We start from the raw sequence: 68,435 nt of genomic DNA on the forward strand, positions 1-68,435 counted from the left end.
AAGCCTGCAACGTGCTTTCATCACCACAGCGGCTCGTATCATGCAGGTTAGTTTTTTTTTATAAATTCAGCTCCTTAAGTGGTATTAACTCTCTTTCTATAAGCTTCTCTCTCTGTCCTTCCTCTGCTTCTCATGGTTAGTCTTGCACATAGGTTTGTAAATTTTCAATCCTCAAATGATGACACTGTTTTCATTCAACATTTTACTTCCCATCCTTGAGCTACTCATTTTTTCTTCAACCAGATAAGATTCAAGTTTTTCTTTGTAATTGATTCAGCTAATTTAATACTTTTCAGCCTATGTTGTGAACTTTGGCTTTATTCTGCTCTCTTTCTGGACAGGAATTAAGCTTTTCTGGTTGCTGCTATTCATAACACACCTCACATGTTTCTGGGCAGTAGGTGGCCCCCCTTCAAAATTTCTTTAGACATTTTTCTAGAAACTTGGGAGACATTATATTAAGACCCTTCTAGTGCACACATTCAAGACATTTTTTGATATTATGTATGGTTTGACTGTGCAGCTTTTAAGATGAGTTTGTTTCTGCCATTTTACTGCCAGATGATTCTACCCTACGAAATCTTCAGATGATTCAATTGTTTTCTGCAGTTTGAAGTTTCTTATGACTTCCTATCACATTTTTATATGTTCTGCAGTTAATTTCAGCTTTTTTCATTCAGCAAAAGCATTCCCACTTTGATGTTTCTCCGAAACAGCTTTTTCTAGTTATATAATGCTGTTTCTTTGTCTTAAATCAATCTTTTGGTTATAAGGATTTCAGTTAGACTACAATTAGAAAGGGCATATGCTATGCTTGTCTAGATTTATAATTTTAATTTTTATATTTTGGCTTATATATTTTGACATGGGCCATTATTGTTTATCAGCCTATTTATCAGATATCAGGTTTTTAAAGCCTCCAATTTCGGTGTCAGCGTTCAAAATCCCATCTGCCTACATCTGCCTGGCACCTTAAATAAAATCAAAAACCAGATTTGGGCAAAAGCACATAACAGCACATTTCTAAATTTTGCAGAAATGTGTCAGCATTTCAACATAACTTCCAACCACTTCAGTAGGAAAGAGTAACTGGCTATGAGCCACAAAAGCAAAACTGTGACCCGTAAAAATGAGAGTGATACATGACTTAGCACTTTAAGAGCAAGAAGTGGCATTGATGCCTTGGCAAAGTAAAACTTCCTCAGGGTTTCAGGAAATCGCTTCTCTTTGTTATGTGAGCTGCGACTCAGTCAGGAAAGGGCCCCTCCCCCGACAAAGAGAGATGCATGAGCTCAGCGGTCTGGCCTTTATTTTCGCTGCGGAGGTGGGGTTGCACAACAGGGCCAGTGGCGCAATGGATAACGCGTCTGACTACGGATCAGAAGATTCTAGGTTCGACTCCTGGCTGGCTCGTGTCTTTTTAGTTTGTAAATATCCAAACATTCTACGTATTCTCTTAATAAATGAACAAACAGTTCTATCACAGGCGAGCTGTGAAACTAATTGATCTGACACACAAAACTAATGATATGAGTGAAAGTATTATGATATGTAAAACTGTCTTTTTTGCTGCCAATCTGTTTACTTAAACTCATTTTTCTTACCAGAGCATCAAGTTTGATCGAAAAACATAATATCTTAAAAATAATAAGAGAGCTTTCCATACAAATTCTGACAAAGAAAAAACACACCTTATAACTGTAGTGCTGTCAAAACCTATAGATGAACTATTATTACAACACTGTCTCTATTTAGATTTCTCACTAAGTTCAATGTAATTAAGGTCAGTGTACGCTTATATAAAACCAATCAAATCTTCAAACTAACAACCCATGGATCAATCCTTAGACAAATGCACCTCTGAAGGAGAAAAGGAAATCCTTTAGATCAGAGGTCTTCGACAGGGCAGGGGTCCGCGACCCCTAGCGGGTCCATGGTGGTTGCAAAAGTTTTGGTTGATTAGACTTTTTTAAATATTCCCCCCTGCAAGTTTTTCCACTAATTTAATTTTTTTTTAAATACACATTAACATAAATTCAACAGACTGTAGTAAACAGATAAATGGAGGCAGAAGATGTCTTCCAGTCATCAATGCACACATTCAGCGACACACAGGAGCTCTTTCAAGCTGGACACCGTTTCATTCAAAACACCTGTCCCATCAAACAGGAATTAGAATCAGAAATACTTCAATAATCCCAGGGTGAAATTACTTTGGTTACATGACTCCATCTGTAATAGAGTGACTATAGGACCAGTTTGAGTCACTGTAAAAAACACTGTACATTACATTACAGTATTTTATTTGTTTATTTTCAGAACTCTGTCACTTATTCTTTTATTTTTATACACTTTTTAAGGTCCACATTTGTGTGGATTTGGCGCTCTCACTGCCACGGCCCGGGTTCGATTCCCAGTCAGGGAACATGTTATTTTCTTTGTAAACACCAAAAGCATCCAGAGTGATAATTATTTAAATAACTTATGCTGTTAAGAGCAAATACCCTTAACCCCACACTGCTTTCCGGGCCCCGCACAATGGCAGCCCAGTGCTCCGCAAGGGGACTGATGCAGAGTTAATTTCGTTGCTCTGTACTTGTGAAAGTGTAATGATAATAAAAGCTGGGGGGAAAAAAATAGGGAACAAGGAATTACTGAGAGCTGTGCAGAAAGAACTAAGCAAGAAAAGCAGGGATGGGAAGAACAGCTACAAGAAGAACATGGAGGATCAACTGCAGCAGAGAGGGGTCTGAAATGGCCTGAAGACCATCTCAGGTCAAAAGCATAACTCCGAGGCTGCTGGAGACTTGGAGTGGGTTAATGATCTGAACCCATTTTTCAACAGATTCGACCAGCCATCCACTCCTCCCCAAGCCAAGAACCCCTGCTGTTACCCTCACCCTTAAGCCGGGCATACACTGTGCGATTTTTTCAGTCTTTGCACGCAGCTACTGCCCACATCTATCTGGAAGCCAAACAAATAGAAGGGGAATATTAAGCTCATTAGAGTGAAACGCACTGCCTTGGCAATTTGTGCAATTTTGTGCTGAAAGCCCTGAAAAGAAAAGCCGACGACATATTAGGAAAAAAGACATGACTGAGCAAACGTTGCTACTACGGTCTGTCAATTTTACAGACAGAACTGCATTTCACTCATTATATCCCTGCCATGGTGCTGTTTTTACAGAAGGATCCTTGTTTGCGCATGCGCACTGAGCGATTTGCCCACAACGGTCGGGATTGTCTCCCTACCTCACGATTCCTGATCGGGAGGTGGTTGTGAGAGGCTGATCGCCCCTCGTAACCCCCTGTACACTACATGACTCAAGACCCTAACTAAAATAACATCTCTGTTAGATAATGTCTCCCGCTCTATGCATGAAGCTGTTGCTGAACTGGAGAGCTCCTTGTCAACAAGTTGTTACATGCTGATTTTTGCAGTTTCTATTTTAGTCACTTTAATAACATATAACACATATCCATTACTGTAAAACTGTCCAAAGCTGTATGTTGATTATTTATTCTCCAGATACTCAGTATTTATATTGTAAAAACACTGTACATTACATTATTTTATTTGTGTATTTTCTTAACTCTGTCACTTATTCTTTTATTTTTATACACTTTTTAAGGTCCAGATTTGTGTGACCACTTTTGCCACAACTTTTTGTTGCGGTAAGGCCAACAGTTCGGTCGATTTTTACTTTGCCATCTACATTGGCACAGCTCCCTGGTGGTCTAGTGATTAGGATTCAGCGCTCTCACCGCCGTGGCCCGGGTTCGATTCCCGGTCAGGGAACACATTTTTTTTTTTATTCAAATAACTTATGTTGTCAGAGTATTAGAGGGTCAACAGGTGGCTCCCAGACAACACCCAAAATTATGGGTCCATCTGCTGCAATTTGTCTCAAACTCACAAGCGTAACTAACTGGAGCAGGCTTTACGGAGGTACAAGAGCTGGAGATTGTTATTGCAGATGACTGGGTCGTATTTGGGACTAAAATTGACTCAGTTTTACTATAATTTAAAGAAGAAAATTATTAGCCAGTCAGCATTTCATTGTGCTTAATGCATTTGAGATATATAAACAAAGAATTCAAGAAAGAGTGCTGTGATGACCAGCAAAGCAACAGATAAAAAAACAACAACAAAAACACTAAATGATTAATCTATTTTCACCTGTCAAGTCCCAGCTAACTTGTATGTGCTGACAGAAATTGCGTTTAGCCCTTAGGACCTCGTTTCTTGTTGGCTGCTTAAAAGGCAAAACATTTTTTTTTTTTTTTATCGATCAAATAGGTTGTGCAATTATTGGACTGAAAGTTCTTAAAGGCATTTTCTACTTGTATCTGAAAATCCAGTCTAGCTCTTAAAACAATTACAATGGAATGACAAAATTAAATCTCTCTACCCACACCGTTTAAAAAGGAGCAAAGTTCTTTCAGAAAAAAGTATCCTTCCCTTTTTTTCTTCACATTCTTTTCCTTCACAACTGCAAACCAAACACTTCAAATTTAAAAAAGATATTATTTGAAATTATAGTAAAAAAACAGAATTTTTTAAGTATTTGGTACCTTGTGTTAATACTAAGAAGGGAAACCTTTTTCAGTATTTAAAGCTGCAGATATATTGTGGTATGTCTCTAAAAGCTTTACACACCTAGAAACTGAACATTTTGCTTTTCTACCTTTTCTAACTAGTCATGAATACACCATATTAGTGCTCCCTCCCTGTACATCTAAAGTCTCTCTCTGTTCCTCACACCGTAATGGTACCACCCTTACATTCAGGTTAGTTCAGAGTGATGTGAAATGTTACTGCTCTATATATAGCAGTATAAAGCATTTTGCATGTGTGGTAAAAAAAAAAAAAAAAAAAAAGTAATCTTTGCCTTTTCCTTCAACACGGCATGCGGTAAAATGCAAATAAGACTTCTTATGACTTTGCTTTTAAAAGATGGCATTCTTCTTCTGTGTTGAGCACAGCTAAAGTCCTGTGAGTAGAATCTCTAAGTTAGACATTGATCTCTACTTTAGCCTCTTAGCTGCTTCTCTGATTAATCCCCTCATTGGCTGGGCTGTCAGTTAAGGTTATCAGCTGTTGTTGCAAGCTAGAATTTGAAGGTCTTGATGCAAGGAATTGTAGAGGCAGTACTAGGGTTGCCCAAATGGTTCAATTAACAATCTGGAGAACGACAAGAAAGGCTGAAACCCAGACTAAGTGATGTCCTGAGGTTAGTGAGAGTTTGAGTGTGACGAATGGCTGTTCTCACCAAGACTGCAACGGACTCTTGTGATCTCCTTCAGCAACCAAGGCTCGTTTGTTTAGTTTGCAGTGTCCGCCAATCTCCCCCGTATGAATAAAGTCCTCGTCATACCTGAAGTGTGAAAATACCTGACTTTCAAGTCTCTTTTATGAAAGGAAGTAGATTATTTTCTTAAAAAAACGGATATAATACAGCTCCACCAACCTCTCATGACTTCTACGTGGGTTTCGTAAGTCCAGGTAAAGATTTGTTGCCCTGCAGAATCTTGCATGGCTGCTGCATTTTAATAAAGAGTCCCCCTTGGGGAATAAAGCGTGATAAAAAAGTAATTATGATTAATAATCCTTCCATTTGATTTCTGCAACAGTGAAATACATTTGGCCAGCTGTCTTTTTGTTGAAGCATTAGTTTATTTTTGGACCTGTTGTTTTTGTTTTGTTTTTTCCTGTTGACTCAGAAAGCCCATGAGAACTGAGGAAATGAGTGGACTTACCGGCTCCCTGGCCTTGCAGAGTGTTTTGAGTTCAGAGAGTCTCTCTTTGACGTAACCAAAATCAGCCTGCTTCCAGAAAAGCTCCTGGGCTGCATCCAGCGAACGCGCCCTAACACATTGGAGATTTAGGCAGATCAGAGGAAACACAAACACGATAAATGTCAAAAATGCAAGAATATGCATAAAGAACATGTTCAGTTTGAGGCAACAATACAGAATACGATTTAGTGTCAAATATATGGTGCAAGAATGATATTTTAAAAGCAATACCATCCAGAGTTAGCCTTGGTACAGACAGGGTAACTGAAGCGTCTCTCTGCATCACAGTTTTTCTCATAGCCCCAACAGACTGATGGATTCTGCAAAGCATCCTGGAACATTAAGAAACAATAAGCTATTCCAAGCAGGCATGTATCCATCATTCCCCTAACAGATAAAAAGTAGAGAAATTGCTAACATTTGTTGGAAAATTAGATCCTTCTGTTAAGCCATGAAATGTGCAGAGATGGGTATAAACTAGTCTAATTTACTAAATTATTTTATAAAGACAATGCTTAACATTTGAAGTAAACCTGCATAACAATTTGGAAGTAGGAGGATGATGACCTAAAAACACAGGCGTACACCTCTGATTGGCTTTAAGCGTCAAAATGAAGGATTTGGAGATGCTGAGTCTAACTCTGGATTTTAATCTAATGAAGTCACTGTGGTGTGTACTTAATCAGATCATTCATACTCAAATATACATCAATTCAGCCTGACTTAAACATTTATGTGAAAAAAAATGGGTTGCATTCTTGTCTTAGCGATGTAAAGGACTCCTTAACAGTTTTTATTTAAGAGTTAATTGAAGCTGCTGCTGTCAAGGATGATTCAGTAGGGTCGAGGGGCAATTACTTTTTCACATGAGGCCCAGTTCACCTGTTTTACCTTATCCTGTCAGTCGGTTAAATCATTTCAATACAGCAGGTTCTAATCGGGTAATCATTTCTTTAACAATATTCATGACAAAGTAAGAAAAAAAACAGCAGAAATATGCAAATTAGATATTTTTTAACAGCACTTCATCTTTTAATTAATAAAAAAACAACACATACATTGAAACATTCTTTAACGAGGAAATCTCAAAAAAAAATTACATGATTATTTATAATTGAATTTTATTGATCTCACATTGGAGAAATTTATGAGGAGCAGTGGGCTACCATTGTGTGGCGCCCAGGGAGCAGTGTGGGGTTAAGGGTCTTGCTCAGGCACCCAGAGTGCAGGCTGTGGGGATCGAACTGGGTACTAGCAACCTCTCAGAGCACAAGTGCACTGCTCTAACCACTGGGCCAACATTCCCCCATACAAGATGCACTGAAAGCGGAAAACAATGAAGGAAGAGATGGAGCCGATAGCTTACTTTAAAAGGGCAGAGTGGATCCTGGCGGCATAATTTGGCGACCCTCTTGTTGTTGCTGAGAAAGTAGGGTAGGTGCTCCGGTGGCAGAGAGATCCTGCTGTAGTTCAACAGGGGCGAAGCTGGTTTGTGGTTGGTGGTTTCAGCCTTCCCAACCTTGACCATGGGAGGCGAAAACACGATGCCCAGTGCTACCAAGAGCAGCATAGTCAGAAGGACAGAGACATATGAAACAGTCGCCGGTCTGTCCAACACACTGTGAGGGGAAAAAAAAAAGATACTCAGACTTGCTCCTTGTGATCTCGGCATGGAGAGCAACACACCACAGAGCAGGAACATGTGGGCACAGGCAAACGTGTGGGAACGTAGCTCCAGGACGATATTTTCTTCACATAAGGACAGGTCTTGTTGTTGCAGGAAATAAAGCTGACCTCATTCTAACGGTTGTGCTCTGTGAGCAATCATAACAAGGACACAAGAGTCCAAATCAGCTATAACAAAGTCATCGACCGATGACTTGAAATATATAGAGTAACCTTTGGTAAAGCAGCAGGCCATTGTGTTTTCCCACAATGGCTGTAGAACGGTTTCATATCTGAAGGAAGGGAAAAGTAGGAGACTGTTTATACTGCAGATTTTAAAACAATGGGTGGAAAAAGCTTTACATGTTTCAATAACAGTAAGAAAGACCACTGGTAAAGGAGAACTGAGAACACTGTTTTAAGCTTTGTCATTAATTACTGTTTCGTGCCACCTTTACAAGCAGAGATCTTATGCTGCTAATTTACTAAGGAATGAATGAGGAATTTGCAACTCTAAGAAAAAAGTGGACAACAAACACACTTTTTAAACTTACCTTTTATGTTTTGGTTTGGTTTTTTTAATAAAAAGCAAAATTTTATCTTAAGTTCTTATGTGCAACTGTGTTTTAATCATCATATAAGGATAAATTAAAAGCCTATCTAGTTGTAAAACGACAAAATATTCTTTAAGATGTAAAAAAATCAACTGGCAGCCACTTAGAAAGTTAATTATAAATATATATACATATATATATATATATATATATATATATATATATATATATATATATATATATATATATATATATATATATATATATATATATATCCCTTATACAGAAAAAAATAGTTTAAACACAATGTATCCTTTCTGCAAGTGGCAAACTTTTCGCAAGCCTCATTTTCACGGGTTATATTTAATAAAATAACTTTGAACTTCGCAAACAACGTGGACATTTATTAAGTAAATGTAAAATATTTCATTACCGGCGATACAATGAACACAGCGTTATGTCAGAGATTTATTTAAGCGGCGGGAAACGTTAAGCATGTTTAAAAGCTAAAATAAAAATGTAGAAATAGCTAAGGTCTAGCTCTGGTTCATAACAATGCGTTTAACGTGAAGTTACCGCGCGCCGTCAATTCATCACAAGAACAACACAGAAAATGTAGAGAACTGCCAAGAAACTGTCCTTTCTAAAACAACAACCTATTTAAGTCAGGGTTTATCTAAGTAAATCTTATAAAGGTTTGCCTGACAGTCGCTTTACCTAAAAGCACAGCCTGAGGTTCGTGAGTGAAGCAGCGGTGATGCCGGTGGTCGCCATAACACCGGAAACCTGCACGTTAACAGGGAGTAATATAAACAATCGGCCACCAGATGGCGCCACGTGTTCATGTTTGGAAGCTATTTTCTCAATTCTGCTGAGTCTTTAAAGCAGGGGTGTTAAAAGATTGTGAAAACCAAGACAATGATGACAAATGAAAAAAAAAGAAAAAAATCAGAGTATAGATACTTCAGAATAACAAAATTGCAAAAATAAAATAAGCATGTAATATTTAAGTTAAACAAATATGCCATTTGTACAATAGGGATGATTTTATCTTTTTTTTTTTTATAGTATTGAGTTTTTACATTTTTATAGGCTTGTCAAACAAATTCTATTCTCAGCCATTATGGGATTTGGGTTTCTTTTCCTCTTCAGTTATCATTTAACACCTGTGTTTAATTTGCTGTTAGATGCAGCAAATAATTTTATTCAAAATATCTCAGTATTTAAAAAAAGAAAAATCATGAAACATTAGATATGAAAGATATATAGGCCCGTAGTATTACAGATCCTTCACCGAACAGTAGGTATAATATTGATTCCTTGGATTTTTATATCCAAAAGGTAAAGTGTGCTTAGAAGATCCTTTGTTTCATTTAACTGCAGTAAGTAATTTCAGTTAAAGTCCCATTTTGAAAAACAATAGCTCTATTATACTGAGAGAAAAAGCTTTTTCCTTTTATGCCTCTGAAAACTGGTTGGCATGTTGATAGTGTCTAATGGCTGTTAGGGCAACTTTACCAAAATGCATCACTGTGCAGTAATTTTAAACTCACTTTTTTCATTCTACTCTGCCTTCCATCCTGCTCAATGGTTTACACTTCTCACATTTCTCTATGATCATGCATGTTTGACTGAAAGCAGCCTAAATGTAGATTTTATTTTTTTACTTAAAAAATTAAGAATAAAATTTCTCCACCACCCAATAAACATTTATTAATTTACAAGTATACAGCTTCAAACCAAACCATCAGCACCTGAGATCACCTTTAGGTCTACGTCATGTGTCGTGATTTATACAATGTTGTTAACACCAGCATTTATCTATACAATAGTTTCTTATATAATCATTAAACTTTTAGGAATATAAATGGCAAATTATGACAATTTGTACAGTGCAAATAAATTGGTTTCCCGTCATACAGTGAAAAACTATAACATTACAACAAAATGATGCATTAATCGACAACTGTGACGCTCCTTCATAGCTACTCTGTAACATTAATTCACAAAACTATCCTCATTTTAATCAAGTTTAGAATAACAGAAATAAAACGTTGAATAATAAAAACAAAGAAATCAGCTCATAATTTAAAATTTCTCCTCTTTGTTGTTATATGAATGTATTTGTGGCAAACATGAAGAATGAATTCATGGCCAAAAAAGGGATTCTGAGAGTCAAGTCAGAACTCCAGTAAGAAAAGGGAAAAAAAACAAACAGTGAAAATATTTTATTTCTGATTCTTCAGTAATTCATCAATCTGGGTTTTGTACATGTTTTTGACATCTTCAAGATCCAGTCTAAGTTCCTCTGCTTCCTCTGCCTTCTCTCCATACATCTGCAGGATGGTGTTGTGTCTCTGCTCCAGATCCTGAAATCCACAAAAACAGAAATAAACTTTCTTTTCTTCCTCCCAACACATTAATGCATAATAGTACTTAAGATTAAAAAATAACACAGGGTAAAGCAACAGTCCTGAATGATTATCTAATGATAAAATAAAATTAAAAATGTTTGTTTTTTACCTTTAGCAGAACTTTCAACTTTGGGATGTCCTTGACTTTCTCCTGCATCTCATCGTTTTGATTTGTAAGCCGAACCAGCTCTTCTGCCATCACTGAGCGACTTCTCTCCAAAGAAGTGATCTCAAGCTGCAACAAAGGAGAATTAAATCTCCCACCTGATCACTGATGACCTTTGCTGTACCTGTTCCACTTTCTATATTACCTGTAACTGAGCTATTTCCCCTTCTCTCAGTTTAAGCTGCGACTGGAGGTTCTCTATGATGCTGGAGCCTCCAGACAATCTGGCTGCTTCATACAGGTTGGTTCCACTCATTGACATAGACATGGTCATGGTTCCCAGCGAGTGATCCAAAGAGTCATCCTAAGGAGAGGGGGAAAAATCCATTCATTATTACACAATGCTAACTGGTCGTGATAAAAAGAAAAGCGAGATGAGGAAAGCAAGGAGCACCTGGGACAGAACAGAAGTGTGGAGTACATTTTCTGCCCCACTAATGGAGCTGGAGCGGGATAAGGATGGTGTCGATGACGCCGGGGGTTCTCCAACAGAGTGCGTCAAGGCTTTCCGCTCCTGGTTGATTAGAAATTGAATTATATTTGGATCTATAAACTCAAAACAAAAATGGCACAGATTAAATGAAAAACATTCTATTCAACCTTTTCTCTTAGTGCTTCTTGAGCTAGATAGCATTTCTTCTTCTCTTGCTCCACCTTCATTTTCTCCATCTCAAGCTGGTTGGTTAGCAGTAGCTGGTTAAAAAGGGAAAAACATATATTTGAGGAATTGTTCTGCAAGGAAACAAAATTAGATGAATTTTCTGCCTTACCTTTTCTTTCTTGACTTCCTCTAGCAAGCGACTGTGCTCTCCTTTTAAGTTTGTCAGTTCAGCATGCTCCCTGGATTAAGATAATTAAAAATGATCATTAGAAAGTCATTCACCCTTTTCAAATGAATGGAGTAACCTTTGAGACCAAAGCAGTGTGGCATAGAGTAAACCACATTCACTACATTCTTTCTGAACAGGACATCCTGTTCTGTGTCATATTGAGAAGTTTAATATTGTGCCTGTTTTACAGCATTCTGTTTATGCTTTTATGGAGGCAGAAATATACCAACAAAACCAAACAAAAGAAAAAAATCGAGCCAGCCAGGAGTCGAACCTAGAATCTTCTGATCCGTAGTCAGACGCGTTATCCATTGCGCCACTGGCCCGGTTGTGGAGCCACACCTCCACAGAGAATATAACGGCCACGTGGCTGAGCTCGCTCTCACTGGAGGGGGAGGGGTTTTAAGGAGCTCTAGCAGCCTGCACAACAAAGGCCGTGGGTTTTTCTGAAACCCCCGCCTTCCAGTTTTTCATGGGAAATCTATGATGTATTGACTAAACCATAGTGGTTTGCATGTTCACATTTAAAAGATTCTTCATTAACAGCAGGTCGCATTTGTAGCGAGTTGAAAAACCCTGATGGCGGTTTACAAACCTGCATCTTTGGAGTATTTAAAGCTTTTCACCCTATTCCAACTAAATTGTTTATTATACCTTGTCTGTTTAACTTGTCTCTTCTTATTAATTTTACTGTTTGCAAGGATATTTACAGCCCACTGTTGACCCAGGTTAAACTGCTACATAAATAAAGATGGTACGATTCAGTATATTTTGACAGAAAATAGGTTTGTGTTTGTACCTAAGTATGCTTTTATAATTCAGTAATAACCAGGTCTTTTAAAAGCCAATACTCTAAAGGTAATAGATAGATGTGAGGGAAGAGCCAGGCAATGTCCAAAAGAGAAAAGATATGCATTTGCAATTTAAAAAACAACTATTTCTGTGTCTATTGCTGACCACAGGAAAGGAAATTACTGCTAAATGAACCTTTTTCATTATAATAACCTGTAAACACAAAAATAATGTCACAGTATTTATAGAACTTAAAAAAGTAATAAACATACTTTGAATTAAATCAGAAAAGCAGGTTTTTCGTACTGTTATTTCTTAATTGTTTATATGATTTTGAAACATAAAGGAGAGAAAAAAAGTATATATTAAACATCCTATTTAGTTCAGTGAGTTTGATTTTCCTTCAGTTTCCACAAGACTTTTAACAGTCACATTTTTCAGCCAGCTGCCTGGCAGTGTCCAGCAACACATGGGGTTGGGAAGCGCTGTTTTACTCTAAGCTCTATACAGCTGGGAAAATGCTCTGGAAAATCTAAAATGACATCTAACTTAAAAATAAATGATATAATAACTGTATGTTGGAAAATAAGTGTGTTTTTAAATCACTGCTGTGTAAAACCTGCTTATTCTAGTCTCTGGGCAACACTGAATTTACATCCATATTTCAGATTTCCTCAGCATTATTTGTTTATATTATTTTATCAGATAAAATAGGGCATAAAACAAGGCAAGTTTAATTCCTTGGAGGAGTAAACTACTTCTAAAATATGAAATGCCAAAATAGAGATAAAACACTTTGGGTAGAATTTCATTATACTGTGCCTTACAAGGTACGGTTCCAGTTCACAGAAACGAAACATTAAGCAAGAATCAAACAAGCAGATAAATACACCACCCTTAACATTACAGTGAGCAGATTTAATGTAATATTACAATGTAACTTGAGAAAAAAAAACATGGTTTCTCAGCCTTTATAGACGTTTACCTGCTGTTATCATCCTCTAGTTTCTCTCTCTTGCTTTTCTCAGCCTCTAGTTGAGCCAAAACTCTAGCTTTTTCCTGCCGGAGCAAAGAATTCTGGGATTCCAGGGAGGTCAGCTGAGACCTGATGGTTAACAGTTCTTCAGACGCCGATCGCTCCTTCTCCACAGCAACAGCCAGCTGTGCCTGGGCATCAGCTGTTCAGACACCCGCAAAAACAAAACCACTCCGACTTTATGGACACATCTGTATTTTTGTGATTGTTTTACAAATCTTCAATTAGTTAATTAATACACTAGCCTTACCCAGCCTGTCAGAAATGTTCTTCTCTAGTTTTTCCCAGGTTGCAGTTTGTCCTCCCAGCGATGCCTGTAAATTCTCAATTTGTCGCAGAAGCGGCCGTGTGGCCGAGGTAACACTCTGACTGAGCTCCTGGTTCCTGGTCTCCGCCTCCTGTAGCCTCTGAAAAACATTAAGAAAATGAGCAAAATATTAGATGAAACCTGTTCTGGTCACAATTAGTTATATTAAGTTTACTTCTCATAGAAAAACATTTTTCCTACCTGCTGAAGCTCACTGATCTCCTCCCTTAAATAATCTTCTTTTCTGGCCTGCTGTTGCTCAGCCCTTTGCAGAGCGATTCTCAGGTCAGCCACCTGGAAACAATGAGAGAGATACGTTGATAAAATGTAGTCTAGCCATGCTGGTGAAGGCCTGAAACTGAAGCAGGTTCTCCACTTTTTGACTTTCAATGTCCATATTTTGACTGCTTCCAAAAGCAAACACTGACAATGTCCTCCACAGCTGCCACAGGCCCTTCTGGCCCAGACAGATGCAAGGTCTTGGCAGGTTCCCAGTTTTCTCAAACTCATTCCATTTTTTTTAGAATGATAAATTCAACACATTTTAATTGGGTGTTTAAAGCTTTTGAAATAGTTTAAAGCCCTCTCTCAACTTTTAACTTAATTCTTTTAGCTCTCTGTTATGTTCTTTGCCCTTTCTAAATGCTATAAAACAATGCACCATAGCTTTAGAAGAACATCTGTATTTATACTGAGGATAAATGACACACAGGCAGGATCCATTTTCTAACTAAGAAACATCTGAAGACAGCTGCTTGCTCTAGAGTTTCTTCAGGGGTGTCAGAGTAAAAGGCATAATGAATTACAGGCTTTAGATGTCAGTTTCACAAAGCATGTATCTTTTTCCATCCAGTTCAAAATGATCTATTAATTTTCTATAAAAGTAATAAAAGTAAATGCCTATGTCGTTTTAAAGTCATTCATGAAACTACCTTTAACTCCTGCCAAACATATATATAAAAAAACATCAAAACTTAGATAAAAAGAAGTTCAAGATAAACTATTTGCATATGTTAAATCTTGGCACTTGCCAAATAACAAAATTACAAAAACATACAAAAAACCATAACAAAACCTAGAGTTGCTGTTCACTGATTGTATTGGTGTGTAGTACCTGGTTGGCCAGCGCCTCCTGCTGGACTCTGGCCTCCTCCTGAGCCTTCTCAAGAGCTAAACTCAGCTGCTCTTTGGCCTGGATTTCCCTGCTTAGGGCTGCCTCCTGGGCCTCACTTGCTTTGCTAGCGTGAGCCTTATGTAGTTCCGCCAGCTCCCTGAAAGCAGGGGAAGAGAAAGTGCATGACTATATTAAGGCCATGTTTTTGCAGGCAATCAATACCATCCCTCAGTTTTATCTTTGTTGTTTTCCATTTCCACAGAAACTGCAACATACATTGTTTGAAAAAAGCTAAACTTAATTGTTTTTTACCACCGACCCCTCTCTCCATGCTCCAGTTCTATTATTTAGGACAATCCTATTATGCTACATATTACACCAAAGATTTTAAAAAGTTAAGATACACTGTGGACAATAAACATCTTTAGGAAGTAGAAGACAGTGAGCTAGCCGAATAACCTAGCTTGTGTAAGCCATCCAAAAAGTGACAATTGCAAAGAAACTGGGGCATCAATAACTACTGCAGGTTGCCTTCGTTGTAGTCTTCAAGGTCTGGTCTCCTGCTCTTTTTAAACGTGCTTCAAGTAAAATAATCAGGTCATTATCAAGACTCTAAATAACTTGCCTGCATACTGAAGATGTAACTGTGCAATTTGATCCATGTGTGGAAGTAGAGACACATCTAAAAGGTGCAGGAAGACATTGAGGAACCCTGCTCTAAGGTATAAAATGCTCAGTGTCTGAGCTGCCTACAAATACACTAGAGCTAATAGAACTAGAAACGCTGCCAGTTCTATTAGCTCTACGCCTGCTGAAGACACAGACATCCATCCATGTGAACACTGGGACGTAACTCAATGGTAAAATTGCATATATTAGCTGCGACATATGAATCAAGATGCTATGACCGAAAAACTTTGATTGACAGAAGACCGCTGATATATGTGATTGGGCGTATTTAGGTGTACAAGCTTATGTATAACTAACTAGCCTGCATAAGATAACGAAAAGAAAAAAAAAAAAGATTTTAAGGCAGGATTTTTTTTTTTTTTTAATAGAAATGTTCTAAATTTTGAGACAATATCGTCTGATAAAGAGTACATTTATATACACGTTTAAGCCAGAATGATCTGACATTTAAATATGATTTCCCTACGACTTTGAATAAAAGAAATAGTTTTGCCGTCATTGTTCTGCATCTTAACATACCGGGACTGTGTGACCTTTGACTTAGTGAAGCTCTTAAATTAGTCATATAAATGTAAAATAACCAGACATACCTTTCTCAAAGTTCTCTAAATTACAAGCACATTTAGTGACTAAAAGAAGGAGAAAACAGATCGATGATCACACAAATAAAATATGATAATTATGAGTTATAGACTCATCTTTAGCATTTTGGACTGAAAATCAAACTACAACAAAAAACAATACCTAGAGATTTTAAGACATATCAAATTAAATGTTATTGATGGTCAAAGTCCCCATCAGTTTGCGCTGCAAACACATACTGAACTCCTCCTGTGAGCTAATGTTCTTAGCATTTAGTGTCTATAAAAGAAAGTTAAATATTTACTTATAAGAATTATCCAGGGCAGCTTGAAGGCTCCTGTTTTTTTCCTGCAGCTCCTCTACATCCGTCTGAAGCCTGTTTAGCTCCTTTTCTTGCTGCTCCACCACACCATTCAGCCTCTTGATGTTCTCTCTGTGTTGTTTCTCCACTTCTTCCTTTCCATCTAGAACCTAGAAACATAGGACCAGGAATCTTAACTGCAGTAACTGCAGGTCGGATAAAAAGCTTTAGTATTACCAAAAACGTACTCTGAGCAGTTAGTTCATCCAGATTATGATCCTACATTTAAATATGCTTTTACAGAGCAACAAAAGTCAGGCCGATCCAGGCAAGCTTAGCTAATAGGGAACTAGCTCTAGGAATTCCCAAAAAGTGCTCCCTAACTCCTTTTCAGCCCCTTAAGCATCTATAAAATATGTGGTAAAAACTACAAGTACCAGAAAACATAATCGAATATTTTTCACTGGAAATATTCTACATGTGTTGTTAATGGTATCACTTATAACCTGTAATGGTGATCAAACAGAACATACTCACTTTTCCTTGATATAGATTCACTACAGCCTCACTGGTTTTCATACAAGTATAACTTATATAAATTCATATCTATTTTTTTCTCTCTTTAATGATTTCATCCTGACAGCTCTCCAGGATCAGTTCAACATTAGATGCAGCTCCTGGAGATGTATTTTCATGTCTTGCTATCATCAACTCTACAGCTAAACAGCTAAAAAATAAAGCGTCTCTTAAAGGGAGTAAACAGATTGTTATGATTAACTTTTTTAGCATTTGGAGTAAAGGTTAAAACTGGTTGTTTGCTCTTATTACCGCCACTTACTGGACTGAAGGTGTAGAAAAATTTTCTAACACAGATTTGAACTAATGTTCCAGGGCCTTTCAAAGTAAAGGGGACTGATTCCCCTGGATTCCTTTCAGGTAAAATGAATCCCAGGACTTAAGATTATATTTACTGGTTTAAAAGCCATTATATGCTAAAAAAAAAAAAAACACAATCATAATGATTCAGCGTTTAGCATTCACTGCTTTCACATTAGTATGAAAAACGTGGCCATCTTAAAGATTGGTCCTTATCTTTAAAAATTGGAGATCACTCATACAGTCACACAGAAGTGAATTAGTAGAATTGTTGCTGATGTATATTTTTTCCCTTACCTGCTGCAGATGCCCAAGCTCCTCTTCTTGCTCTTTGATCTTCTTCTGCTGCGTGGTAATCCTACTGTCGCTTTCCTTTTCCTTCACACGCAGTTTCTTGATGATATTACTCTGCTGCAGCTGTTGTTTTGACAGCTTCTCACCTGATGGTAAGCAAAAACAAAACACTAAACCCAAAGCCATACATATTTCTTCGAGTTACAGTCTCAAGCTGGGTTTATCTGATTCAAATCCCTGTTTGAGGTAGTTTCTCTGCCTTCTTTTACAGAAAAATTATTTAAATTTGAATATCTGCTAGGACTATATTTAACATAACCGTTTGTTTAAATCTACACTTACCTTTAGTCAAAATAACAAGACTTAACAGCATTTTACAGCATGAGAACAAACTGTATATTTCCTTTGTCGGTCAACGAGTGGGATAACTTCTCACTGAATAAATTAAGTCTAATAATGTCAGTCTATCAAAATATTGCATGATTTATATAAAACATCTAAACAAACAAAAGAAGCAATCCGAAGGCTCAGGCTTTACTATGCGTAGACAAGTGGACTCGAAAAGTGACTCTCACCTTCTTCAAGCAGACCTCTGATCTGCTCCTCCTTCTCCCTGATTAGCTCCATTGTATCACAAGAGTTTAGTCTCGTAGAAAGTTCTTCCCGCAAACCTTTTATCTCCTGCAAACCAAACAATGGGGGGGAAATGACAATGGTTTACAGATTTAACTTTGATGTCTATGTTGATAAACCCTAAAAACACTAATACTAACATTACCTTTTTGGCTATATCTCTCTCCTTGCAGGCCAACTGAGCCTTCCTCTCTGCATCTGCAATACGCTGAGTGAACTCATCTTTCAGGGATTGCACATTGGAGCTCTCTTCCTTCAGGCTCATCACTTCACTGACAGATAAACATATGGTATAAACACTTACTTTCACATCAATATAACCACAGTGTTACTCAGCATGCCTTCCAATGAAATTTTGTAGTAAATATGATTAAACACAACAAGAAATCTGTCTGCTTCAGTCATTGTCTGTTGGTACAAACCACAAACTCACTCTTTCAAATTGTCACACTCCTCATCCAGCCTGGCCTTGTCTTTGCTCACAGCCAGCAGCTGAGATTCTCTCTTCTCCAGACGGCTTGACAGATCATCAATAACCTACAAAAATACCCATAATAGAAGAAATGTATACACAGCAAGGGCAAAGCTGTATAGAGCTATACTCCAAAAATACAGAGAAACTAAATAAAGAATAAAAATTCTGTAAACAGAAGGTCAGAGTTTTACTCATTATTAACAAACCTGAAAGACTCAGGTTTTACACTTTATTCTAATTTTACTAAAAAAAAATGTCTTATTGGAAATTCATTTCATAGTGGTACAACCAGATATGGTGGTTTAGTCCGACAGAAAATCTATGCAGCGAACTAAAAATGAGGGCGGTAGCAGAGAGGACTCCTAACTTCAAAGAAATCAAGCTCATTGCAAAAACAAACCACAACAAAAAATATAAAATACTGAATAAACATCTGGTGTACCAGAGGCAGAGTTAGAAGCAAAAAAAAAAAAAAACAATAAGGGACCGCACACCAAAACATGCCATTTCCTGAAAGGTTCTTCTTTCAGGAAAGGGCATGTTTTAGTCTTTACAGTCCAGGTAACAAAATATTGTTTGGTGATTAGAATTAGCGCATGATTGGAAGAAAATATACCAGCAAATAGCTGGACAGAAAACAAAAGCAGTCCACCAGAGGAAAGCAGGGTGGGAGATTCGGACATAGAACTGTAGCACCATGCAAAACGAAATTTCAATTTGTATACACTATGTGTATACAAAATGAAAATAAAAGTTATCTAAGTCTAGGACATATTTTTCATTATAAACCAACAATAATACTGCTTTTAAAAAACATACCAATTTTAAAATGGTTTTATCGCATAAATGCACACAGTGACTCCATCTAATCACATGTTCAAACCGATCCATGTTTATGTACACTGATAAAAGAAGATTAAGTACAAAAAACTATTCAGGCAATACATTCAGTCTTTAGGGTTTATCAAGAATTATGAGTTATTCATAATTCAAATTCCAATCATGCAAAGAAATTGTTCAAAATAATTATAAGATTAATGGCAAACCTGCATTTGTTAACATTACGTGGGTATGTTGTTCTCAAACCTATTGTTGTTGACTACTGTTCTCCGTGTTAGTATTGTTACTTGATCAAGCCTTTTCAAACATTATACATTACAAAATAAGTAATAAAAACATGTATAATTTGTGGTAATATCATATCAGGTCAATATTGATAACAGTCAAATTCTTAAAAATATAGGAAATGTTAAAGTTGTATCAGGACATCCTAGTAAGTAGGTTCTTCTTTCAGGAAATGGCATGTTTTAGTCTTTACAGTCCAGGTAATGATAGTTTACTGCATTGGTTTACATCTATTTCAATTATTGATTACATTTTAAACCTGTATTAGACTGCATCATGTACACGTATATACACATGTATATAAACTTGAGTAGAACAATATAAGCAAAATATACAACTGTAAGGTTTAATACTACAATAACAATGCTAGCTGCCTTGAATCCACCTTTTCTATCAACATGATGACCACATCATTCTCTGACAGCTTTAGCATCTTGGTCACCAAAAACTGTATCAAGTTTAGGAAACAAGGACAGCAAATTCAAACTGTTGACATACCTCACTGTCATGCAGCCTGTGTGAGTAGTACTTCATATCTATTAGCCAATCAAATATTGAATTGAGACATTTCTGCTACTTATTGCAACCAATCTACTGTAGTAATGATTGAGATTAGATCAACTCTGCAGACAAAAGCAAATCCTATTTGCATGATGGGTTTGTGTGTCTGCAATTCTGTAGAACATATCTGTTCCCAATAGATTTAAGGTTTACCTTTTGCAGCTCCAATATCTGTGAAGTTGAGACACTTCTCATCTCTTCTGTGATTGGCGGAGTCCCCTTTTCTTCTGCACTGCAGGTAGAGCCGAACACCGTATCGTCACCAACGCTGCCATACAATTCGTCAGGCTGCTCGCTGTTCACAGGAGTTGCACTTCGCCCACTTTCCTCCATCTCGTCTACTGCCTGCTCCTTGCCTGCCTCAACCAGTCCTTCTTCCTGGGCATCCTTCACATCGTCTGTGCTCTCCTCCACTTCATCCTCTTGGTTTTCACATGGTGAAGACAGAGGAATCGGGCCAGCAGTAACGGAAGCTAGAGTCCGACTTCCAGGGACTTCATCATCAGAGTTAACCTCGCTGACGCTCCTGCTGTCCAGGGACTGCACGCTAAACGAATCAATGCGCTCAAACGCATCTGAGGAGGACCCGCAGCTCTCTGTGAGTTTGTGATAGTCCTCCAGTCGGGCAAAATCTCCACAGGTTGAAGCCGTGAGGAGCTGGAAGGAGCCTTGCATCAGGTGAAGCCCAGTTTTACTCTCACTGGTTTCTTGTCTGGAGCTGGCAGAACTTTCACTCAACACGCTCTCATGGTCAAGCACTTCAATGTCACTTGTAGTTGAAGTCCCCGAGGAGAAAGCACTGACTGGAGGAGAGGGTGTCTCGTTTTGACGATCCTCTGCTTTTAGATCCTTTTGAGCAGAGGGAACGTCCTTGGAGGATGCGGGGATTGTGGTATCAGCTGGGGTAGAGTTCTTATCTTCAGAAGCTTCAGAGGAGTTTGTGGAATCGGTCTCTACCTGTTTTTCAGGTGGTTCTTCTGCTTGCGTTTTGGATTCAGCTGAAACTGACTCTGTATCTGTTTTTACATCGTCGATCGGGCTGTCTGGACTGAAAGGGTGGTCAGTTGGAGAAGAAACAGGAGAAACCGGCTGAAGGAGGATGGCATCAGCATAAGGTGCTGCAAGAGCAGATTTGGTCTCCTCAGGCTGTTGGCTGTCCGCCGCTACCTGACTCTCAATACTCTCCTCCGTAGGCCCTTCTGGTTCTGGAGTATTGTCCTCATTTTTTATCTGCAGCACTGCTCCTTCGTTTTTGCTTTTCTTTTCCTTCTCCTGAGTTTGCCTTTGAGTCTTTGCTGGGGGAATTGACACAACTTTGGAATTGGTCACTGGTGCATCTCCTGGTGATAGAAAGGCACTGAAAAAGTTTTCAGATTCATCCACAACAGTACGTGTGACAGGGGTGGTAATAGCCTCAGAGGTGAGAGGAGGAGTAGTGGCCTTCTCTTCAGCAGGCGCTTCCCATTGCGTCATACCCCATCCTCCACTCACAGTGACCTTCCCAGGTGAGGATGTATCTAAAACAGATAGCAAAGTGGTCATTGAACTTTCCATGTACTGATTTAACATCTTTAAATACGGCTGCGTTTGCTGCTTACCGTCATAGGGCATTACAACCGTGTCACCCCATTGATCCTCTTCCTTAATGTCCAGAACTCGGTCGATTGATTTCTGCGCTGTCGTTAAAGCTTGTTTGGCGAAGCTCGACAGGTGAGACGCGTTAAACCAGCTCATTCTGATACTGAAGCTAGATAGTTATTAAAACAAATTGACTTCAAGCGGGTTCGACAAGGTATAAGTCTTCACATTTTTCTTATTTATCACTGACCTGCCTCCACAAGTCACAGTCTTCGGAGCTAAACAGGCAGCTAGAACCGAGTAAGAAGTTAAAAGCTAAACATCGAAGACATGAATAAACATACGGTTCCTGTAAATTATTCTGGTCAGATAGTTTCAACTGGAAAGAAAAAAAAAACTGCTTAACTCACACCTAAAATATAGTGTTTCCTACGAGCCCGTCACCAGAAAAGACCAATAGCTAATAAATAATCCAAACCCTCAACGCAAACTTTTAAACTAACTCAACTGTCGTTGTCAATTCACGCCTTTTTCGGCTCATTTTAATGGCCCTCATCGTTTGTTTTGGTCGCAGTTGACTTGTAGCACAGCTAAGGCTAGCATGCTCGCCCCTTCCTTTCCACGTAGCACAATGACGTCACGATCCGGTTTGGGTCTGGTGTTGCATTCGCGTACCGCTCAGAATTTCCCAAAAAATATCATAAGGGAAATATTCAAAGCAGAAAAACACGCAAGGACTTTCCATTTTATTAATGATTTGTTTAGAATGCTGTAATTTAAAATATTCTTTATTGTGTGTCTCGTACCGAATATAGCGGTCATTTATTTTAGGAGATTAACTTTTCTTCCAGCAATATCCGAGGTAAAGGAAGGCAGACGCAACTTGCCATGCGTAAGACAAAACGAAAACTAACGCACATTGTCCACAATAAAATAAAAAAAATTGAAAGTACATTAAGACTCGAACATAAAAACCTCACATTGTATGTATTTTAGATTCTAGATTATTTAAGTACGGTAGAGGATTAAAAAGTTAACTGATATTTAAATTTTATTTCAGTATAATATGAGAAAAAAGTCAGAATTCTGCTGGATGCCAACATGTTTGTAAGCTGTCAGAATTCAGTCAGAATTTTGAGATTTAAGTCAGAATTCTGATATTAAAGTCAGAATTCTGAGAAAATTCTGAGAAAAAAGTCAGAATTCTGAGATTAAAGTCAGAATTTGGGCGTTTTCCCACATTAAACTGAAGTAATATTCAAAAATCAGTTAACTTTTTTTATTTTTTTTAGTGGCCCTAATCATGTTATCCTCTATATGCAAAAAAAATATTTTTCTTTATCATAAACTTTATTTTGATCATTATTGTAAACTAACCTAGCATTACCTAATAATTTAACCATAAAAACATAGATATTTAAAAACTGAAATTTGAGGCTCTTACTCTAAGTAAGGACTATCTGATCTTGGGTGACAGGGTACTGAAATGCTTTTCCCCTTTTGCAATAGAACAGTTGTGTGATTCTGACTTTTCAAATTTAAAGATACACAAAACACAACATGAAGCTTTTCTACATGTGGACATTAGCATTATAATTTTTTCCCGCAGCTTTTATATTGTTATTACACTGTCACAAGTACAGAGCAACGAAATGAACTCTCTGCATTTAACCCATCCCCTTGGTGAGCAGTTGCGGTCTGTGAGAGTGGGGCTCGAACTCAAAACTCCAGGATTCAAAGTCCGATTTCCTAACTACTAGGCCGCCACTCCCCTCGACCCGCCCTCCCACTACACTCTTTAAAAGGGTTTACTTATTCGTAATATAATAGAGTTAAAACATGCTAATTAATATTCCTATGCTAAAGTAATGGTGTAATAACTAAATAAAAAAAAAAAGATAAATGTCTAAAAGTTGATATTTCTTTTTGCATTTTGTAGCTTTGTTAGTTTGCAAATGTGGTCCCCAGCTAGAATCTAAAACCTTGCAAAGAGCTAAACCCACAGGTGGAATGTACTCTGATTAGAGAACCAAACTAATGTTGCAGGTTTACATGCCACACACTGTGTGCCTGACCCTAAAGACGTGTCTACAGGAGAGATGGTGACAGCATTATGCACCAAGGTTTGTTTTTTTATTTTTTTTATTTTGGATGGTTCAGAGTTGATCGGTACAGAGAAACAGCTAAACAGAGGGTAAGCATGTTAGAGATAAAAAAAAAAAAAAAAAGACTTGAGAGTAGGTTGAAGGTTAATGTTTCAAAAGAAATTTCCTCTTGTAAACAGAAATTCTAATGACGTTTTTTTTAGACCAAAGCATATTCATGCCTTAAAATAGCCCAGTCTGAGTCCAAAGTTAAAACATTTTGTCTGCACTTAAACTTCTGTTTATATTATGTCCTTTAACCATTCTGAAGAGATAAAGCTGTGCTGCACAGATTAGCCACTTTTTATTCCCTTGATTTTCAGAACTTATTGGGATGACACACGCATCTAGCTGTTGTTTAGTCCTACTAATTAATTATTTTTTTTACAAGATGTCTAAATGAAAATGCATTTGTGAAATTTTTTATTTGTATTTGTATAAAATGTACAATATTTAGCGCTTCAGTTTTGGTCCATTACATAAATTTTTCTAAAACTTGTACCCTTAAAAAATTTAAAACGTTCGTAAAATTGTAAGATCTTTGAATGCTTCTTCAAGATACAGACCTATTTTTTTATATAATTGACAGCATATATTTCATGCACTATCATGTTTATTGTAAAAGACAAACCAAAAAATATATGTGTGTGTGTGTGTGTAGGGACAAGAAGCAACATAATATAAGACAAACCATTTTATTCCAACTCAAACATCTTCATACAGCTGCATAGGCAATGTAAATTGAAAAAAACTAGGAAATAAATAAGTACAATCAAAGCATTTAAAGAATATTCTTATTTGCCCAAACCAAACTACAATTATTTAAATGTCAGATATTAACAAAAACAAACAAAAAAAACAAAACAATCAAATATGACAAGATGTGGACAGCAATTTGGCTTTCCTGTGCAAAACGTCCACTTTTGTCAATATATACATTTTACCAGTAGAACATTAATTACACCTGATGAAAACTTGACTGAACGTGCAGTAAAACTGTTCTGTATTGAAATAGCTTGAAATAGTTTTATGAGGTAAAGCAGAGTCGGAACAGCATGGTTTGGGGACTGGTGACATCAGCCACAGCCAGTTCTTGTCCGTCTTTTAGGCCCAGATCTGGAAAACAGGTCAATCACATGCATGAAGAAGACATGTGGCCTGTTATAAATCAAAGCTCTGCCACTAATCAAATATTTTAGAAGCAACTGACCTCTCAAGGTTTTGGAAAGATTTGGTCTTGTCCTTTGTTCGATAGAGGCAACGGACTGAGAAAGAAGATACAATGGATAAGATTATTTTAGGGATTTCCAAATTAATCATATTTATTAGTCAAATATAAACTAAGACTTTTTTTTTACCTGCAGATATAAAGTTTTGCTCTTTCCTTCAACCTTTGCTGTTATAGCAGGTGATTTCATTTGCCTGAAAACAGATGTTACAGATTCAACATATAAATTAAGGATGATAACAACCATAAGAACAAACTTAATAAGAAAGCACAAAGAGTCAAGCAAACCTACAGGGAGGCACTCTCTGTCAGGTAGTTCAGAACCTCCTGCAGGGTGGAAGATGGAGAAAAGCCTAGATCCTGAGGAATCTGGCTGCAGGCTGAACAGTTTTCCTACAAAGGGAAGAGTCGCAAATTTGCCTCAACCTCATAAAAAAAATCTGAATCATAGTAATAAATACGAAAAAAGAAGGAACCCAGGCACAAACCTTCCGTTCTGCCTCAAAAGTGTACGTGTATAAGCCATCCACATCATTGAACACCATATAATTGCAAAGAGGTACATAGGCGCTGCACAAATAGATGACATACGAGACATTGAGATGAAGTTTGTAAACCAATTTTTATGATTGCAAAAAAAAAGATTAATGACTCACCTTGTTGCCAACTTAAAAACCTCAGTTGCACAAGCAGCTGCGTCACAAAAAGCAGAAAACAAAGTAGTTAAAACACAAACTATGTTATGTTTAAATGATTAAAAAAAGCAAAATTTTTTATTTTTTTTATTTAACCAGGTAATACCCATTGAGATTAAAAATCTCTTTTGCAAGGGAGACCTGGCCAAGATAGGCATCAAAATTACATCACATCATTACATACGTACAAAGACACACACATAAAAGCCAAATATGCACTTACAATAAAATTTCAATTAAAACATTGACATGTGAGGGAGTCTAACTCAAAACATCTAATTCTCAGCTTAAAAGTATTCAAAGGAACCAATTTACTAAGTTTCATGTTATTTTGCAGCAAATTCCATGTAAAGGGAGCAGAGTAAGCAAAGGCCTTTTTACCCAGCTCAGTACTGACACGTGGGACAGAAAACAAGACAACAGCCTGAGAACGGAGAGAGTAATGACCAGTACTTTTTTTCATAAGAAGTGAACATAAATAAGATGGAAGCGCACCAAGAATAGCATCTTAATATATTTTAAAAACTGTTCTGGTATATATATATATATATATATATATATATATATATATATATATATATATATATATATATATATATATATATATATATATATACACTATATTGCCAAAAGTATTTGCTCACCTGCCTTGACTCACATATGAGCTTAAGTGACATCCCGTTCCTAATCCATAGGGTTCAATATGACGTCGGTCCACCCTTTGCAGCTAGAACAGCTTCAACTCTTCTGGGAAGGCTGTCCACAAGGTTTAGGAGTGTGTTTATGGGAATTTTTGACCATTCTTCCAGAAGCGCATTTGTGAGGTTGCACACTGATGTTGGACGAGAAGGCCTGGCTCTCAGTCTCCGCTCTAATTCATCCCAAAGGTGTTCTATCGGGTTGAGGTCAGGACTCTGTGCAGGCCAGTCAAGTTCATCCACACCAGACTCTGTCATCCATGTCTTTATGGACCTTGCTTTGTGCACTGGTGCACAGTCATGTTGGAAGAGGAAGGGGCCAGCTCCAAACTGTTCCCACAAAGTTGGGAGCATGGAATTGTCCAAAATGTCTTGGGATGCTGAAGCATTCAGAGTTCCTTTCACTGGAACTAAGGGGCCAAGCCCAGCTCCTGAAAAACAACCCCACACCATAATCCCCCCTCCAACAAACTTTACACTTGGCACAATGCAGTCAGACAAGTACCGTTCTCCTGGCAACCGCCAAACCCAGACCCGTCCATCAGATTGCCAGATGGAGAAGCGCGATTCGTCACTCCAGAGAACGCGTCTCCACTGCTCTAGAGTCCAGTGGCGGCGTGCTTTACACCACCGCATCCGACGCTTTGCATTGCACTTGGTGATGTATGGCTTGGATGCAGCTGCTCGACCATGGAAACCCATTCCATGAAGCTCTCTGCGCACTGTTCTTGAGCTAATCTGAAGGCCACATGAAGTTTGGAGGTCTGTAGTGATTGACTCTGCAGAAAGTTGGCGACCTCTTCGCACTATGCGCGTCAGCATCCGCTGACCCCGCTCCGTCAGTTTACGTGGCCTACCTCTTCGTGGCTGAGTTGCTGTTGTTCCCAAACACTTCCATTTTCTTATAATACAGCTGACAGTTGACTGTGGAATATTTAGGAGCGAGGAAATTTCACGACTGGATTTGTTGCACAGGTGGCATCCTATCACAGTTCCACGCTGGAATTCACTGAGCTCCTGAGAGCGACCCATTCTTTCACAAATGTTTGTAAAAACAGTCTGCATGCCTAGGTGCTTGAATTTATACACCTGTGGCCATGGAAGTGATTGGAACACCTGATTCCAATAATTTGGATGGGTGAGCAAATACTTTTGGCAATATAGTGTATATATATATATATATATATATATATATATATATATCTCAGAAGTTGGTAGTAAGTAGTTAAATTTACTCAGTTACATTTACTTGAGTGACTTTTTGATAAAAATGTACTTATAATGAGTAGTTTTTTTTCTGCGTTACTTTTATTTGAGTAAAAATATGTGGTATCTCTATTCATACTTGGGTAAAATGTCTGGCTACTCTACCCACCTATGGAAAGAGCAGGCTGGTTTTACATAAACATGTCTCCCACCCCATCCATGAAGCTGTTGCAGAACTGGACAGCTCCTTCAGTAACAGACTGCTACACCCCAAATGCACCAGGAAGCGTTATCCTCCCAGCAGCTGTAAGACTCTATAATGACCACTGTTCCAAACAACTTCAATAAGTTGTTACATTCATGCTGATTTTACACAGTTTCTACCCAAGTCAGTTAAATGGCCTGCCATTGTCATTTTGCACATCTCTGATGTTCCTGCTATGTTCAAATATCCATTTCTGTAAAACTGTCCATATCTGTATATTGGTATTTATTCTCCAGGTGCAGTTTTATACTGTTAAAATATTTTACAGTACAGTATTTTATTCTTTATCGTTTAACTCTTCACTATTATGTTATTCTTATACATTTTTCAAAGTTCCATATTTGTGTGACCATTTTTTTATAATCCTTTTGCTGCTGCAACACCAGATTTTCCTCCTTGTGGGACAATAAAGGGATTTTCTATTCTATTGTAAATGCACCAGAGAGCGGAACACCTACAGTTAATGTGTGAGACTTCTGCTTAGTACTCCAGCTTCTTTGTTTTATTTTTATTTCCTATTTGCCAATATGCTGTGTTGTTTGGAGGTCAAGTCTATCAGTCAATACTTTATTTTATCATGTTACAGGATGTAACTTACCATGTTCTCATCTACATCCATAACATACTACCAATAAGGATGTCAGAGATTTTTAGCAAAAAAAAAATCTTGTTTCTTCCACCTGAAATAATTTTTTAATTATCAAATGTTATATATATATTTATTTATTTTTTATCTCAACTTCCAACTTTGCAGATAAATGTATGTTTTCTAAATGTACAACATAATTAAACCACTAAAAAATTTTCCCAATTACTATTTTACTACTTTTATTGGATGAGTAAAAACATGAAGTAGTGCAACTCTTACTTGAGTGCAGCTTTTTGGTACTTCTCTAATATTTATCTTATAGGTTGAGAGAAATTTGAATAAACTATAACCAGCCCAAAAGTTCTGACAGGTATACCTATAATCTGAAACTTACCAGCAATGACAGCATTGGTAGATGCTACAGCAGGAATTATGCGTTTCACAACACCTGCAAAATTCAAAGAGAAAATCTGCTTTGCTCACTCATCATTCCTCAATCAAAAGAAACCAGACAGCCAATAAATTTAACTAAATAAAACCAAATACTGATAAAAGTGATCTCTGTTACATATTCATCTCTAAATTCAATGCAAACACACAGACTGAAACAAAAAGTTTAACAGTTTTTTTTTTTTTTTTTACAACCTGGCTCATTTCCCAGAGGAGCAGCAGGAAGACAAAACAACAGAGACCTGGCAGCAGATGGGCTGTTTTATGCTCACCCTGTGTAAGTCTGTATGTAACTCCAGTTATGCTGAACTCTGCAGCTCTCTCCAGAGATCTCTGGAACACCCACTGGATGTGCTCTGGGTCATCTCCGTCCAAGGCTATAGCATCTTATCCACATTTACAGAACAAAACAGCCAAAGAACAAAGTTGTACTTTATTATCATAAAAGGGAAATAATGAGAAAAATAACAAGTGACAAGTAATCCGACTTTGTTATTTACCTCCAAACGGCATCTCCTTGGGCCACAGCAGTATCCGTACATATTCAATGCAATGCTCTGGCAACCGAGGCATTGTTGCTATTGTGCACATGGGGAAGTTAATCTGCAAGAACAGGTGGACATTAAAACCCATTATGATTTGGTTTCTGTGCATTGGCTACACTGAAGGTGTCCCGGATTACCTGGGGAGGGTAAAGTTCAAGGGTACAGTCAATGCAGGCAGTTAAGCCTGGGAGAATGACCCTGGCGTTGCCTTTAAAGCCTTCTGTCCCGCCATCAACAAGTGGAATAATAGATGTTTGATCCACTTCACCATCCTCGTATACCAGCAAAGATATCTGCACATAAAAACAAATGCATAAAAAATCTCTTATCATCCTGAAATCACAGCCTTGATACTGATAAATGAAAAAAGTGAAAATCAGTTCTATAAGGAAACAACTTACCAGCATACCGTTCATCCACCTCCTGGCAACGATAGAGTCAAGCCCACAGACAATAATGTGGAATCCTATATGAAAGCAGGAGAAAATAAATAAAAGGCTGTAAGTTTTGTTAATAATGAGGATAACTCTTCAAAATAATTATCATAATAATGTCATTTAATCAACTTCAATTCAAGAGTTTTATATATAAATCCCTTTAGAGAGCCAGCAGCATTAGAAGCCAGGTGGCTGAAGGTTGTTGAATGTCTACATGTAAGGTGCTCTCTGTTTTAACATGTTTTATTTAAGGTACTAAAATGGGGCTGCTCGGTGGAGCAGTGGGTAGCACTTGCCCTGCAATGAGAAAGTTCTGTGTTCGATTTTCGGTCCGGGGTCTTTCTGCATGGAGTTTGCATGTTCTCTCTGAGCATACGTGGATTCTCTCTGGCTTTCTCCCACAGTCCAAAAACATGACTGTTAGGTTAATTGGCTTCTGTAAATCTCATGATACTCAACCTGTTAGGTTAATTGGCTTCTCTAAATTCTCCTAAGTTGTGAGTGTGTGTGTGAATGGTTGTTTATCCTGTTTGTCTCTATGTTGCCCTGCGATGGACTGGCGACCTGTCCAGGGTGTACCCCCGCCTCCCATCCGTAGACAGCTGGAGAAAATGGATGGATGGTACCAAAATGGGGCTGCACGGTGGTGCAGTTTGGAGCACTGTTGCCCTGCAGTGAGAAGGTGCTGTGCTCGATTCCCAGCCTGAGGTCTTTCTGCATTGAGTTTGCATGTTCTCCCTGTGCATGCGTGGGTTCTCTCATGATACTCAAGCTTCCTGCCACAGTCCAAAACCATGACTGTTAGGTTAATTGGCTTCTCTAAATTGTCCCTAGGTGTGGGTGTGCATGGATGTGTGTCTCTGTGTAGCCCTGCGACAGGCTGTGCAGGGTGTACCCCACCTCTCCCATAGTCTGCACCGGCCCCACTGACCCTGATGGAGTAAGCAGGAGAAGATGGATAGATGGATCCGAAATAAAGCTGGACACAGGCATTCAAATATCTCTTACAAACTAATATGTTAATCTGACCTGGAATAACCGGATATTTTTGTTTCACCTGTACTGTCAAGTACACGTCTGATAAAAGCACAGAGTGCCTTAAAGAAATATTTATCCCCATTGAACCGGTCCACATTTTGCTAGAGTAAAACCACAAATTCAATGTCTTATAAAAATATTTGAACAGTTTCCTTTTCCTGCTGCAAAAGGCATCGCAACGGCACGATGCTACCACCATCTATTTTCTTAAAAGTGGGGATGGTGTGTTCACTGAGTTTTTTCACCAAAAAGCTATAATAATATCAGATAAAAAAAACTGAAGAATGTTGAAACAAAAAGATTATAGTGTATGGACGTTTCTGCAAGGCATTGTGATACATATGCCACTTTTTTTACACTATGGTCTGAATATTGTTTATTTCACTAATGAGCTGTGTTTTTATAATCATTTATGAAATAAATTCAGTATGGATTTATTAGCAGTAGTTCATCTGAATAAAAAACTTACTCTATTACATAATTCGTAATAATAATAATAATTCATTTAATTTATAATGCACTTTTCACCAAAAAGGCCTCAAAGTGCTACAGAAAAGCATTTAAAAAAATAAAGCATTAAAAAAGAAATATATAGAGATAAAAGAAATAAAATAATAAAGCTGTTTTAAAAGAGAAAAAAGAGTTGTACACTTAGTACCTCCTCAAAGACATAGACCACTGATTTACTAAGTCTGAAGAGATGAGGAAGAACATGTCAGATACTCACGCCTGTAAAACGTTTCATCTAAATCTTGAATTTTCTTAAAATGTCTGAAGCAAAGATTAAGGAGAAGATCATTCTAATTTTATTTCACATTCCCCTTACTTTCTGAGATTGGATCTGTGTGCTTGTGATATTTTCCACAAAGAAAGGTGTAAAATGATGTGGTTAACAATCCAAAATCTTGCTTTAGGAAAAGGATACGGTACCACCCGGCACCCTGGGATTCGGCTGTTGATAAAATCTGCTGCCACATCTGCCTTGGGTCGGCCTACATCTTTTGATCTGGTGAAAAACATATTTTTAAAAACTAAAATAATGCTTCAGCTTTATTTAATGAGTAATTGTAAATCAATAACTAAATAATTACACCCACCTGAAAAGGAACTGACGATTCAGGTTGGAAACATCTATTGTGTCCATGTCCACTACATCAATATTTCGGAAGCCTGATAAAGCCTGAATGACACAGCAAAGACAAGCATAGTACATATTATATTAGCAGTGGATTATTTTAGAACAGAGAGGAAATGTAAACAGCAGAGAATTTACCAGGTCTTTCAGCAGCTCACATCCCAGTCCACCAGCACCAATGACCAGGATCTTACAGGTTTCTAACAAAAACTGCAAACACTGTTGAAATTATAACAATAACATAACATTATTGAGAAACAACAGGACAGTTTATGGAGGGCGGCACTTGAAAGCTTTATCGAGATGACTACCTCTGTGCTGGGCTCAAAGTCGGGATGTGTGAATGGCCCTGATCTCTCCAGGAACTTTGTGACGTGATTCCATCGGCCTTCCCATTCACAGCTCCCCCCGCCGACTCCGTCCACCACCATCCTGCAGAAAGGACACATATATAGTAACATTAATATGTGCCATAAATCTGAAAGACACTTGGCAAATGAATACTGTACAAGATAATATCAGAAGGTTGACCAAAAAGGAGCAATTACTCAAAGAATCTACATTAGGTAGAGTGAACTGTGCAGTTTATATCCGATGACACAGTTAAAGGACCTTGAAATAAAAGAGACCTGCTGCTTGAAAAATATTCATGTATATTTTTTCACATTTATCAGATGAGCACACTCTTTCAAGCACTCTATAAGATAGGCAAACACAAAGTAGTGCATGTATGTAAAGAATGAGGAAATGCAGACATTTTTCTATGTCTATTTCTATGTTTCTAATCTGATGGTGAAAAAAATCTGAAAGGTAAGACGTGTTTTTTTTTTTTTTTTTAGTCTCTTGGATTTTTAATTCAACACTTTTGACAAGTTTAACTTGTTGTCATTACAAAAACTGCTTTCCTGTGAAGGCCTCAGATGCTGTTGGAAACCAATCTGAACAAGTAGCAGGATAAAGACCAAAGAAAACACAGATGCCAGGGATAACATTGTAGAAGGTTTAAAGCACACATAGGTGTGAAGGTAATATGGTCAAAGACCAGCCATCGGTTCCAGATTCCTCTGATTGTTTTTTATTTATTTGGCCCTTTTCACTCTGACAAACATTCTCCTGCGCTTCCCAAATCTTGTATCATTAATTGGCAACACACCTGCACTTGATTGGACAAAGCCACAATTAAACAGGTAGAAAAAACAAAGTCTTAACAGAGAAACAAGAATAAAACCATTATTCTTATTTACAAACTCATCTACATAATGAAAGGGTCTGCAAAATAAGCTATGTGATACAAGGTAACTCAAAAAGTTTACTTAAAGAAAAACAAGCAAAGCGTTATTCAAAAGAAAAACCTCTAATTGGTAGAACCCAGCAGGGTAATGAATGACATCATCTGGTCATTTTAGCAGGAAATACTGGGACAAACAATGGTGAGTAAAAAGATAAACAAATGCCATGAATATGCTGATTGTTTATTTAAAAACAAAGTAAACAAGTTCAATCGATAATCCAGACGTAGTACCTTTTAACCTAAATATATAAATAGATGGAAAATAAAACATAATGCTAACACAAACAAACCCGGGATAGTAAGTGACGCAAAGTGGCAAACTAATGTTTAAATTCAAGCATTATGAATAAGAAATGAGAATAAGGGACGAGTGGTGCACACGAACTGAACCACTTTGTCACAATAGGATCTGTATCATCTCAATGATTGGTCAGTCCATAATCCAAAAATTAAAAAGAAAAAAGTAATGGCACCACTGTAAACCAAAGCACAACTGTCTGTCTGAACTGACAGGAGATCCACAGTTCAGGCATCCTGAGCAAAATGAAATGTAAACTTGCCAAGCCTTTGATGGAAATAGTGATAAGAGATTATTACAGTTCCCCGCAATACTGGGGGAAAATGAGTCCAGATGTAGATATTCTGCTCGTTTGAAGTCGAAAGCAAACTCTTAAAACAGCATCATCAGCCTAAAAATGTTGGCAGCGTCCTGCTGGGGCATATTTGATTGATTTATAGATCAAATAGCCCGAATGTTAGCAAACCATGTCTCATTTCCCTTCCACTCCACATAAAATGAACAACTTTGTGCTGGACTATCACAACATTATACAAAGCTTTGCACATTTCATTGACTTATTCAAAACTTGCTTTATCTAAGCTCGCAACATTTTGTTTTTCTTTTTAGGGCAGGTGTTTCTGACTCTCTCTCCCTCAGCTGCTCCTGGGTGGATAAAACCGACGGTTAGTCTTCCATAAATAGACATTATGTCAACAGTGACCACACACCATTCCTTCAAATACGGATAAAAGTCGCGAATTCACTGTTTAGACAAGCTTTTTGTTTCTGATAGACTAGCCACGGAAAATGCCTCTAAAGTGGCTACTTGTGTATTTTCTTTACAGCCAGGTTAGATTTCTTTTCTAGCTAAGGTTTGCTTTCTTCCTGTTCTTCCTGTTTAAACCCGGAGCCCTGGAAACCTCAAACCTCCACTAACTTATCAGTCAGCTCCACTACTCTCCCTCTCTTCTTCTCCCTAAAAAGAGAGAATAAAAGAAGGTTGATTCACGCTATGTTTTTAGGTTAATGGGATCAGACTGCATCTTTTCGGGGTTTCTTTCTCGTTTCCTCTGCTTCTACTTACGGCTCTTCCATCTCCGCCATGTTTGGCAGCTTCAAATGCTAAAGCTGGTAGTGGTAAACACATGTCCAAATTGGAAATGCATTTCTTAATTACTAAATTAAATATTTCTATACTTTGAAATGACATATAAGCTGAGATATAATGTTAGGTAACTAAAGTGTAAATACATTTTGAAGAAAATTTGCCTGTATCTGTTTTGGTTGATTGACGTAAAAAAGTTCCCATTATCTTGAAAGCATCATTAAGTCCGCCAAAAAAACGTAATTTCAACGAACGTCCGACAGATGGCAACATACAGCAACAGCTGTAGTTGGATGAATTCAATTAATCGTTTATTTTAGTTTTTTTTTTTTTTTTTGGTAAAATACTCACAAATCGTTGTTTTTCAAGTCCAATAAAAAGGACAAAATCAGTTTTAAGCAAAGATAATTCTGAAAATACAGCTGACCTACTTAAAAACTATCAACTTTAAGTGATCCTTCTCACGCCTACGAAGTAATGGTACCAAAAAGTTTTAAATTGCTAAAAACAATCTAGAAAATAAAATTAATCTGAAGATCCAGACACAACAGGATATGCTCATTGTTTTCTGAGCCATAAAGATAATCCTGTAGTGATAGATGGTGAAGTTAGCATGACCAATTTAACATCAGTACTACTAAACAATTGACTTTGCTTTCACCTATTTATTTTTTTAGTTAATTTCAGCAGCCTTTTTTATCTAGAGTCATGAGTCTGCTGAAGACAGCGTGGGCTTCAGTGTCTTCGCTTAGGGCTCCAGGTGCTCCATGATTTGTATCAAAGACCTGGCAAGTAACACCACGGTGACAACTTATAGTACAGTCATGCTGAAAGTCGTACTTAAAGGAGATCCAAAACATAAAAGCATTTTGGTTCAAGAAATGTAATGAAAATAATTAGCCAAGGACATCTGAAAATCATCCATCCATTTTCTGTCACGCTTATCCCAAGTATGGTGTGTGAGGGGTGCTGGTGCCTCACCAGCTGTCTACCAGTGAGAGGTGGGGTACACCCTGGACAGATCATCAGTCCATCGCAGGGCAACACAAACACAAACAGGACAAACAAAGATTCAAACACACACTAACATTTGAATTTAGAGAAGCCAATTGACCTAACGGACATGTTGTTGGACTGTGGCAGGAAGCTGGAGTACCTGGAGGGACACATGCAAAGGGAGAACATGCAAACTCCTTGCAGAAAGACCCCGGGCCAGGATTAGAATCCGGAACCTCGTCAGTGCACGACCTCAGTACTACCCACTGCGACACTGTGCAGCCATCTGACAATCAATCACACATAATGGAATTAAAACTCTCCCTAAGTGGCCTCTTATGAAGTTTCATCTTATCATACAATTGCTGAAACAGAAGAACAGCTTATAACAAAACTGTTTGTGTTTTATTAGAACTTTGTGGAGTGGGCCTACTCTAAGCACTACACAAACAAGAAAAATGTGTGAAAAAAAATTTATGCACAGTTGATATGTGTGACTAAGCCATTCTAATACATAATTAGCCGCTTCAGTGAAGTGTTAGTTGGTATATTAAGGCTCAATGACCTTGTGAACCATGAACCTCCTTTTTATATTCTTAAATCTTTCTTTTCTTCCTGGAATTCTCTGTATCAATCTTCCAATTAACTTTCACCAGCTTTTCTTTCCCCATATATCTCCATGAAATTATGCTGCCACCACAAAGTTTCCAATTAAATCAATTCTAATCATGTTATAACTCACAGCTTAGGTCTATTTTATAACCACAAAACAAATAAAAAATATTAATAAGCAGTTATTATCAAATTGTTATCATACTGGGTACTTGTTTCTGTTTGCCTAATTAACAATAGGGATGTCTTTCAAGTAGCAATCTGATTAAATGTGTCCACATTTTGTTAATGAATCTGTGTTTAATCTTTCATTAAAGAATGATTAATAAAAGCCCGGAAAGACCTCAGCGCATTTAAAGGAGGTGATTCTGGGGACATGAACATAATTAATCTGTTTTACCAGACCTTCTCTATTATTAAAGAAAAAGTGGAGTTGGTATCTTTTAGCAGAGGTCACTAGAAAAGTGCAAATGTATGCACCTATTGATAGATTATTCGACTCTGGAACACTGCAACAGAACCCAGAGGTGTTTTATTCCTCTTCATGCTTTTTATGATCAGATTTTTTTGTCCTTCTGATTATTAATGAGATGTTCCAAGTGACAGCATCTGAAAACTGTTCACTAAAAATAACTACTGTGTCTAAGTCCTTCATAGATGACTGCCTGCTATATCAGCTCTATATCAGACCATGATACACTTCCATTTAACCCAGGATAGTTTTACATTAAACACATCAATGTGTTAGAATGCTCATTAAAACATAAAAATATGTGCAATAGATTATTATAGGTGTTGTTATCAATATTGATTGTAACAAATGTGCTAAGGAATCTCTACAGTATTCAAAAAGTCTGGCATGTAGTTTTCTGCAATACTTTTGCATGTTCTGCATGTTTTATACAATTTTCTTAATAGCAGCATGGGTTGTTTCTTTTCTGAGATGTGTTTTTGCCCATATCCCATACAGTCTATTTTAAAGGTACACTGTGTAATAATCACAGGTATTTAATGACATAAATGTAATATATTATCTATAGGTATGTTATTTATTATCACCTATGAACATAAAGTCTCAATCTTTATGGTAAATGGCCTGTACTTATATAGCGCTTTTTCAACTCAGGAGACTTGACCAAAGTGCTTTGAGGCTGATTTGTACTCAGGAACCAGCTCATTTGCGTGTGTGTCGCAGTGAATGCAAATGTGCCGCCGCCCCTTCCGCAGACAGTATCTTGCAGACAGCGCTGAAGACAGGAGGCGTCTGATTGGTCAAATCTACATCCGCTCTACACTATCAGTATTTCCTGTTTGTCCTGTACCAGCTTGTTTTGTTTATATGACTGCCATTGTGGAAAACGACTCGTGAAGATGGACAAGCTAGAAGAGCGAGTTGCACGAGAACACTGGAACGCTGTATCCCCACTCTTTTACACCCTCATGTCTCTCCGTTGTCGCACAAACTTGCCCCCACTTCGTCACTGCCTCGGCCGTATTTAGACCCAAAGCTAGTTCACTATTGTCCCTCTTGTGTTGTGGCATGGCATAACATAGTGCAGGCCATGCTTCAATATTGGGCATAAATCAAAAATATCTGCGACAAACTCACTGCTACACACTGCTGCGGGGACTATAACCTGTCCTTTACACTACATTCAGTTATTCACCCATTCACACACAGACTCACACACTGATGGTGGTAAGCTACATTGTAGCCACAGCTGCCCTGGGGCACACTGACAGAAGCAGGGCTGCCGTACACTGGCGCTACTGGGCCCTCTGTCCACCATTAATAGACAATGCAGGTGAAGTGTCATGCCCAAGGACACAACGACACTGAAAGCCAGAGCCGGCGCTTGATCCATCAATCTTTCGATTTTATCTTTGCCTTGCCTTTAGAAATTCCTTTTTATAATTACATAGGAGTGGCTTTGCATTTGTGGAGTGTGAGGAACCGAGGTAAGAAGCATGACGAGTCACAGGGAATGATCCAAAAGTTGGATTTTTATTTTTGACCCAAAAAAAAAAACATACTCAAAAAAACTCTAAAATTCATGGATGCCGGGGTCATAAAAGGGGTCAAACAAAAAAGACAAAATTTAACTCAAGCAAACTGTTCCAAGATCAACTGACTGCATAACCAAACATAACTGATCCTAGCAAAGTATTGACAAACAAGGGTATATATATAGACACTGGCTGATCAGACCAATAACACAAGAGAGGTATTTAAATCTAATTAAACGATCACAAATTACAAAACACAGCAGTACAGTTAGGTTTGGCAATAAACTAGTCTACATCTATAAAAAATGAAAACACACCAACCACAAAACAAATCTTGAGTGAAATGCAAAAAGAAAAAAGAAAATGGAATAAGAAAAATAAGGAAAATTCAAATTCCCCCCTTCTAGCAGCTGCTGGTGGAACAATCCAATTTCCCCTCCCTGCATTTAGCAGATCTGAGCCCTGGCTGTCATCTTTTTTTCTGGCCAAACTCCTAGGCACCATGGAAGGTAGGAAACAAAGATTAATGACAAAAAAAAAAAAAAAAAAAAAAAACACAAAGAAAATATGAATAAGTGGATACAAGTGCAGTGAAGTAAATGTGTGAGCATACAAACAGAACAAAGAATAAAGTTTTATTGCAAACTACAGTATGTGTATGGGTTAATGAATAAAGGTGGAGGTGCATGTACGGTACCGACTTTTAAGGTGTGGCCACAGGTTTTGCCATCACATGGAAGATAACTTCTGTTACGCTACGGCAGCACAGAGCCGACAAACTAGTGACTGTAGAGACGGCCATTATGCTCGAATGGGACGGCAAGGTTTAGGCTTCAAACGAAACATCTTGAAACTTGGAAACAGAGTGCAGTGGGTTTTTTTTTTCTCTTTTCAAAGTAAAAAACAAACAACCATTGCTTTGCAACTTTTTTCTATTCTATATTTGTGTGTATTTTGTTTTTATCTATATTTATTTTCAGTAGTTTTATCTATTGTATTCTACTCATTCATGCATGGTTTCTCTCCCGGCACTCCAACATCCGCCTATGCTTGAAAAACATGATTGGTTGATTTCGATTGTCCCTACGAGTTACTTTTTATGTTCATGGTTGTTTGTCGTGTGTCTTTGTGTTGCCCCATGATGGATTGCCTACCTGTGATGGACAGGTAGCCAGTTCTATACAGTCCACCTGTTTGACTGTCCGGTCAGCTATAACCCACCTCCCACCGTATGACTGGAGATAGGCACAAGCTCCTTCCCAATCCTGAATGGACAGCTAATGGTAGAAACATTGTCTGGATGCAAGAATACAGATATATAGAATGTGTTAATTATAAACACATCTCCAGAATGTGTTTTTTTTTTTCCTAAACCCATATTCCGACGTTCTTAACAGCTTTTGAAGGTTACTTGTAAATTAGGGCAAAGAAGGACATAAGATGTCAAAATTTTTCCTGTGTTGACAGATTTCTATAGATTCATTTTAAATATCCGTCATTCCAACCTCAAATTGAGACAGCCTGAATGTCATCGCCATGCCTTTGAAATGACCCCCCTCACTGCCATCCATCACCGCCAGTACCTCTTAACCTGAAGATTGAAGATACCTGACTTGAAGTGACCATTACTGAATCATATCAAGCTATCAAACAGATGCACCTTGTCTGTGGAAGAAGAACGTCAGAGGAGAAAACAAGAAAACAGAGACCAGGAAAAGTGCTTCTATTCTCTGATATGTGGAATCAGGGGTTTGTCAGCAGAGTGGCCTAATATGTCTTGCTATCCATTTGCCTTGTGATGGCTTTCTGTCAGGACTTTAAAGTGGTGCTGATTGGACTAATGATAATGTGTCACAGCGATGCGGCTCGTGCTTGGCGCAGACCAAACACTGTCGACCAGCAGACAAGGAGAAGCAATGGGCTCATGTTGTGTTGCGCTGTACTAAGTGATTGATGACTCTCTCTTTGCAGTGCTTTGATTAAGTCTCTTGTGATTTATCACCACTGCTCACAATATAATTAGACTCTATATACTCTTGGCAAAACAATGTTGTCTTGCTATACGTTGCATGTTACTTATTTTTAATCTCTATTCAGGGCTCATATGTACTGGATTAATGGTTAACTAAATAATCTGAATATTTCCCCAGCTACCCCCTTTGTACTGAGTGGGAAATGAATATGATAAGCCTGCTCAGCTTCTTATAATTATGTGATGAGTGGTCTGTTTATTCTCTACTGAAATGCTGTTGGGAGGTTTCATTTTAAGTTTTTGCAAGCACTTTTCCAAGTACCAGATCACATGTTTTTGCTGAATATGGACGTGCAGTGTTTTGATCGTTGGTAGTGTTGTTGATGTGGAAAAAGTAAAACACATGACGGTGGTGTTGTTTATGATTATCTTTTCACACAGAGGTCTAATTATATTGTGAGCAGTGGTGATAAATCACAAGAGACTTAATCAAAGCACTGGATGGTTTGTGGATGTAAATGGAAAGAACACAAATCAGTTGCAGCTTTTGACACTGCTGCATACTCTGTTGCTACTGGCAACCAGAACCAGAACTCACTGATGACGTGATGAAGTTGGTGAAAGGCTGGCGAATCCAGTTTTACTTTTTCCCACCCTGTCATAATGTGGGGAACACCTATTGAAACATCAAAGCAGTGCTCCTGAGCGGAGAGGTAATAGTTTGTTTCATAGTTTTATGCAATAACTCTCAATAAAGACCTGAAGCGCAGGAACATTTTTAACATTTCCCCAATTCCACTCGCATAGCCCACCACTCCTGCTTTCTCCTAAAACCTGTGACTTTACTAGACGGGTTTGTTGTTGTTGTTTTGATGAAGCCTTGTTACAGCCGACAGTAACTAATATTGAGTGATAAAATGACTGTTTGAGACCAACCGCTTGCAGTGCTTCTAATGTCCTGTCAGAAGATATATTAATGATGCACAATTATATAGTTTCCAAAATGATTTGCAGCCCCCAGAAATCATCTGGCGACCAAAATTGGGGTCAGGACCCAAAGGTTGAGAATGGTTGCTCTAGGGCACTTTTTTCTTTTCATTATTCATTTCACTCCTGTTTAAGGTAATTGGTGTAGAGGCCCCTGAAGATTATCTGATCCTTTTTTGCATAAAAAAAAAAGAATATTTCTGCATTTTCTAACTGCTGTCCAATCAAATCATCAAAATACTTAATAAAATAAGGTGCAAAATCCACCAAATAACATGCATTCCATATAAACAGCTTTGGCTTATTATTAGACAACGACATGTTGTTCCCACCCAGCTAACAGCTCCTTAGCCCTTCATTTTATGTTCAACTTTTTTCCTCTTCAGAGCCTGATCCGGGGTGGAGCTTTAGGAAGTGGGGTATATCCTTCCTCTCCACCAAGAACATAAGTGAGGAGTAAAGCTGGAGGCTTATATAGCCAACAATAAGCATGCAGATTCAGTTACCGTTTTAAAGCTTAGTAAATATTGCACTGAACAGAGATTCTGAATGAAGTTTAAGAATTTTAGCAACAAAGTCTTTGTTTACCTTTGTTTACTCATCTGTTGGTTTGCTTTTTGTTAGATGTTTCACAATAATTATCATTAAACATTTTATTGTTTAGTTTAGCACTGTAAAAAAAAAAAAACATTAAGGAAATTCTTGTAAAAAAGCTCTTAATCAAAATCTTAAAACTTTAACTATAGCTTTACAGAACAGACACAAACGAAGAGAGGATATTTGGTTTCATTTTGGCCTAACTTGAAAGATATTACTTTTTTTTTTTACATTACACCATTTCTGCAGTTTTGCTTTAAAATGTTAAGGCAAATATTTTTTTTTCAAACAAAATCTCCCATAATTTATATGCAGTGCAAACAAGTGCTTCTAGAAATCATATTATTAGTAAACAGAATTGTTTACTAATATATATGTAATATCACCCATTTAACATGAATGTAGTAGTTTTGTGAATGCATCAAATGTTTATTACAGAATATTATAGAATAAACAGCATTATAAAGATCAAGGAGGACAGAAGCCCGTCAGGGATAAAACCCACAGAGAAATTTAAAGCAGGGTTTAGCAATTAAACAATAATGCAAGGTTTGAATAACTAATGGGCAAAGTGAGCCTACCAAAACATGGAATTCTGTCTGAACTAACAGACCAGACAGGAAAAGCAGTTATCAGCAAAGCAATTAGAGATTTATGGTAAACCTGGAGCTCCACAGATTCGTTGTCCAGGTGGGAGACCTCCACTCTACATAAGCTGCTTCTTTTTACTTCTGCTTTAAAATGATTCACACAAACTATTTTTCTAATCTCCGAAAGGTTAGCGATGCAGAGAAAATGCTACATAAGTATCATCCTGAATGCACCATCCCCACCGTAACGCAGATGGAACACAGCTCAGACATGGCAGCTGGTCAAATGATGGCATGTAGATGGATCAGATACAGATCAGTTCTGGATTATAAACTCTGCCAAATGGAAGTCAATGAGTCTAGACTGGGGTGAGATTTAACTTCAGAATGTTGGTGACTGTAAACAAACAGCCATAGCTGCAACAAAATGGATCAGATCAAGAGGCATCCCTATGTTTGATTAGTTACAGTCAATTTATTGTATGTAAATCCAGTTGAGAAACAATGACAACACCCTAAATTATGATCATGTGTAATTCTTAAACATTTAGCAAGTATTTCAGTCTTTTATGAAGAATTCCAAATTTAAATTATATGCAAAAAGCGAGTGGTGGTTGTAAAAATGTTTGCTGATGCTGGGAAACTGAATAACGATAAAAGGGATAGTTTTCAGATAAACAGATTTATTTTTTTATTTTTTTTATTTCTCCTTTTACTAAATATTATTGCAACTATTTTTGTGGATCAGATAAAAAAAACAATAATACACAGAAGTTGTATAGGTGCAATGTGACAAAATGGGAAAAGGTTCAGGCGCTATAAATAGTTTTGCAAAACTCTGCAGCCCAGAGTTAGGAAAACAGAGAGAAACAGATAAATTGCCTGTTTCCTCTGGCCTTCAAACCAATGTGTTTGTATGCTGGTTCAGAGAAATTTGCTTAAATATGAATGTACGTTTAGATAAAAAAACATGACACTCTGCTTCAGGGGTGTCTGTAGTAGTGTTTTACTAACAATATTTAGCAAAAATAAAAATGTTCTTAGAAAGAAATGGATATGTAATTGGTTTTTAATTTAAATCTATTGCTATATGATTACAGTATGCTGTAGGATTTACTGTTATGCTAGTTTGTCATGATACAATTAGGAACTCATTAGCCATCATGTGTCCAAAAAATCTAGCAACTTAATCTGCCTATATGACCATATACCTTTACCATGACAACAGTAAAACTGGATATAATACAGGCTTTAAGAGGTGGTCTAAGCTCAACTGGTTTAGATTATCCCATGTTAAAAAGTAAATGTTCTGTGTTCATATAGAGCTTAATCAAGTCCAAGGATCCTAAAGCGCTTTACAGTACATTCAGCCATTCACAATGCATTCACATGCTGATGGTGACAAGGTACATTATAGCCACAGCTGCCCTGGGGCAAACTAACAGAACCGAGCCTGCCATACATCGACTCCACTGTGGTCCCGGACCACTAACACACAAAATTACAGCTTCTTTTATTAATTCAGTCTCACATTTCTGTGAATCTAATGAAAAAAAATTCTTTAAATGAAAATAGATTTTGCATTTGGACTTAAAGGTGGCCATGCAGCGACTGGACAGTTTCCTTGTGTTGGTTCTCCCGTAGGACATCCAGCATCCTCCCACAGTCTCAACCACATGTATGTTAGATTAATTGTTCTATTTAGATTGCCATTGGGTGTTCATGCATCCATGCATTGTTGTTTGTCCCATTTGTTTCTGTTTAGCACTGTAATTTACTTGCAACATGTCCAGAGCATGCCTCTCACCCAATGACTACTGGAGATATACACCAACGCCCCAAGCAACTGTGCAAGAATAAGCATGTATAGAAAATATAAGTCTGACCAAAAGTGGTTGGCTTCTTACTGTAAGGTCGTTGCACTACATCATTTTATTCATCTTAATAATATTTGGACAGATTCATGAGATTACCTCACAGAGATGCAAGCAACTTGCCAGCCGCTGTTCCGCTCATTGTTTTCCCCAGGTCATCATAATGCAAAGTGTAGCTTCAAAGCTAAAATAAAATGCAAATAAAAAATTCTATGCATACATACTGGTTTAATAGTGTTGTGTTTCATGCATATCAGCTCTTGCAGTTAAGCACTCATTAAATTTATAGCTTCGACAGATTTGAAGGTAGAATATATTGGAGCCCACAGACACATGCCGGTAATGCTTGAGAGTGCATCCTACATTACATATCTATACTTCAGACAAACTGGGGCTTCAAAAATACCAATAACAGGATGATAACAATTTCTACAGTATCCCAGTATTACTGGGATTAACAGGAAACAAAGCCTGTTAAACCACTAACCCATACATATAGCCAGAAAATGAAATCAGAGAACCCCAGTATTTTTTTTTGTTTTTTTTTTTTTTTTATTCATATTATCTTTAAAGCAGCTTATTTTTTCTTTGTGTTCATGGGAGTGGGTGAATCATGCAGTTCATATTAAAGTTCAACTGTTTCTTGTCAACAAATTGTTTGATCATCTGCAGGCAGTATAAAAAATACTGTGGTATCAGAGAAACTGTTTCTAATTTGAGTGTTGAAAGGAGTGGTTCAGCATAGTGTGCCCTACCTTAGCCTGTGTGTGTTTAATCTAAACAGGGCCTTTAAAAATATCCACATCCCTTAAACATCTTTATTTGTCATGTTCTGCCCAAAACTTAAATCTCAACTGCTTAAATAAAAAAGGGAAAGTGTTGCATTTGTATTTGGCCTCATTTAAAGCAATACCTCAATAAAACCAGGCGGCAAAGTGTTAAACAGAGTATAGATCCAAATGTTCAATAAAGCCTCAGAGGTCTCCAGCATTTTTTTTTACCCCTAGCGTTTTTGAAGTCATTACACCGTCACAACCAAAGAGCAACAAAATTAACTCTATGCATTTAACCCATCACCTTGGGGAGCAGTGGGCTGCTATTGTGCAGCGCCAGGGGATTAAGGGTCTTGCTCAGGTACCCAGAGAGGCACTCAGTGGGATTGGGGCTTCAACTCAGAACCTCAGGATTCCAAGCGCAATACCCTAACCACTAGGCCGCCACTCCCCAAAGCAGGCATTAGTGTGAAGGGTCTTGCCTAAGGACGCACACTGGCAGCTCATTCCCTCCAGGTGGGATACTAACCCAGGCTTCCAGTTTGCAGGATGGGTGACTCACCACATGAGCTACCCAGCTGTTGTTACAGAACAGAGAGACATGAGGCCAAAGTTGAGAAGAAGCTAAAATCAAAAGGAATTTTGCACTTCAGTATAATTAGCTTGTATAATAATAATATAATACGACTTGTACAGTAGTGGTTATTCAAATAATATTTAAGAGTAAAAAAATATGCATGCCCAGGAGATCGAGAGGGTCACTCCAGTGGCTGGAAGTTGGAGGGGATTTTGCTGGGAGTTGCAGGGAAGTGGGCTGCCATTCAGCTGGCGTTTGACTGGGAAGTGCATGGGGAATGGTTGCTACTGAATAAGTGGCTAAGCAGACATAAGTGGTATTTTCAATAACTAATTAGAAATACCTAAAAAACACAAATAGCCCATTATCATTTTTTATTAAATCTACAATGGAACCAGTGCCAAACAGTCGGGGAAGACAACAGAGTGTTTCCATAGGGCTCATTTTTCACAGCCCTGCTAATGTAACATCTTTTATGGGTCAGAATGATTGACATGTTTTTCCACAACCCCCCAGTTTGCAGGTCATTTTGACTAATTTTGTTCAGCCCAAGGCCACAATTTAGCCAGTTAAGACTGACGTATGATAAACTGTTTGGTGCTGGAGTCTGTTTGGGTGTAGTTTGGTAGAGATCGAGTAGGTATGATTGTGAGCAAAATTAACATAAACAAGGATTATTTGCTTTCAATCCTGTTTTCATAAATGTCCTCTAAGGGACAAACTGGAAGTAAAGATGTTTTGGAAGTAGCAAACTGGAGGTAACGAACATGTGATTCACTAACCAGGTCTTATAGTTTAGTCCCAGCCCAGAGGGTGAGGATGGTCCCAGCCAATGCAGTGCAGAGGTTGCCCCACTCAGTCCCAGACACTAATTTATCAGTGGTCAGAAGACAGGCAGGAGATCAGAACCAAGCACATGAATGTAGGCAAGATAATCCAGAGGGTGAAGCCAAAGCCTGTGTCAGTGACATGCTCAGTAGCCAAAGCCAGGAGAACAGAGATCTGGTGAGGTGCTGTGGAAGAATCCAGAACGGATTTGGGTAACAGTTCCAGGTACGGTACACAAACAGGCAGATATACGGCAGGAGTCAGAAGACAGGTCAGGCAAACAGATCAGATGTGAACAGCCAGGCTCAGAGGTTGAGATGCAGAACAGGTCAGGATCAGGCAATCAAAACACAGTAATGCTAAAATAAGTCTCACCAATGGCTCGGACATAATCGGGCTCTGATGACTGGTCTGAACGCTGGTTAAATAGAGACTAGTACAGGGGGATCAGATAAGCCGGTAATGAGAACTGGGCGGAGCTAACCAGGTATGTGAAATGAGTAATTAGACCAGACATCAGTGTCAAGATCACGACACATGCATTATCAGGGATTTTGGATTGTGTTGAATTTTACGGTCACACTAATTACTGTTACATCGGTCTGATGAATTTTCCTTGTCTCTAAAGTAGGGTTTTTTTCTGGAGCTGACAGATTAACCAGTGTTTTCTTTTTTGTACAGTCAGTTTGCAGATCACCTGTCAAATACACAGGGGGCCGAGTACACCTCTAAAACCAGCCAAAATGAGCAACTTGATTGCATATAAGGCAAGGCAAGGCAAATTTATTTGTATAGCACAATTCAGTACAAAGACAATGCAAAGTGCTTTACATGATTAAAATACAGGAAGATAAAACAGAATCAAAGCAAGTAGAAAAAAATAAAAAAAACAAATAAAATAAAATAAAAAATGCAGAAACAAAAAAAGAATATTAAAAACAGTTGGATTAAAGAAAACATGTTTTTGTTGAACTGTTTAACTAGAACAGTCGAAGGCATGGTTTGTAAAAATTGCTCCAGAACATTTTTTTCCACCATGCCTTTATGCATGTAGACATTCTCTTTGCCATCCTTCGAATTTTCCTTGTCCATAAATAATCTGATTGAATCACTGGCCATGGAATAACCAAACTCTAATGCAAGTACACTGACACCACGCCGGGGACAGAGTTCAGTATGTGCCTCCGTGGCTGCTGAGTGCTACAAAATAATAATTGAGCAGTTAAAGGCTTGCTTTGCAGCCCAGAGAGGTCACCGCAGTGAGCTTCTCTTTAAATAAGGTAGGGCTAATTTAAAAATATCGTAAGTCTTGTATGATTTTATGATTGTGTCAAGTGTTTTGTGTAGTGTTTTGCAAAGCTGTTTGACTGAGAAAATTATCTAGACTATTATAGACAAAACCCTTAATGCAGGCAAATTAAGTTGAGGCACATGGAAGCTTGTCTCTTTTTTTGTTGGAATGTTTATGGTGCTGAAAAAGGATTTCTTTATTTCAAGTGGCTTCTATTATTGGAACAATCTACAGCATTTTATTATATCAGATTAAATGTTAGCCCACCCTACAATTAACAACACCAGCCACCGTAGATTCTAAGCATTTTCTCCACTTCTACTTAATCCATAAATTTTTTTAAATAGAAACACTTAGCTTTCAATCTTGGCACGTTGCAATTCTTTAGGGGCTGTAGAGATTAAACGCTCATGTGGGAGAATCTGATGACAGGACGACTAATTATTATCCTAATTTTGCCTGGAAAAGTGAGAAGAGAAAGACAGGTAAAGGATGAAGATGTGGAAGAAGGTGATGTATGAATTGGAGGTAAAGTAAATCAGTTTAACACACTGAACATTTCATCCTCACTGTTACACACAGTGATGGTAGCATCATGCTGTGGGGATGTTTCAGCAGTGACATAGAATTTGGTGTAAAGTGAGAGAAGAAGGCTGTTGCGAAATTTAAGTTAATCCTAAAAGAAAACATGGTAATACATGCAGAAGACTTAAGACTTGGGTAGAACTGCTTCTCTGAACACAAAACAAGAACTACAATGGAATAATTTGGAACACAGTCATGTTACGCTGGCCCAATAAAGGCTGGGACCTACAGTAAATCTAATTAAGAGCTTGAGACAAAACATTTTTTTTTTGTTTATTTGTTCATGTCATAACACAGTCTTCTTTTTTTTTATATCGGCGTCACCAGTATCTTGTCAACTGGGATGAACAAGGCCAAGAGGAGAGGTCCTGGTGCCCTGCTCTTTTATATTGGACCCCAGTCTGTTTTTTTTTTAAACTTTCAATGTACGACCTGTCTCTATTCAATCTGACATTCAGGAACTTATGTGCCTGGGTAGCATCTTCCGCCTCAATTTCAATGATAGCCTTGGTCTCTGCATCATCCCACGTCACACCATGCTCCAGGGCCGTGCAGAGACCACTAAAGGGGCAGGTGCTCAAAAAAAAAAAAGGGCACATCTTATCGCATTTTAGGACAGAATATTAACAAAGTCACATAGCTTTCAGAGTTTAATGAACAATGATAAATTACAAAATTGTGAGACATACAATCAAAGCTAAGGGAAATCTCTACATAGAACATAGAACTATGCATATGTAAAATATTTTATTAGTAATTTCTTTCTGCAGGTCTATTTTGTTATAGGAAAGTATTACAATATTCAAACCTGCAATTTAGCCAAAGATGTAAATCAGAGCTGGACCACCAGACATATTTTGTCTTTACAGAATTAAACTGTTAAAAATGCATACAAGGGCACAATGCAACCTTTTAGTGTAAAAGAATGTCTGCCTGGTTTGCTGTACTGACAGTGGAGATGGAGACGGTCCATTCAGAAAAGCAGAGCTGCTGCATCAAACTTTTAACGTGGAACTGCAGAAAAAAAAGAACAAAACAAACATTTTATTAATGCATGTCACCATGAGAAAAGCCTACTCTGTTTGTGTCTTAGTGTATTTTGTAAGTACCTATATACATTTTCTTCAATCTTTCCCCTTCGTTTTTTCTTGTCAGTTTCTCTTTTCTTTTTTTCCTCATTGTCTCATCTTTTCTGTGTTGAGTGAAGGTCAATGTCTTATTTATTTCAGTCTCTTGCCTTTCTTTTTCCCCCAAACTAAATCCAAGATTATGATCCAAAAACTTATTTTCCATCATGGTGATTTAACTGTTTAAAAACAAATTCCCAACTTTTAAGCATTTTTGCTATTTTTGTTCTCTTTTGTTCACAGCAGCAGTTTTCTGTTAGCCATGTCTTTAAAAATGTTAATAACCTCACTGTGAATGATTGGCACATCCTTCTCAATTGCCAACAAAAGAAGGTCTGACAACCGATCCTCCTTGCATAAGCTGCGCAGTTTTGTTTTCACCAGCTTCATACATTATATCTATCATATATCTATCATGGTAGTTCTGGATGAGTTCTCCTTCAAGATACATTTACCTAACGCTAGAATAAATGAAATGTACATCATGCAGCAAAGGAAATGAGAAAATCAGACATATTTCCATTATGGAGATGATAGGTTTTTGACGGGCGATGTGCCCCTATTGCATAAGTAATACTGAAGAATGTCCTACTATCATTAACGACACAGGGAAGCTTTTTAGTTATCTTGCTTTGCTAGCAAAGTCATTAGCTAGCAGCTAGCTCATAGCACAAGAACAACAGCCTAATGTCTGTATGATAAAAATACTGAATCGATAGATAAGAACAGCTTTTCCTCACCTGGCTGTCTCCTCCCGCTCAGTAGTTCTTCAGAGAAAGAACTACTTTCCTCCGTTTAAACCGCTACTCTTTGCTAAAGTAGAGAAATTATACAACGTTCAAAGTTTTCCATTGTCTGACAAGTAGGAAGCCTACTCCAGTATTTTCACCAAAAATTATGTTTTTTAATTCACAAAAAAACTGTTCTGTAATCATTACAGAACACGTTTTTGTGAATTAAAAAACATAATTTTCAATGTAAAAGACTAAAAGCACAGAGTAAACAGTGTTTTAGATCAAACAATACTGCATCATCCATGGGGCTCATTTGGTTTCACTTACATGTCTATTCAGTTTGACATTGGAGAGGCGGTGCAGACTGAAGACATAGCCATCCGTCCGATCATGATTGATCTTGCTTAGGGTCAAATGAGCAGCGGCCACAGTGTAATGTGGAATGTTCGCTACCTTTAGCTCCGCAGTTAGCCGCCTTATCTGACTGAGCGAGAGGCAAGTGCGTCATCACCGGCAAGAGGTCAAAGGTAACAATGTGACCGGAGGGCTTATTGTATTGTTTTTCTTGCCAAAAAAAAAGCAAATAATAATAATTTCAGTACATGTGTCAAATAAAAAAAAATAAATAAATAAAAAAAAAAAAAAAAAAAAAAAAGGGACCAAAAGGGCACATTGGGATCATGGAGCAAAAGGGGCAGGTGCTCAAGCCCCCTTAGCCCCCCCCTCTGCACGTGCCTGCCATGCTCTTTTGATGCCATTTTTTGTTAATAAGCTGAGAAGATGTTTGTGTTGTGAACAGCTAAAGAGATCTGTGAAATGTACCTTGCTGGACATGGTGGAAATCCCACAAAATGAGTCAGCTGAATGTAAATAGGAGATCACACAGTCTGCTCATGTGCTCTTTGTTATCAGAGAACTGAGCCACAACTGAACCGTGCTGAGCCCTACTGTTGAACTAGTACTAGATATAGCGTGGTTCGGTTTTGTCTGGCACAATCCAGTTCAGTTGCGTTTCATTCACACTCCATATTTATCTCGGTTACTGTGCTCGGACTGTTCTCGGCACAATTTTTAAAGGGTAGTGTAAATGGGGCTAGTGATGCTGTGAAGACAGTACAACCAGATGACTGACAGATCCAAGCAGACCAAGGAAGGTAGGACTATCCAGAAGGCGAAGCCAAAGCTGAAGAGGTTCACAAGAGACAGAGCCAGAAGATTGGACTGGATTAAATACAGATGTCAAATTTAAGACTTTTATATAAAAAAATAATTCAAAATATGAATCTGAAATTTTTGAGGTAGCATAAAACATTTTATATATTTATTTTTAATAAAAGGTATATGAATGAATAAAATATATGAATGAATAACAAAAATATATTATATATATATGCTTGAGAAATACCAAGGGCTGAAAGAGGAGCTAGAAAAGATGTGGAAAGTAAGAGCAGCAGTGGTGCCAGTGGTAATTTGAATTGGAGCACTGGGGGCTGTGACCCCCAAACTGGGAGAGTGGCTACAGCAGATCCCAGGTAAAACATCATAGGTCTCTGTCCAGAAGAGCGCAGTCCTAGGAACAGCTAAGATACTGCGCAGAACCCTCAAACTCCCAGGCCTCTGGTAGAGGACCCGAGCTTGAGGATGACACATACCACCCCACGAGGGGTGAGAAAACAGTTTTTTTTTTGTTTTTATATATATATATATTTCCAAGGTACTGCTTGTACCCCACTTTGCTCATAAGGTCTAACAATGTGTATCCTAAATGTACTTGTGATACTGAATGTTATAGTGTAGCATTAGTAGTTACGTTTGCCTGGTTACTTGCCTTGCTTGTATTGATTCTATTAAATGCAGTGAGTTTAGATTTTTTTTCCCTGCATCTTATCTGTGACTGAATGAAACTTTGACAACACATTATAATGTAAAAGCAGATCCCAAGTTCCTTTAAAATAAAGTTTATGCTAAACAGAGTTGACTGAAGCAATTACAACTTAGCTGTGACAATCCATTCATTGGATAACAAAGACATTGCTAGACGACAAGGATTTATTAGCATTTATTAGTCAAGCAATTGGTTGATTCATCACTTCATTATGAAATGAAAACAATGTATGCTAGAAGCCCAGGGGAACCTTTGTCAAGTAAAAAACTGTGTTTTGTGTTTTCCAACAGCAACAACTCAAAAGAACAAAGATGCAGGGCAGTCTGTTTACATCCTAATGTGACTCTGAGTCGTCCATTCAGAACAAATTGTTTTTCTACTCCCTGATATATCCCACTAATGGGCACTTTTTTAAAAGATAAGTAGTCATGTTTCATCTGTCAGTATTTAATAGCAGGTATTAAAGTTTCATAAATCTTTATTGTATTAAATATTTGTGCTTCTGCATAATTATGGGCACTGGGACTACAAACAGGATCAAGCGGTTCATTTTGAATGTATCTCCCATCCTGATAACAGCTGCAAGGAACAGATTAATAATGAAGTAGAAAATTAGATTATACTGAGCCATAAAGTTCATATTTCTTTGTGGAAGGGGGTAATTCCTCCACTAGGTACAATAAATGTTGGCAAAAATCACTACAGCGTTTGATTAGGTATTAAGTTTCTGAACGATTCCTGCAGTGGGGATTTTAGAATGCAAATCTTTCCAAAAAGTCATCATTGGCACATTAGGCACATTTAAAAGGACTGAATATCAGGCAAAAAAACAAATAAGAAAAGTCAGTCAAAAAGTCAGATCTCAATATGTAAATAATTGTGTGACTTGTTTTCCAACAGTTTTTGCATTAACAAAAGCAGTTTGTAAAGAAAAAATCCCAAAACCCATCAGAGCAAACACCTAAATGTCTCCTGCTATTCTTCCACTCCATTTTCAAGACATACCTCTTGTGCACACAGGTATATAGGAAGAAACTGTTCATTGTTACCCTTACATACTGAGTTAAATGTCACTGCAGACACTTAGTGAACAGCCTGAGGCAGGACCTCAGCTGGATAGTTGGCGATGTTATTTGCATTTTATGACTGTGTTCTGACAGTCAATCTAACATAGCTGCTCCTAGGTTATTTTTAAGCCCAGCAGGGGAGAAATGGTTGTCATTAGAAACACGCTTTACTTTAAAGGCAAAAGTTTTGTTCAGTTCCTTTTACTTTTAACAACCATTAAACAACTGCATGCATAATTTACTTATGTTTCAGATCATTTTCCATAATTACTATTTGGATGTATTTTAAAATGAGTTGAATTGAACTGAGTAAAAGAACTGGTTCCTGTTTATTTCTTTTTCATCCCAAAAATTCAAAGATTTAGCTTTACTCATCAATTATATTTAAATTCTAGTAATTTATTTGTATATTTTATGTTTAACTATATTCCCATTCCAACCATTTCAATTTATTCTGGTAGAGTATATTTCTTTAAATAGAATTTACCGGAAAGATTATCTTCAGCAATTAGCCTTATTTATAATTAGGGATACCAACTTCCTTAAGCTGGGTGCAGTGGTGTGTTTTATTGTAAGCTGCTCAGTGGTCGTTGTTGAAAAGATTTTCCAGGGAGGAAAACGGTGCGGCCAGAGTTTGTTTCATGGGGGCACAAAACAAAGATAAAATTTAAAAAAAGAGCAACAGTTTATCATTTGACATATGAAGTGAGTCAGAGAGTTGCTTGTGGCTCGCCAAATATAGCAGATAAAAACTATCAATAGAATCAGAATAATCATGATGTTCTTTACCATATCAGTCTCAGGAGAAAGTTGGAATATGAAGCATTAATGCTTGGAATTCTGCGTTCTTATGGCATGTCAGTTGTGTTCTGTCCTGAGCCATTCACTTGGCGCATACACCCCAACATATATCATTTTCATCATCCTCATCCCCACTGATGCAGCTCAGGCAGGGATTTGTTTGTTACCACTTAGGTTAGTATTTTGCAAGCAATTCTTTCTGAGGATGTGGTGAAGTATCAAATCTAAATCAGGTTGCACTGTGTTTCTGCAACTGTTACAGCAGCTGATCACGTTCTCCCTTGGCTCCGCCACAACAGTTTTGCCGGACTTAGTCCTTCTTGTTTGTTATTTTGCTAATTACTGTTCCCTTTAATATTAATGTGAGTGTGACAAATGTGCGTATCAGACATTTATTAAAATAGTGGCAAATTGTGTTCCTTATTGATTCAATATGAGAGGCACTGTTTAACACCCAAATAAGTGACAATTCTGTATTTTAAAGAAAGAATAGTCAGACAGATATTTTTATACAGGCTTTACTTAAAAAAATATATATATATACAAAATTTAGGAAGTGTCGTTAATTCCCTTTTTCCATATTTATGCAAGTAATTTAATTTATTATCTAGGAGGTTTAGCGACATTGCTAATGCTAAAGTTTAACTTGCTAGTAAGCTAGGCTTTAAAAATATGAGGCAAATCGTAACAAAAAAAATCCTTTAGTTTTTACTGAAATTGAAATGATTATATGAATCAATTTTAGAATTATATCACAAAGATCTTATGTATGAACCATCCCAATGGGGAGATCTCCCCCTTAAAGAATGTACTATCACCAACTCCAAAGAGATGCTGGATCGCACCACTTAATTTGTTGAAAGCGTCAGGGGGAGTAAGTTATTCATAAACTTTGGCTTGGGCATTCTGGCTTATAACTGACTCAGTTGGATATACTTTGTTGAAATACAGCAAATGTGTGGGCCAAAACAGGAATTGTTTTCTGACATAATTTGATGGGGTTTATTTCAAAATTGGATTAAAGTCAGACGTAAATGAAACAGATGTGTTAAATGTTTTCCACTTTACAACATCTTCTGGACTTAAAAAAAAAAATTTTTTAGCTGGAATGTGATTGAGTTGTAATTTGCAAGACGATTGTAGGGAGGCAGCAAAACGCATTTTAGTGTTTAGTCTGCTGGACATTAAAGATGAAGGAGAGGAGGACAGCAGATACACAGCTACGGTATGTAAACTGTTAAGGAAGAAATTGTTAGGGAAGAAAGTTACCTACAGCACCTGTGTGAACCTGTTCATATTTTTGGACAAACTGCAAAAAATAGTGAAAAGTACAGCTATGGTATTTGTTTTTCATGATCCTGCTGCCAATAAGGACCAAACACTAAACCGATCTACAGCAGTGACTGCAGGTTTGACACTGTATCATGTATCAAGATGACTTGCGCTTTCATTTTAATATATATGAATATTCAAATACTGCCTGTTGCAGGAAATGAATAAGAAACAAAGTTATTTATTTGAACACCTCCGTAAATGTCTTTCTATTACCTGTTAGATTAGTTAGAATTTAAATAATATTGGATGAATAATTATTTATTTTTATTTTGGAATTTAAAAAAAATTTATTTAATTTCTTTTAGTGGTTTTATAAAATACATACATATATATTAATCAGATACTTCAGCTGAGAAACCTTGCTTAAAAATTGGTTTTATTTTTATAATATTTTTATTAATGAATTGTTTTTATACATAAAAGCTGAACCAAACCAAACATTGTTTACTTTTTACAATTTTCCACAACTCATTTACAAATAACTCTACAGTTGCTGTACAAAGGTTTCACTCATCAAACAAGCAGCAACACAAATGAACCTTTTGGATCAGTCCCATTATTCAACCTATTATGTTTATACACCAGATACCAACATTTCCTCCAGCACATGGGTTTGTTTGTTCACCCACAGCGGCATCCTTCCAGGTTGATTGTTCACACAAATTCTTTGATCCACACACAAGGAAGCTTTTCTGGGCAGATCCATGTCTGTCATTCTACATTGGATGTGCAACCAAATGTCCAGGAAGGCACAAGATAAGATCAAAGTTTTTGGAAATAGGAAATACATATTTAGTTCATGAGAATGAATGTAGAAGTATCAGGGTGGTAAATGTAAAGTAATTTTCTCACTTTGCTGTTTTATATTTTAATCTAGAACAGAACATAAGTTTTCTTTGAGATGTAACTACTTTGAAAAGGGGGGAATTTCTACTTAAATTAAAGCATATATAAATACTGTTGTTTTTTTCCCCCCACCCTCTTACTCACTCACACAGACGCCCATAAATATTCAATCAGCATAATGAAACAAGATTGGACACTGTACACTTACTTCCACGCCCCACCCAGACACTGTACTTCCGGTTTCAGGTATCAAGATCCTAGAGCAAACAGCCCCCAGACCTCGCAGTTGATGCTCTTCACTGCATTGAGGAAGAGCAGATTGCCCAAGCCATCAGCTTAGACCAGGGCTAGGCACCCCCTTAATGTGTAAGCCACTCCCAATTTACACTTTCTGCCTCTGTCCACAGCGATCTTCTCTGCCGTCTCCATTCTGCTTGGCTGCAGTAAAAAAGCCCAGAGGAGCTCCAAGGAGCTGGCCATAACAGCACAAAAAATCCAGTGTTATATAGGTAAGTCAGATCAAAGCAACTCCTCCTATTATTTTAAAAAGGTCTTTTCAGGAGTGGTATTGGATAGATGAAGCCTCCTGTTGAGTTGTAGTCTATTCCACAAACTGTATTGCGTAGGTGTCCAAAGTACAAGCAAATGTGAAGGTAAAAAAATTTACAGATTTTTCATTTTATTTTTCACTTGAGTGCAAAAGTAAAATTATACATACATTTTGCTTTCAATCATAAAAGACAACCTTTAAAAACTTCATTCTAGTTCATTAAAAACAGTTATCTGCACAGAAAAATGGTTAATATTTTTCTTTTGCTTATAGAGATGGTAGAAAGGACATAAAAAAGAACTGAGTTGCTCTAGTTTTTTTCTCAATTAAACTTTTAGATAGGATAATATAGATTTATCTAAACTAATGAGAATGAAACCTAAAACTTAATCAACATGTAAATTTAAAATCTAACATAGAGGGAATGGATAGGAACACCTCAGAATACCGGTATGTTTTCAGTTATGAAAACTAATGTACACATTCCTGGTTTGTTAGATAGTCTGTGTGTATGTTTTGCAAAAAACAGTCATGGTTTATAGTTGGTGATCTGCTAATCGTAAGCTTAGCCACAGCATCTAGTCTGATTTAATCAAATGAGGAGCTCTGCTCTTACATCGGTTGAAAACAGCAAATGCTTGCAGCAACCTGTTGTATATGTGAGTGCAGCATGCTGGTAAAGCAGTGGATTATGCTACCATAAGGAGGGGAATGCAAGTAAAACAGAGGATAAACTAGCAGTCAATAACAGGAAAACCAGTTTTAAAACTAGCATGTGTATTTTTTTTAAACAAGTATGCCACTTTTATTAATGGCTTGTCGATGGCATATGCCTCCTTTGACAGTGGCACACGAAATTCTACTTCTCCCTTTAGAGCAGATTTCATGTTCTACTGGCAGTTTGAGAGTGGTTGTCAAATAAAGAAGAGTTTCAAAACTATGTAGCTGGAGGTAATAATGACAATTATCCAAATAATAATACCAAATACCTATAGTGAACCTCATAGCCTATCTCAAAGTGCCATGAACAAAAGTAAAACCTGAAAGTAAACCTAACTGTCCCTCATCCCCATTTAGGTTTTATTAAATCGAGGGAGTACAGGATTCATTCCATTGAGCCGCTGGCCTTCGTAAACGGAAGGGCAGTTTAAGCCTTGACAGAACTGGATGTTTCAACAGGGCAGGGACACCAAATACACATTAAAGTTGGCTTTGGTCAATAGGGGGTTTTCAGTGACGTCACTGGCCAGCTTCCGGTCCGCCATCTTGGGTGGCATATTATCGTATATCATATATCATGTCGCGAATGGATAAGTACGCCAGCACGCTAGAGCCATCAGATCATGGAACATATCTGAGGAAATGTTCCGTGATCGACCATATGGACCCCTATGCCCTCCACGGTGCCTTGTTTAGCACTAATCCAGATGATTGGCCAAATGTAGAGCACGGCGACATAGTTCATTACCTGGTGTTCAGTGAAAACCCTCTGCACACTCTTGAGGAAATGAGAGCGTACAAGGGTCTAGAGGCTCACAACCAGTTCACATCTGGTTGGGTATGAGATGTCGAAGTGATGTACATGAAGGAAATCGCCATCATACGTGGATGGGTGAGTTTTAATAAGATGGTAAAAATGTAAACAGTCCGACGCAGGGCTCGCTATGCTAGGTGGCTAACGGCCGGCGGTGCGCGAACAGTTCCAAAGCTACAAGTCCTTGGAGTCTCATGTGCAGTTTACGAATGGATGGGTTCAGGAGCTGCAGCTCATAAAGCCAGCAAACAGTGCTAACCGTTAGTGCTAACAACCACTCAGGCATGTAATGTACTTTTAACTAGCTGCTATGTGTTTCAAAGGTTTGGTTAGTAACGTTAACTGCCAAACCTCCCTAAACCCTCCGGGTTTCTCACATATTTGAGCCTTTTCCCGCTGGTTGAAATCAAGTTAAGGTGAAATTAATCAAATTAAAACACGGCTGAGAGAGGGAGTCCAGTACACGGTAGTCATAGGCAGTAGTCTGAGTAGCGGCGGCGGAGGCAGTCAACATTGCGGCCACGGAAAGTAATACGTCATGACGCCCAAGCCCTATTATTAATATATTCTTACATGTTTTAAATGCTTGACAGTTAATTACCTGTGACAAAGTGAGCACTGCAGACTCTGGCGTATTCCAGCTTCACACCGTCCAAATCGGACCTGGATATCCGTGTCAGCCATAGGTGACGGCGTTGTTCAGATAGCTGTTTTGTTTTTTCACATTGATTCACGATTACGGCTGGTATGCGATAGAAAGAGCGTTGATCTCCACCTCCACGGGCCGTGCAACCAACAATTAAACACGTTTTCACCATTTTTCACTGTCAATACTGCCTAAGGCTGCCACCCAATATGGCGGACGCGCTGAGTAGTCACGTGAGTGTGACGTCACCTGAAAACCCCCTATTGAAGCAGTCTATCATTTAGCTTCTGAAATTGCCCCAACAAAAAACTGCTGAAATATGAATTTTTAGCTGATTCTGGAGTACCTCTTTAACCATAGCCTGACGCAGGAGACGGTTCCGGTGATGTGGAAGATGAAGACCTTTGCCTTGTTCCGGTTGTACGTAAATATCTGAACCTGCATGTATATTTAAGACAATAAGGAGATAAAACAAACAAAAACATTTGTCCACGTGTTTTCTTTCAAACCTTAAATATTTTAAGATGAATTACTGCTACAGTGGGGCAAAAAAGTATTTAGTCAGCCACCAATAGTGCAAGTTCTCCCACTCAAAAAGATGAGAGAGGCCGGTAATTTTCATCATAGATATACCTCAACTATGAGAGACAAAATGAGAAAAAAAAATCCAGAAAATCACATTGTCTGATTTTTAAAGAATTTATTTGCAAAATATGGTGGAAAATAATTATTTGGTCAGTTACAAACAAGCAAGATTTCTGGCTCTCACAGACCTGTAACTTCTTCTGTAAGAGGCTCCTCTGTCCTCCACTCGTTACCTTCATTAATGGCACCTGTTTGAACCCGTTATCAGTATAAAAGACACCTGTCCACAACCTCAAACAGTCACACTCTAAACTCCACAATGGCGGACAAAATTACACAAAATTATAGACCTGCACCAGGCTGGGAAGTCTGAATCTGCAATAGGTAAACAGCTTGGTGTGAAGAAATCAACTGTGGGATCAATTATTAGAAAATAGAAAACATACAAGACCACTGATAATCTTCCTCGATCTGGGGCTCCACACAAGATCTCACCCCGTGGGGTCAAAATGATCACAAGAACGGTGAGTAAAAATCCCAGAACCACACGGGGGGACCTAGTGAATGACCTGCAGAGAGCTGGGACCAAAGTAACAAAGGCTACCATCAGTAACACACTACGCCACCAGGGACTCAAATCCTGCAGTGCCAGACTTGTCCCCCTGCTTAAGCCAGTACATGTCAAGGCCCCTTCTCAAGTTTGCTAGAGAGCATTTGGATGATCCAGACGATGACTGTGAGAATATCATATGGTCAGATGAAACCAAAATAGAACTTTTTGGTAAAAACTCTACTTGTCGTGTTTGGAGGAGAGAGAATGCTGAGTTGCACCCAAAGAACACCATACCTACAGTGAAGCATGGGGGTGGAAACATCATGCTTTGGGGCTGTTTTTCTGCTAAGGGACCAGGACGACTGATCCGTGTGAAGGAAAGAATGAATGGGGCCATGTATCGTCAAATTTTTAGTGAAAACCTCCTTCCATCAGCAAGGGCATTGACGATGAAACGTGGCTGGGTCTTTCAGCATGACAATGATCCCAAACACACCGCCCGGGTAACGAAGGAGTGGCTTCGTAAGAAGCATTTCAAGGTTCTGGAGTGGCCTAGCCAGTCTCCAGATCTCAACCCCATAGAAAATCTTTGGAGGGAGTTGAGAGTCCGTGTTGCCCAGCGACAGCCACAGAACATCACTGCTCTAGAGGAGATCTGCATGGAGGAATGGGCCAAAATACCAGCAACAGTGTGTGAAAACCTTGTGAAGACTTACAGAAAATGTTTGATCTCTGTCATTGCCAACAAAGGGTATATAACAAAGTATTGAGATGAACTTTTGTTATTGACCAAATACTTATTTTCCACCATATTTTGCAAATCAATTCTTTAAAAATCAGACAATGTGATTTTCTGGATTTTTTTTTCTCATTTTGTCTCTCATAGTTGAGGTATATCTATGATGAAAATTACCAGCCTCTCTCATCTTTTTAAGTGGGAGAACTTGCACTATTGGTGGCTGACTAAATACTTTTTTGCCCCACTGTACGTGAAACTGAAAATGTTTATCACAGTATATTAAATTCCTACAAATAACTTTAGTCATTGATGACTGTGTGTAAAGGAGAACTCCACATATTTATCATAAATACACTCTAGAAGAAAGAGGTAGAGTGGACAGATTACAGTCCATCAGGGTTCACTTTAACCATCAGATCAGCTAGATCTACTGTATATGTAGCTGTTCAATCACTGTTGTCAACATAAGGACTCAGTTTGCAGGATGTTGATAGAAAATCCATACAACTCAATCAGAACTAAACCATCCCCTCAATTCTTAATAAAGGCAAACATTCTCATCTTCATGAATGAATATAACTCAATAAGATATGGAAGGCTGAATGCCTGGTTATTGTGCACCAATATTTTAACTTCTAAGACAACCACTGGAATCAGCATACCATATTACACATCTGGAAACATACTGCAATGAATAAATTAACGACAGATCAAATAAAACAATAACAAGTCGATGAACAAGAGATGCAATTTCTGCATGAAGATGCAGGTCTATATCTAAGCCCTACTGTTGCTGCAAGGTTATCTTTAAGCTACCATTTCATATGAGCCATATATTTGCCTTGGTTATATTGTTCCCACGGTAGCACTGTTACAGAAAAAAACTCACCATGGTTCTCAGGGAAAGAAATAAAAGCCATACTTCAGGGTGGGTGTTGGGGAGCATCCTACTGTCATTTTAGGATCATTCGAAGGAAATCTGTTATATTGATAAAGATAACTCTGGAAATATGTTTACAAAATATTCTGATTTAAAGATTTTATCTTCTAACTCTAAGGATAAAGTAATGTTTAGGGCTTTTGCAGTGTGTAAATTCAACCTCAAATAAAATTTGAAATATGACAAGAGAACTTTATTTTTAAGCACATATGTTGTGAACAGCTGATGGATTAGGAATGTATAATCAAATGCAAAAAATAATAATAAGAAACATTCCTCAGACCATTTTTTCAGAGACCTGTGGATGACAACAACGGATCCAAGAAATACAAGATATTTAAACCAAATGGGGTCACATTAAGTTGAGGTGGAGAAGAATTTCCTTACTTAAAATCTGTTATTACTTATTGGTTTAATGATTTGAAATCATCAAGTTTTTTTTTATTGTTTAAATGGAGCTGAACCTTTTCCAAAGATAAACAAATTAATACACATCAGTATGTTAACAATTTCTTATCAAAGAACTCAGTATTTAATGGATGTCCTCATTGTATCACATGTTTACATATCACTTAGTTTACTTGAGAATAAAAAAGCAGAACAACAAGGCAAGAATTTAAAACTCTTTATATTGTCATTTACACAATTCCTCTGAATGAATTTATTACTCTTGGCAATACATATTTTCTTCTGATATCATGAATCTTTTTCAAATTTTTAGACAAAAAGCCATTAAAATCTAAAAAGAAACCACATTTCAAACATGGAGCTTATTTATTAAGTACTTCAAATAAAATAATTCATAATGGTTTGGTTCAAGCGCAAACTGAAATTGAGGGAGTTTTTCATAGTCACACTGATAAGTAAGGGAGCTGTTTGTGTTATTTCTGCTTTTATCTCCGGTTTGTCATCTATAAAATGGACTTGTCCCCCACAGAAACCTTTTAATCCAATGTGTCAATACCTACCTGCCAGGGAAGCATTTTCTTCCCATTTTGATGACTGATGATATCAAATATTGTCTATAATTTGCTGAAAATCTACTGGTAAGTAAATGTGGTTGCAGCTTTGCTAAATGATATCAGCACGAGGATGTGGCCAGGTACGCTACTCTGGTCGGATCAGGGATCAATGTCTTTTTCAATTAATTAGTCAGTTGGACTATATTAAGGCTGCATTATTAACTAAAGCATTAATCATAATATTATTGTTGTAAATGACTTTAGTGATTTCAACTATTTCACACAATCAAACCCAATGTCCAGACAAGTATTTTTGGGCCAATAAAGCTTGAATGAACTTCCTATATACTGCGTCTTGAGAGCTTTAAACTATGGTGACTGACAGGTGGAAAAGCTGAGCAAGCAGCTCGATGAGCCACAGACGGGGAAAAGTGCTGCAAAAATGTGACTAATGAAATACCAAACACACAAATAAGTAAAAAATAAGTGCAACAGAAATATGCTGCAAATAAATGCTGGAACCGCAAACCGTAGTCTTAAATAAAAAATACAGCAAATACTAAAAACATCAGCAAGTTAAAGAAAGCTGAAAACCTTTGCCACATAACGGAGGTGCAACAACAAGGGCAGATTGACAACAAAGATGAATGGGACCATAACATATGCTGCTTTATAATGTTTTAAGAGATTATTTGCAGGTGCTTAAGAAAAAAATGTACCTAAAAAAAAAATTAGAAATGTACCTCCTCTTTATTCTTTCTCTCCAATGTTCCTGTGGGCATCTTGTTAATTTTTTCGCAGAGGATCTGGTAAAGTTTGAAGCTTTTTTATAAAAACTTGCTGTATTTCCCCTTTACCTCTGTTGATGTTCTTTGATTTTCTGCTGCGTTTGTATTTTTCAGTTTGCTTTATTTGTGTATTTGAAACATGCATTGACCTTTGTGTCTCTTTTTGATGCATATTTTCACTTATTGGCCACCATACAGAACCTTCAGAATCAGATGGTTTCCAGTATTGTAAACATTATACAATTCAACACATTCTGAAACACTTATTCATCAAAACGCCATGAGATGTGATATATCTATATAATCCGTCAAGCGAGAGCCCTGTCACACCTTGCCGATTTAGACAGCATATGCCCGACGTCCCAAAATCTCCTAAAATGCTGGCATACACTGAATTTTTATGTTTTTGTTTTTATTTTGGGCGTATACATAGCATATTCATAATGAGTCCAGAACTTAGGTTCAAGTAGAACACTTTTATTTGTCTACTGAAATGTGTTAAATGGATATAATGACATTTAATTGCCTTATCTAATAAAGTATACCAGGTCAAACAATTTTGTTTCCAGATAAAAAAAATATAATGGGAAATGATGAAAGACCAGTGATTCCTAACAAAAGGAGGTAACATATGATCATTTGGATGAGCCTGTCCAGGAAGATGCTGGTGTCTCACTATTAATCATAGCTTTTCTAAAAAATGTGTGATATTGTTAGCATTTATTTAAAATGTAAAGCTTCAGACAGCCTGACATAGCTGAAAGGTTGGCTAAAGAGTAAAAAAAGTGTTAATAAACTTCTTAACAATCAAACCTTTTCTTAAATAGTTTAAAACAGTATTTCAAAGATTTTTATACATCAAACAAACAGTCATTTAAGGCATTAGATTAAAAAAAAAATGTAAGTCTGACTAATTACATCTGCTGAGAATGTAAACCGCGTGTTTGCAAGCTCAGGCCTGCCAATATTTATCCTACACAGCCCCATGAATCATAGTGATTAAATAGCTTTAAATGCATCAACAATATTCACCAGATGCTTGTCTGCCAGGAGTGAAAGTCAAAGGTTCAAAGCCTGCTTGTGTGTTTTGATTAATTGTTGGGAATCACCTTTCAGGTCCATACATGGTGCCGCTACTGGCAATCATTACCATAATGATGTTAGTGTTTGGCTCTGCCCTTGCAGGGACTCTTGTTGCTGCTCTGTGGGAAGTAATAGATGCACATCTGAGATGAGAGTGTGACAGCGTTTGTCCTCTGCAGCTTGAGGTACAGGCAACAACAACAAAAACACTTTTTATTAAATTTGGTGAAGAATAGCGGTGGAAATTTGGACAATTACCTGTTTTTTGAAGGGTCCTACTGAAAAAGTTGTCAAGGATTTCAATTGCTTTAACAATTTATACTCTGCTGAAATCAATCTGACTAAAACTATTGTTTTATCTAAACCACTGTGTATAACTTTATTTCTCCACCTGTCAATTGTTCACTTTCTTCACCATATGTCCCAAAGGTATCTTCTTTATATTTTGCCTTATTTCTTAGACACCAACTGTATGCCTTTGTCGCAAGTTGTGAGGAGACATCAGTTTCCCCAAGTGTGAAAAGTGCAAGATTTAGAATCCACCAAAAGAAAAATATGCTGAGCGATATTTAAGGAAATTTTTATTTGTGCAAATTAAATGTGTCCATCATGGTTAGATCAGGGTCTCTGACAATTTAGTGTCAGTTTATATGTGTAAAAACTTTGAAACGGAGCTCATAAAACAGGCATTTTGCTTGCAGGTGAACAGTTTCTCGCAGCAGGGAACCATCAATGACACAATGGAAACTCATTACACCTTGTTCTGACTCAGAGTTGTTTTTATCACTTTATTTTTATGTGGTGTATTTTGCATAAAAAAGTAAGGAACTGGAAACATTTTGATGGGAATATGCATTGGTGCATCAAAGACATATTAAATCACTTTAGTGTAAAGGTTGATGGAGCTTCCTGTTTTGCAACAATCCCATTAATAGACATTGAAATCTTATTAATTGGCCAAGACTCTGCACAATCAGATAGTTTTTACTTTGATAATTAATAACGTTGACCTTTATAAACAGTTATTAAGTATAAGGATAAAGGTAAAAGAAACAGAATACAAGCTAAAGATATCATGTATATTTATATCTGTATATACAACCAATATTTCTTCCTATATACAACAAATGCGGGTTTATGAGATTCACATTGGGGTAGCTGACTTTTTTTTATCCCCCAAAGGAAAATCCTGGAGGAAGAACCGGTTATTTTGGTGGCTGGCTTTCGAAAGTGTAGCACTGTAATATCGACTTCAAAATAAAGGTCTTAATTGTACAATACATGTAAAGAATATGTACCATTAACAGAGATGTTAGGAGCCTCTTTCCTGACCCTCGATCTTTAAAAGTCAATGATCGATGTGTCACCAAGTGGGACACAACTCTCTAGGGAACATTTGCCTTGGTTATCAGGGTGCTAGGGTGCTGCACCACCCACCCTATGACCTTGATTAAGACATAAAAAAAAACAAAATAAAATCAAATTATAAAATTTAATATTTCTTAACATATTAATACACAATGCCTGGTCAAAAAAAAGTTGCCACCTGGATTCAACTAAGCAAATAGGTACGAGCTTCCTATTGGATAATTACTGCATGGGCGATTATCTTTCAGTTGGAAACAAGTTATTTAACCCCAACTGGTGCAATGACTTGCTTCCCATTTCCTGAACAACCATGTCGAAAGACACATCCCGTGGTCGTGGAAAAGATGTTAGTCTGTTTGAGAAGGGTCAAATCATTGGCATGCATCAAGCATAGAAAACATCTAAAGAGATTGCAGAAACTACTAAAATTGAGTTAAGAACTGTCCAACGCATTATTAAAAACTGGAAGGATAGTGGGGACCCATCATCTTCAAGGAAGAAATGTGTCCGGAAAAAAAATCCTGAATGATCGTGATTGGCGATCACGTAAACGTGCGGTGAGATCAAGTCGAAGAAAAACAACATTACAACTCAGGGTTATGTTTAATACTGAAAGTAAGAGCATTTCCACACGAACAATGTGAAGGGAACTCAAGGGATTGGGACTGAACAGCTGTGTAGCCGTAGGAAAACCACAAATCAGAAAAAAAGGCTTCAATTTGCTAGGGAGCATAAAGATTGGACTGTGGAGCAATGGAAGAAGGTCATGTGGTCTGATGAGTCCAGATTTACCCTGTTCCGGAGTGATGGGCGCATCAGGGTAAGAAGAGAAGAAGGTGAAGTGATGCACCCACCATGTCTAGTGCCTACTGTACAAGCCTGTGGGGGCGGTGTTATGATCTGCGGTTGCTGCAGTTGGTCAGGTCTAGGTTCAGCAACAGTATGTGCTCAAAGAATGAGGTCAACTGACTACCTGAATATACTGAATGACCAGGTTATTCCATCAATGGACTTTTTCTTCCCTGATGGCACAGGCATATTCCAAGATGACAATGCCAGGATTCAACGGGCTCAAATTGTGAAAGACTGGTTCAGGGAGCATGACACATCATTTTCACACATGGATTGGCCACCACAGAGTCCAGACCTCAACCCCATTGAGAATCTTTGGGATGTACTAGAGAGGGCTTTGCTCAGTGGTCAGACTCTACCATCGTCAATGCAAGATCTTGGTGAAAAATTAATGCAACACTGGATGGAAATAAATCTTTTGACATTGCAGAAGCTTATCGAAACAATGCCACAGCGAATGCGTGCCGTAATCAAAGCTAAAGGCGGTCCAACAAAGCATTAGAGTGAATGACCTTTTTTTTAGTGGCGACTTTCTTTTTGGCCAGGCAGTGTATTTTTCTACATATGCAAGATAAATATTTAATTTTAATGAAGAGTAAATCTGTTTGGTTGGTCGTCAGATTAGTGATGTATTTCCGCCCCGGGGGGGCGAAAATCTTTGGCCAATGGAACTGTCATCACAGTTGTAGTGTGGATGATTGACAGGTAGAGTCACGGAAGTCAAATCTCTTAAAGTAAACTTACAAAGAGAAGCTGGATGTGAAACCCTCTGGACTTAATCAGCTGAACATCAAAATTAATCAGCTGTCCAAAAGACAGATGTAGATGGAACGCTCTTTCTTTTTCCAGGACCTTGTCTAGCAACAAGGCTTGGCTAACTGCTTGCATCGAGGCTAATGCTTTATTCTGCTGCCTTGACTGCCTGCCTCCATTTTCAAATGTCAGGATCAGACCCAGCATGGGTAAAGTCAGGTAGGACTAATTTAAAGCACTTTTCAGGAAAGGCAAAGAAGCATGAACAATCTGGGATTCACATAGAAAATAATATATTATAGTGTACTTTTACTAGGTGTCTGTTAATTTGCTGTTGTTCTCAAATAAACACATTCTCAGAAAATAAATAGATTTTGTATATTAAAAAAATATAAAGCTGACTAATAGCTTCCCCATTATTAAACTGATACAATACTTTTTTCGGTTTGTGACACCACAAACACAGATTTGCTGTCACAAAGCCTCAGAAGGGCAACATTTATGAACAAAAAGTAAACCTGTATCTAAAATAATTTTGTTTTGTTTTTATAAAGTATTTTTATAAGGTTTTTTGTTGTTGGCATTCATATAATTATACTGGAGTGATAAGTTAGTATATGTTTGATTGGTTTTTGGTATATGTCTATTTTGAATTTATAGCTCCCCATGGAGAAGACTCTCCCAGCCGCCACTGTCGGTT

General features: G+C 37.7%; 3 protein-coding genes and 3 non-coding genes across 7 annotated transcripts; 2 read left to right on the forward strand and 4 right to left on the reverse strand.

Moving 5' to 3' along the window:
• The first annotated feature begins 1,340 nt into the window (after positions 1–1,340).
• On the forward strand, positions 1,341–1,413 carry trnar-acg. The gene has a single exon. It is a non-coding gene; the product is annotated as a tRNA-Arg (tRNA).
• A 2,314-nt stretch (positions 1,414–3,727) lies between these two features.
• Positions 3,728–3,799, forward strand: trnae-cuc. Its single transcript has one exon. It is a non-coding gene; the product is annotated as a tRNA-Glu (tRNA).
• A 1,432-nt stretch (positions 3,800–5,231) lies between these two features.
• LOC119789476 (EGF domain-specific O-linked N-acetylglucosamine transferase-like) lies at positions 5,232–8,814 on the reverse strand. Its single transcript, XM_038294368.1, has 6 exons — positions 8,736–8,814; positions 7,166–7,418; positions 6,031–6,131; positions 5,761–5,869; positions 5,472–5,566; positions 5,232–5,378 (listed from the first exon to the last, which is right to left on the reverse strand). Exons 2-6 carry the CDS (start codon positions 7,367–7,369, stop codon positions 5,270–5,272), a joined length of 618 nt encoding a protein of 205 aa, XP_038150296.1. The 5' UTR covers positions 7,370–7,418; positions 8,736–8,814; the 3' UTR covers positions 5,232–5,269.
• Positions 8,815–9,705: 891 nt separating this feature from the next.
• Positions 9,706–22,426, reverse strand: tmf1 (TATA element modulatory factor 1). The gene is made up of 17 exons (XM_038294450.1): positions 21,813–22,426; positions 20,368–21,731; positions 18,487–18,590; positions 18,199–18,325; positions 17,996–18,101; positions 17,424–17,566; positions 16,254–16,420; positions 14,678–14,834; positions 13,765–13,857; positions 13,507–13,663; positions 13,206–13,398; positions 11,369–11,438; positions 11,199–11,291; positions 10,993–11,112; positions 10,744–10,902; positions 10,542–10,667; positions 9,706–10,387 (listed from the first exon to the last, which is right to left on the reverse strand). Exons 1-17 carry the CDS (start codon positions 21,946–21,948, stop codon positions 10,247–10,249), a joined length of 3,456 nt encoding a protein of 1,151 aa, XP_038150378.1. The 5' UTR covers positions 21,949–22,426; the 3' UTR covers positions 9,706–10,246.
• trnar-acg lies at positions 11,682–11,754 on the reverse strand. The gene has a single exon. It is a non-coding gene; the product is annotated as a tRNA-Arg (tRNA).
• A 2,191-nt stretch (positions 22,427–24,617) lies between the features above and the next one.
• Positions 24,618–35,026, reverse strand: LOC119789537 (NEDD8-activating enzyme E1 catalytic subunit). Of its 2 annotated transcripts, none has more exons than XM_038294459.1 (17): positions 34,878–35,026; positions 32,534–32,654; positions 32,361–32,441; positions 32,185–32,267; positions 32,013–32,093; positions 31,815–31,858; positions 30,014–30,078; positions 29,750–29,905; positions 29,568–29,670; positions 29,340–29,453; positions 29,012–29,065; positions 25,821–25,857; positions 25,653–25,734; positions 25,457–25,557; positions 25,295–25,358; positions 25,147–25,201; positions 24,618–25,052 (listed from the first exon to the last, which is right to left on the reverse strand). In XM_038294459.1, the coding sequence occupies exons 1-17, from the start codon at positions 34,895–34,897 to the stop codon at positions 24,964–24,966; spliced, it is 1,350 nt and encodes a 449-aa protein (XP_038150387.1). In that variant the 5' UTR covers positions 34,898–35,026; the 3' UTR covers positions 24,618–24,963. The 2 variants fall into 2 exon arrangements, with proteins under 2 accessions (XP_038150387.1, XP_038150395.1); XM_038294467.1 differs by lacking the exon at positions 34,878–35,026 and adding an exon at positions 34,731–34,852.
• Positions 35,027–68,435: the final 33,409 nt, after the last annotated feature.

This window comes from Cyprinodon tularosa, unplaced genomic scaffold, assembly GCF_016077235.1.
Source record: "Cyprinodon tularosa strain WSP-4 unplaced genomic scaffold, ASM1607723v1 ctg11, whole genome shotgun sequence".
Lineage (NCBI taxonomy): Eukaryota > Metazoa > Chordata > Actinopteri > Cyprinodontiformes > Cyprinodontidae > Cyprinodon > Cyprinodon tularosa.

Bases quoted from the DNA above. Each gene is read 5' to 3' on its own strand.
- LOC119789537 (XM_038294459.1), bottom strand. From the start codon at position 34,897: ATGGCGGAGATGGAAGAGCC. The intron at 32,442-32,533 runs GTAGTCATCTCG...TAATTTCAACAG, and splicing joins ACTTTGAGCCCAGCACAGAG to TGTTTGCAGTTTTTGTTAGA. The intron at 25,858-29,011 runs GTAAGTTTCAGA...TTTGTGACGCAG, and splicing joins TACCAATGCTGTCATTGCTG to CTGCTTGTGCAACTGAGGTT.
- tmf1 (XM_038294450.1), bottom strand. From the start codon at position 21,948: ATGAGCTGGTTTAACGCGTCTCACCTGTCGAGCTTCGCCAAACAAGCT. The intron at 18,591-20,367 runs GTAAACCTTAAA...GTATTTTTGTAG, and splicing joins AGATATTGGAGCTGCAAAAG to GTTATTGATGATCTGTCAAG. The intron at 11,439-13,205 runs GTAAACGTCTAT...ATCTTAATCCAG, and splicing joins CTAGAGGATGATAACAGCAG to GGAGCATGCTGAACTGACAA.
- LOC119789476 (XM_038294368.1), bottom strand. From the start codon at position 7,369: ATGCTGCTCTTGGTAGCACTGGGCATCGTGTTTTCGCCTCCCATGGTC. The intron at 5,870-6,030 runs GTATTGCTTTTA...CCAATGTGTTAG, and splicing joins ACCAAGGCTAACTCTGGATG to GGCGCGTTCGCTGGATGCAG. The intron at 5,567-5,760 runs GTAAGTCCACTC...TTATTCCCCAAG, and splicing joins TCTGCAAGGCCAGGGAGCCG to GGGGACTCTTTATTAAAATG.